This window comes from Sebastes umbrosus, chromosome 9, assembly GCF_015220745.1.
Source record: "Sebastes umbrosus isolate fSebUmb1 chromosome 9, fSebUmb1.pri, whole genome shotgun sequence".
NCBI lineage: Eukaryota > Metazoa > Chordata > Actinopteri > Perciformes > Sebastidae > Sebastes > Sebastes umbrosus.
The window spans coordinates 22112007-22182744 of record NC_051277.1 but is presented as its reverse complement, the minus strand read 5'-3'; the positions used below and the strand labels follow the sequence as shown (position 1 = coordinate 22182744).

The following is a 70738-nucleotide window of genomic DNA, read 5'->3' as shown; positions in this document are numbered from 1 at the left end:
TTGCTGCAAAAATATGACATCAGCTCAGATGTCAGATCAAACTGAGACATCAGCGATTCTCAATCCAATTACATTAATCGACCATAGAAAATCCATACTGAAGCTTGATGAACAATCTTTAGTGCCAAATTACAGGGATGGCACAATTATAATTGAAGTTGGTTGTGGCTGTCACTATCTGTCTAATGAAATAATCTCGTTGAGCTAACCCTCGTGACCGCGATCATGACAGACATAATTATCAATCTCTTTTTTTGTGCTCTAAATCACATGCTTTACTCCCTGCATTCATCCCTCTCTCAGTATGGACATTGTTAAAACATTTCTGCGTATAATAAACAGGGAAGGGTCGAGGGGGGGGGAGTCAAAGAGGATGACGAGAGGAAGATGTGAGTAGTCCGCCATCACTTCTAAGGCAGTTCACTGACTTCACAGGCACTAAAAGACATTGAAGGTCACGCACTTTCAGAAGGATCGCTTATTGAAAACAGCCCTGCGTGATTCGGGCGATGTGCACATGACTTCATAACAGCCCTCACTTTGTGCAGCGCGTTTAATTCAGTCCGCAAGGTCACAGAGGTCAGTGGACAAAGTGTTGCTCATCTTAACTGACTTAACAGCCGCATGCTGCTCGATGTGCCTCCAAACACAGAGCGCTACTGCTCCCTACTGACGGACAGCTGTGTGTGAGACTTGCCGGCTGAAATGGATGCTCTCTTATCAGGGTTTACTTTATCAATGGTAATGACAGTGACAGGAGAGACCTTCCTGTGTCTCACACCAGAGAACGTTTTTGGAGCTTCTTTTTTTTTTTTCTTCCAAGAGAGGAGGGTTAGAGAACGCGATCGCATCTTGTCACGGCCCGTATCATGAGGGATGTAATCCCTCGTGAACTGAGCAAGGCCTTATTATGATAAGATACACATCTTAATCCTCACAGTAAATAGCTTTCTGATTGTTGACCATTGCTGAAGCCTCCAGAGATATCCCCCTTCTCAGACAACTGTCTACCTCCTGCAGGATTTCTGTCTGAGAGACAGCTGGTAAATAACCCTATGAGCTCTGAAATTACAGGATAATTTAACTGGTTGGAGTTTTTATATTTATATAATCATTATGTGTGATTTTCTTCTTCGAATGAAAATGAAATAGCTCGTAATATTTATTTTAACACCATGTATGTTGTGTTATCTCCATCTGGTGGTATCTGGTGGAATTACATGATTTTATTTTATTTAAGCTGCCTTTTTATGTCAACTCACACTCATACGTTCTTCATATTCATATTATATTTACAGATACTATTTAACTGTTCACTTAAAGTTGCTAGTTTTTAGCTGTCAAATAACATGTTGTTCCAATTCCATAAAATACACAAAACAAGCAGCAAAGACATCAGTGAGGTTATTCTCCTTTAACTGCACCATTAAAAGATATGTATTTCAAATGTTACAAAATATATGATGGGAAAAGTGACCAGAAAAATAAAAAAAAAAATCTGTATAATGTATTACAATATTTTTTCTACTTTAGTTGTTTGTGTGTTGACTCAGTTCGGTGGCACATTTTGAAGCTGTAGTTTATGTTGTATGTATTTATAATATGTTGTGTACCTGATTTGCATATATGGAGGATCAAAAATATTAGAAACACCTCAAAATCTCGTCGGATCCAACACAGCCACACCACAAACTACAGCTCTAATCACCAGATGGCATCCTCACCTCTCCGATAGCGTGAACAACAATTAGAAACTAAAAGTTTCACAACTTAATATGGTTGCGACACAATGTTTCTATTGTCTAATCCCACGGTGTATATGATTTTATCTTGAATATACTTTTAAATGTTTGAAGTGAGATCAACAACTTCCATGAGGCCCATTTTCTACGTTTTGGCAACTACCATAGTCTCTTATGATGAAAAATGGATTGTAGATATTTTTAGTTTTCTTACATCCTTGTCTGTGCATCAAAACATCATGTAAAGATGTTATTACCAGCACAATAGCCTCCATTACACATTGTGTTTATCGACCGCTCACAGCTCTCAGAGTCCCTGATGCTCAAGTGTCTAGAAGCCTTTCTTCTTCTTTTGATGGACTGGCTCTTTACAGCCTACTCCATGCCTGCCTATCTGCCATATGGTGCGCTGGTACAAGAAAAGAGCTCATTTGAAACTGTGTTTTAAGCCTGCCATACATGAAGGAAAGCCTCAAAACATCTCTCTTCTCTTTTAAGACTGATTAAGCACTTTACTAGAAAGTTTAGTAGAAAGCATGAGCAGCAAACTCATTTCATCCCGACAAAAAATGTGTTACTAAATATGTTGTTGTTGTATTGTTACAGATACATCAACATGTAAGCAGCATTTTAAGTTGTACTACTTTATATACTGTAGGGCAGTTTCATTTGTACCAAATCATCATATTTTAGAGGCTGATTGTATACTTTGTTTATAAAATAAAAAATAAAATGTATTCTGCAAGTTAACAAGTGACTGCAGCTGTCAGATTAGCCGATTAGACTGTTATTAGGCCATTAAATAGGCGTTATCAGTCGCTATAAGCACCATAGATTAGGGTGAGTAGGGGCCTACTACACCCAATAGTAGGTCGTATCATCTATTCACATGGTTAATCACCAAAAGAAGGTGTAACAGAGTGCTAAAGGAATGAGTCCTAAAACCGGGAAATGAGTTAACATTTTAGGACTTCCGGTTCCCTCGTCTGGAAGTCAATAGGTTTTTTGAATGGGTTTTTAGTTAGATGCCTGAAATAAGGTCTGTGATTAACACAAGCTGAAGAGATTTTAACGTTTTGTTCTACGACATAAAATACATCGATAAATTAATTTTGAAGCCTTTATGTGTCTTAAAAAATCTGGTTGATAACAAGTGGCTAAATAAGACTACTAAGTGTCATATTTATAATATAATTTGCTCATTAGAGTGGAAATCCATTTAGTAAACCAGCTGAATTTGGTTGAACATTTCACTTCCACTAAAAAAGCACCACAAACCTAACTGAGTAAATAGCAGTAAGAAAATTGCAGAATTTTCCATACTGTAAATAAACTTTTAATATTTAAAGTGTTCAAGGTTTGGGTGGAAGCAAATCATGCCTAATGCCACGTAAAACATAAAATATATTTCTATGATCATCCTTTTCCATTCATGAGAGTCTGAGGACAGTATACTTTACTCAATGTAATATTATCTGCTATTCCTATTGTTGTCTTTTCTTTTATATTTATTTTTACAGTCACATTTAACCACTGTATGTTATTTTATGTCAAATGTCCTTTTTTAATCTGTTTTTATTATTCATTTATTTGTATTTATTGGTGGTTAACAGTTATTTAACTGTATCTAATAACTGTTGAACATAACATTGCTGGGAGCCTTCTGTTCTGAAAATAATAAAAATATCTTGGAAAAAAAAAAAGTGTTCAAGGTTTGAACAAATAGATTTCTACCAATGTAAGAGATATAGCAATATAACAATAAATATGTTGGTACACTTCAGAGTTTGCTAAATGTTAGACTACTGACAGACTTTGTGCATCTAAACAAAGTTTAGGAGTAGCATGCTTACTTAACATACCTCAATGGTCGCTTCTGTAAGACACGTGTCAAACAAAAGGCATCTGTTAACACGTGTGATCAATGGTGCAGGTCTGCCTTTGAAGAGCTGCTTTGTTGTTCAGTCCTGCTGAGTAAACCGCTGACCCTGCAGGGCTCCGTCTATCACCTGCAAACGACCCCCTGCAGAGGCTCCACTTCAAGCATCGCGACATTTCCTTCCACCTCAGTGGAGCCTCCCACTTCTGCAGCTACTCTCGCGATGAAAGGCGCGGTTTGTTTACAGCAAGAACTGTTAATTAACATGCAACCAAACTAAAGTCATTTCAGAAGAGAGTCCTGCAGACTCAGCATGCACAGACAGTCCCTTCACTGTAACCATACCCGCTTATTGTCCTTCATCAATTAGCCTCCTATACCACAGATAGCAATGACTTAATGAGCCGTTACTTTAACAAGTATATTACTTCCTTTTTCCCAAATTAATGAGGCCACTAATTGTCCTTAATTTGCGTCTGAAACCCTGGCATTAAGATTTCTCTCTTTGCTCCAGAGAACCACCTCTGTAGCTCCGGGTGTGTGCGTGTGTATGAGTGTGTGTGTGTGTGTGTGTGTGTGTGTGTGTGTGCCTGTGTATGTGTGCGTGTGAGTGTGTGTGTGTGTGTGTGTGTGTGGATAATTACAGAGTAGACTGCTCCCAACATCAAGAGGTTCACTGTTCCTGGAGCACTACTGTGTGACTGTGTGGAGAAAAAAAAATGGAAACGCTCTATTGTTATAGTCTTTAATTAAAACACTAGAGAGACACACAAGGCTAAACGGTGGCTCACTATACCCTTATTACCAAAAGGAAGTTTATTCAAGTGTGCTACTAGTTTACTTCTTTTAAATTTAAAATAAGAGAGTATACTTTCAGTTTACTTTTTATGTACTTATCAGAGATATACTTAACAAAAATATACTTACTTGGCTCATACTGACAAGTATACAGAAAAAGTCAATTTGTCTTGTCTAGGCCTATACCTATACTTACTCTTTTGATCGAGATGTACTTAAGAAAAGTATAATGAAGTATTCTTGCCTTATAGGCCTACAGAAAGGTATACTTATCCTTATAACCTTCATTCGTATAACACTCATTCATTTATTAAATTATTTATGAAACTGTCTGGAGAGTGTAATCAAACATTAGGTCATTTCTGTTTTGTGCTTTTATTATCGATAATTTCCAAATAATTTCCTAGAAATTTCCTGGAAATAACTATGTAATAGGCCTACTGATTATGAGGACAGTGTTTAATTGGTACACTTCCAGTTAATTAATTCAAATGAACTCCTAGAGTAAGCAAAAGAATCAGCAGGTCAGGTGCACTCAAAATATGAAGAATAAATTAATAACAAATGAATAGTTACATGGGTTTGAATGGAGCAATTCTTTTTTTAAAAAAAAAGTCAAATTTACAAAATTACAAAATTACATTTTTTCTTTCCTTGGGAAATTATTACAAAATTACAGACCCATAAATTATAAGTGTTACTGTAATTTCTGAAGCCTATGGTTTATAGTTCTTATAGGGTGTTGTAATGTCTTGAACAGGTGGACAAAGAAACAGAGACTTCAAACGAAAGCCTCCAAAACTAGAGTTGAATTAATTATAGATCGCTTTGGGCCATGGTTCCCCAACGGTGGTTCCCCAGGGATGATTGAGGATCTTTTAAGGCGTCCCCAGCGCAACAAGGACTGCTTTAATTTCACCATTAGGTCTGCTTCATTTACTAGAAATTAGAACAATGAGACAATGTATTATGATAGGAACTCCTTTCCATTATCAGCCCACAGGGAACCAACCACTATAATAGATAGAAAAGTATTTTACGATCGTTCAGCTGCAACCAAACAGTGTGATTGGTTGAGAGGCGTCTGCACTCACCAGTTACAACCACCTCCAGTGTGTGCTGTGATAACTTTAGATGGTTAATAAGAGGTAAATATGGATGGAGCATGTGTTGACACAAGAGGGTGCTGCTGTTGGCTGGTATACGGTTTAGGGTCTGAATAGTTGTGGGTCAGAATAAACTGTCGGGACGGTTGCCAGGTTCCATCACCAACGTCATCTGGCAGCTGCAGTTGTCTGTGGTGCTCTGGTTGCCAAGTTGGTGACATATTGTGAAACCATCACAGGCTATAAACTGAGTTATGAAGTTGCTGAGGCATTTTGTGCCAAGACAGTTTGTTGTTTTGAATTGTGTGATGTTACATCTGACACTACAGCCTATATCTGAACGTCTCTTCAAGGAGCACTTGAAGGAAGAGAACACACACAGGTCCTCGCTGTGAACAAATTGATCCAACTTGTTTACATTCTGCAACAGTCTGAAGTATTTACAGTCTGTTCCTGTTTCATCATGAGTCAGAGAGACAAGGAGCCAGAAATCCGTTTATGTTCCACACCGAGTGGGTTCACTCAGTAGTCTATTATTGTCCACATAACTCAGTAAACTGCCTCTTGGAACAGAGCCGATACTGTACTTCTTACTCCACTAGACTTATTTGAGAGCGAATAGTTCCAAGTTTCTTTGCAGATTCAGATTTAACATAATATTTTAAATACTAATTAGCTCCACCTCCACCAACCACAACGTAAAACTGATGCTTACACATGAATACATCAGTATTACCAATCCAAAAATATAAAATAGTAACACTCAAAGGTGCAATTTTTTGCTTTTATTGTTCATACTTTACATTTTGCTAATGCTATTTTAAAGTAAGATTTTAAATACAGAATTTTACTTGTAATGGAGTATTTGTGCATTGTGGTATATACTTGTAAGGGGAGACACTACAGGTGAATAGGGTAAAACATTTTAACTAATAGAAACAACCATGAAATTTCCCCAGTTGATTACTTACATTAAAACAATTATTTTTTGTATTACAAGTTTCAAATTTAAATATGCAAATGATGCATTATCTTATTAAATATGTGCTAATTTTCACACATTTCCATAACAGAAACATTGTCCAGAACATTGGATAAAGCCAGGTTCAATAGTCTTGTTTCAATTTGTTGATATATTAGAGTCAAAGGTTTTTATGGAGGGGATCTATTTTTATCACTCCATAAATCAGAAAATACTGTCAAAATTAAGAATATAGAGAGGAATGAAACTGGAAAGTTTGGTGTATGTAAGAGCTACTGAACTGGAGATTTATGGCTCAGAATATATGGGGGACAAAACTAATTTTAAAGATAAATATTGTAAAAAAAAAAACAACACTGCAAGTGAATATGGTATACATATCACCATGAAACTTCCCCCATAGATTACTTGCATAAAGGCAATATTTTTTGTTTTACAAATTTTCTGAAATTTTGTGTTTAAATCTACAAATGAGGCATTATCTAATGCTAACTTTAGGGAAATTTAGGAGAAATCGTAAATAGAAAACAATATATATATACTTAAGTATACTTGGCTCATACTGACAAGTATACAGAAAAGTCTATTTGTCTTATAGGCCTATACTTGTACTTCCTCTTTTGATCGACATGTACTTAAATAGAATTACGAGAAATCAGATGAAAAATAGAAAAAGTGCGATAAAATAAACACTTCAATGTGTATTTTGGATGTTTTCTTTCCACTATAGTCTGGAAGCAGACATGTTATGGAAGCCCAAAAATCTCCCAATTGACCATGCAGTGTATGAAAAAACAATTTGTTTTTGCCTGTATAGTGTCTCGCCATCACAGTTGAGGGATTTTGCATTCACTTAAAAAGCAGTATAGGGAAAGTTGCCATAACTCTCCAGTTGACAGTCATGCTGCCCCCTCCCTCTCCTGCCTGGTGGGACCCATCAGTCTCTCCCTCTCAGGAGGTCAATAGAAGCTGACCTTAGAAATGTTCCTGACACCTCCTCGGCCTCCTCCTCCACGCCCAGCACCAGATGGGAAGTGGAGCCGCATTTTTAAATCCTGCCACGCAGGGTTGCAGGCTGTTGCTCTGGCAGTGGGGCTGAAGGAATGAAATATTCATGTTGCCCAAAAAATGAATGGACACCCCGGGACGGAGAGCGTGCCGATTTATTCAACTAAGACCAGGCCTCATTACACTGCTGGCGAGGAGGAGGGTCACGGTGATTTCCTTTACTGGTGCTCGACCCTGACTGTCACACACACACAAACAGAGAAGAAGAAGAGGAAGAAGAAGAGATGGGCACTGAATGCTTAAAAAAAAGTCGCCATCATAATCATAATAATAACTTTACTTGCATAAAGGCAATCTTTTTTGTAGTACAAGTTTTTCCTCAAATTTTGTGTTTAAATCTGCAAATGAGGCATTATCTAATGCACATTTTTGGTGAATTTAGGAGAAATCAATAGAAAAAGTGTAGTAAAATAAACACCTCAATGTGTATTTTGGATGTTTTCTTTCCATTATAGTCTGGAAGAAGACATGTTATGGAAGCCCAAAATCTCCCAATTGACCAGTGTATGAAAATCTATTTTTTTTGCCTGTATAGTGTCTCGCCCTCACAATTTTCCATTCACTTAAAAAGCAGTATAGGGAAAGTTGCCATATAACTCTCCAGTTGAATATAGAGAGGAATGAAACTGGAAAGTTTGGTGTATGTAAGAGCTACTGAAGTGGAGATTTCTGGCTCCGAATATGAGGGGGAAAAAAACTCATATCAAAGATAAATATTGTAAAAAGACACTGCAAGTAAATATGGTATACATATAAAAAAACAAAAACAAAAAAGATTTCACCATGAAACTTCCCCTATAGATTACTTGCATAAAGGCAATATTTTTTGTATTACAAGTTTTCTGAAATGTTGTGTTTAAATCTGCAAATGAGGCATTATATCTAATGCTAACTTTTGGCAAATTTAGTAGAAATCAGACATAAATAGAAAAAGTGTAGCAAAATAAACACACCAATGTGTATTTTTGGATGTTTTCTTTCCACTTTAGTCTGGAAGAAGACATGTTATGGAAGCCCAAAAATCTCACAATTGACCAGTGTATGAAAAAACAATTGTTTTTGCCTGTATAGTGTCTCGCCATCACAGTTGAGGGATTTTGCATTCACTTAAAAAACAATATAGGGAAAGTTGCCATATAACTCTCCAGTTGACAGTCATGCTCTGCTAATCTTGGAGCGGTTCCTCTTCTGTAATTGATGACCTAATGAGTGATTATAGCTCTCGTGTCAGAGTTTGGAGGCAGAGCGTGCCATATGGAAGACGTGGAGTGACTCTGGTTGTGACAGAGGTGTGCGCGTGAGGTGCCAGGGGACACCAGCTGATAGGCACAGGGGCCCACGTGACTAATCACATTCATCTCACTTGATTTGGTCATAAAATCTTATAGCATAATAATAATAGCGTGATTCTATAATTAGGGGTACATGTCATGTCCATGGGCTGTATTTATCAATTTTACTAAATATTCACTTCAAGCAATGGTCAATTTTATATCAGGGCACATTTCTCTTTCATTTAATACAAAAAAGTCAACAGGTCCCATCTTTTATTTTGCAAAAAATGCATATTCTATACTGGAATTTGCTGTTTTTGTGCTGTCCGATTTTGCTCTTCAGATTAACATTAAAATACATGTTTTTGTATATAATTTTCATAAGTATTTGTTCAAAATAATCATTAAAATATGAAAAGGTGTTTTAAAAGCTATTTGGCTCATTCATGTACATTCAATCGTCAAGTTATTATGTTTATTATTTAATAAACATAATAATGGAACTTTGTGCGTAATGACGAATGCATGTTTTGGAGCTCGCGTCTCTGCTAAATGATTCATGAATCACCTGTCTGAGACAACTTATCAGTTAACATGGCTCTGTTATATAGACAGGTGTGTCTCAAGTCCTGGCCTTCCACCTGTTCCTTTTATTATTCTTCTGCAAATAATCCGCGTTTAGATTGTCCACCTTTTTTTTTTTTTATTGTTTGTTTGAGAACAAACCTCAACTCCCTCAAATGATGGAGACAGTTCCTTTGCTCATTATAGAAACAGATTATGTGTCACGAGAAACTGCCCAACAAAAAAACAGATTTACACAATATCTGATGAACTTAAACTTTTTTTTTTAAACTTTTTTTTCACTTTAGTTTTTATTGATGGTTTTCATGGTTATACACATATCAACAACATATTGGCATGTACACATTTAGACCCACAAACAAAGGGAACAATACAAACAGGACTCATGTTTGGGAGGTACACTTCCATTATTCCATACATTCTCATTCACATGTCATTTCCAACTCAATCAGTTGTCTTTTCTGCCGTCTTCGTTGCTGTTTTGGTTTTTGAATAATGTCCATTTCTCCCACTTGAACTTAAACTTTTAAAATAAATATGAACCTTTAAAATAAATCATAAATAACGTGCGTAAAATGTTTAACTTATAGGGGGGAAAGATGAGAAAAATCTGTAAATCCAAGCAGCTCGCACAAGTTGTTTACTATAATAAATGTAAAGGAACAGTTTTGATGTGACGTGCGCACTTGAATAATAAAGCCAACAGACATGCAGCTCAGACTTTATACTGAGTTCATGAGATCATCTCCTCTTAAAGCTTTTGAAACATATATAAGCCACGCTCTTAAATGATTAATACCACTGGGCTCCCTGCTGTGTGAGGATAATAACAACAAGGGTCGTGATTGAGTTACAATACACAATAGGAAGAAAAAAAAAGTCTCGCTTTGTCTAATTGTTGGCAGGGTCAGAGGAGGATTGTCCGATTGGCTGCTGTCTTCCTGAGCTGCAGGGCTGTTAGTGCTGAGACTGGGAGTGACACCAAGGTGACTGACTGAGAGGGAGGCTGCATGGAGGAGCCTATAAATTGGTGGAGCAGTGCAAAACCACCTCCAGAGAGACGACAGCATCAGCCAGAGTCTTCTATCTGTGTGACCTTTCACTGCCACGATGACTGCAAAAGCAGCACAGCTGTCCAACTGGCCGGAGTACCCAGAGGAGGATTTCTCCCTGCAGCTGCAGCAGCGCAGCAGCATCATCAACTCCAAGACTTGGATCTCTTCTAACGCGCTCCATGCGCTCTCTAAGAGGGATGGAGCTGCAGACACACTGGACGAACTTCCTGCAGAGACTGATTCTGACAACAACAGTGCATTATTAGATGGAGGTGGAGGTAAGGTGAGCCATTTCGGCCCAGTGAAGCACAGGCGCGTCGCAGCCAACGCCAGAGAGAGGAGGAGGATGCACGGCCTGAATAAAGCCTTCGACGAACTGAGGAGCGTCATCCCATCTCTGGAGGACGAGAGGAAGCTGTCCAAGTATGACACCCTGCAAATGGCGCAGATTTACATCACGGAGCTGTCGGAGCTGCTGACCGGTGTGGACAAGCCCTCCAGGAGGATCCACTCCCACTCCGAGTCCACCACCAACCTGCTGACTGGAGAGCAGCTGGACCACCACTCAGACTCTGTGGGCCACCTTATCATATTTGGATCTGACTTGGGGTCAAATCAATCAGTGACTTCTTCTAACAGCAGTGATGGAGAATCCTCACACTTCAGTGACATCGAGGAAAGTCTGAGTGGAAAACAGTAACAAGAGACTGATCCTGAACCAGGAGAACCAAATATTGCAGCTTGTATAGAAATGTTGGTCATCATTATGAGATAGTCCTCTATATTCTGCTGTCATTATTTTTTTTTCATTTTGTTTTTTCCTTTATTTGGTTTTACTCAGGCATACTTAATTATATACAAATATGAAGTGAACCAACTTTTCCACTTTTTACAATTTAATTATAGAACACACAGATAGAACATGGGGTGCTTTTCATCTGAAATAAGATCAAATAAATAATAATAATAATAAAAAAAAAAATTACATTTAGAAAAAAAAGAAAAATTAAACAAAAGAAGGGCGTTTTGGGGGAATTTACTTTTTCCACTCCTTCCAAATGTCCTCAAATTTAGTTTCCTGAAGCCTCATTGAGAAAGTAATTCTTTCCATTCAGTGACTTCTTCTAACAGCAGTGATGGAGAATTCTCACACTTCAGTGACATCGAGGAAAGTCTGAGTGGAAGACAGTAACAAGAGACTGATCCTGAACCAGGAGAACCAAATATTACAGCTTGTATGGAAATGTTGATCATCATAATGAGATAGTCCTCTATATTCTCCTGTCATTATTTTTTTTTCATTTTTTTTTTTTGGTTTTACTCAGACATTTACATTTACACAACTTTTTCCACTTTTTTTACAATGCAATTATAGAACACACAAATAGAACATGGGGTGCTTTTCATGTGAAATAAGATCAAATAAATAATAATAATAATTAAAAAAAATTAAACAAAAGAAGGGCGTTTTGGGGAAATATACTTTTTCCCCAAAAGCCTCATTGAGAATTTCCATTACAAATATTTCATAAATTCTCCTGTCCTTTTTAATAGCTTAGATGTTGCACTGCCAATGAAAACCTACTGAGATCTTGAACTTCCTAAGGCCTTTTGGTGGCCTTTTTTTAATGCACTTTATGTCCTGAACCATCACTAAAGACATTCCCAGTGTCATTAGTGACATTTGTCTAAATTAAAAAAAACCCAATTATTTTGATATTTATGTATAGCTATGGGGTATTTTTATGAGGATTGTTTTGCTACAATAAAGATATACTTAAGACATGAGTTGTTTTTGTATTTTTCATTTTTTTGTCCAGCGATACATTTCAGTATACTGAATAAGTTACATCAATATTTCCACCATGAGAAGCGGACCGAAGCGACTATGTCCAAAATGCAGTAGTTGCTGCAAAACGGCTGATTTGTATGTGAAAAACCAACTTATTCTCTTTAAGAAAGGTAGTTTAGGAGAAAAAAAACATAAACTAGAAGAAGCAAATATGTTGTTTGAATGTAACAAGGAAACATTTTTCAAAGCTATTTCCATAATGAAACAGGCAAGTGTTCATTAATGTCACATTAAAAAAACTGCAGCACACATATAGCTTCTCTAACATTCCAGCAGTGAAGAACAACACTACTTGAATCCTCTTTTTGCTTTTAGACATCTGCAAGCCAAAAATCTGGTGCCAAATGTTCCCAGTGGAGGGGATTTCAAAGAAATAAAGAAACTAATTCTGCTTTATGGCAGTCTATCATGGTTCAAATTGCTCCTCCTGGTCTGTCTGCTAACTAATAGCCTACTGAGAAAATGTGGGGCTGCCTGCTCCGGAGGGAAACGGTGGCTGGAACTTTGCCAGGTCCTTAGAAATGATATCTGCCAGCCTCTGTTTAAAACTGCCATGGGCCTCTGAGGGGGTAACATTGGTAGAGGAGTTGATGGCCTCCTCCATCTCCTTCATGTCATCCACCGGCTGTGATTGTGCATTGTACCCTGGCTGGATGTTGTTCGCAGGGGGCTGGCGCTGGTATCGGGGCTTTGGTGGTGTAATGGGGACAAACTGGGGAAGGGTGATGGGAGGAAGCGGAGGTAGGGGATGCAGCTGGGGATGAACTTTCACATCCGAATAGGTGCACTCTGAGTCTATCACAGGTTTGAAGTCATCGCCTCTGATCATAGGTGGTGTGGCTCTCCTTACGTTGTAATAAATGCTGTCCCCCATTATATCCAGGTTCAGAGCATCCAGGGAATGACACCGTTTACCATCATCTTCCTCTCCGAAAGAGAGTTGAGGTTCGCAAAGAGACAGCTGCTTCATATTTAGTACAGAGGTGTCATTAATAGTAGCGTAGTGGTTGTCAGACTCGTCCTCTTTGTCAGCAGAAACATCTGCAACACTGTGGACAGGGAGGATAACAGGAGACACGTCAGAAAATGATCTTCTGTGGCGACTTAGTGGCTGGAAAGAGGACCTTCTCTCCAGAGAGCACTGCTTTGATATAGCCTGGAAGATCTGCGGACCGTGTGTGGACAGGAAGATGAACACTCCTTCTCCTGATTCACAGCGACGGCCGGCTTCAATGCTGAATCCACCCTGCAATCACATGCATTAACACATCTTAAAGGGATGGTTTGACATTTGGGGAAATATGCTCTTTTGCTTTCTTCCTGATAGTTAGGTGAGAAGATCGATACCACACATCACATATGAAGCTGCAGCTAGCAGCCAATTAGCTTAGCTTAGCACAAAGACTGTAGACAGGAGGAATAGCTAGCCCTGCTCCGTCCAAAGGTAAACCTGTAACTTGTCGTTTTTACACTTCAGTTTTGGTACAGAATAAACAAGCAAGATGTAACCTGTTAATTAATGACCTTTAAACCTGCAGTAGGCAGAACGTTTTTGGCATCATTGGGCAAAAAAGCTATAATAACCTTTCAGCATATTGTAATTCAAGTGTTCTGAGAGAAAACTAGACTTCTGCACCTCCTCTTGGCTCTGTTTTCAAATCTAGCCGCCGACGGGAGACTTTGGCCAATCACAGGTCATTTCAGAGAGAGAGCGTTCCTATTGGCTGTGCTCCGGCTGGTGGGCGGTGCTTGGTATTTCCTCAACTGATCTCCACATGGCTGCCGGGTCACAAACTTCCTCATTTTACAGCTAAACAGTACACTACAAGATGTTTCTGAAACATTTTATGCGAGAAATTGTCATTACAGTAACGGAATATTGATTCATATTTGATCAGCGCTGCTTAGTTTGACCGTTTGATCGCAGTTCGCGAGTGATTGACAGCTGCTCAGAGACAACAAGGCTCCAGCTCGGCTCTGATTGGTTGTTCTCCTCCGGTCATCTTGCAGATGCCATTAGGAGCACCGCAGGACACACGGGCACATGATTTTTTTCAGATTAGCTGTCTCATGCTCGACTGTCAGGATGTAGTGACCGTTTTATAAAAATTACATTTTTAATCATAATTGATCCATTTTTACCCACTGCAGCTTTAAAGGTGCTGATAGGCGGATTTTGATGCATTTGGACATAGCAAAACTAGCTTTTTTCCCTCTGTTTCCAGTCTTTGTGCTAAGCTACGCTAACCAGCTGCTGGCTACAGCCTCAAAATTTACCGTACAGACATGAAAAGGGTATCCATCATCTCATCTAACTCTCTGCAAGAGAGCAAATAAGTACATTTTCCAAAATGTTGAACAATTCCTTCAAAGTTATATGACTGCTCTGAGCTGAATGTCAGGTGCATCATGACTATGGTGATGAAGTTTGAAGTATTTTGTGTATCATTTCCAATTTAGGGGAATACTTTACCTCAACCTGTCCGAATTTGCGTAAGAGCCTGTATGGCCAGCGATAGAATACGTGACCAGTATTGACGGCCAGCAGCAAAACGGCATCTTCTTCTGAGGAGATCACATACTCCCCGGCCAACTTGCACCTCCTGGATGCCTCGGTGCTCTGGATAGTCACTTGGTACTGGTTAGGAGGAAGGGTCTGATCTAAAAAATCAAAACATCACAGCACACTGAGGTTAGTGCAGCAGAAAGTACTAGATATTTCATATAAGGTCTGAGCAGCAAAGGGAATAAATACAGCATATATACTCTCATAGAGAAAAAAGCTGATTTTAAATGCATTCTACTAATCTCTCCGTGTGACTGCGCTGCCTGGATTTTTCAGGAGAAGTGTAATAATCCATTAGGAAATAAAAAGAAATAAATGTGTGTAAGCCAGAGCTTGCTGACGCTAATACATTCTGCTGTTCATGTTTGAATAAATTAGTGGCTTTAGCTACTGCTCACACATATTCAAGGTTTCTGCTGATGTCTTGAATTTATGATGCTATGACATCTAAACCTCCATGCTAGCTTTTTCCTTTATTATAACACATTGGCCAATTTACTCTTACGAACTCGTTAAAAAGGATAATTCCAGTTTCTTAGAACGTGGGTCTAACTTTTGATTGCTAATGTGAGAGCGCTGCAGCATCACTATAATATAGTTTGACGGGGTAAGAAACACTTTTGTTCAGACAACAGTTTATGCCGGAATCTGATGAGAACCACTTCTACACGCTAAACCGAATGTTGTTTTTGATTGCTTGCTGACTGATTGCAGTTGTCGTCTACCATTACCAGTTTTCCAAGATGAGTAAAGGTCATTGTCCTCCATGGTCAAGCTATTTCCTCTCTCGAAAGCCCCTTTGTCTGATTCCCCAGGATCCTTCTGTAAACACAGTGGCATGGTAAACATTGCATGGAGTGTACACCACCCTCTTATCACCGTTTTATGACTTCAAAGAGGTAAGATGCAAGAAAGGACATAGCTTGTGCAAGCACAAGAATTAGAGAAGTGAAGAGACAGAAGTTACAGATACTGTATGAACTTCCTCATTGTGCTATCTACAGTATCTGTGATTGTGGATAAGCTTTATCCCCACCGTTCCCAAATTATAACACTACTCCTGACATGAAAAAGAAAAGGGTAAAGAGATGTGTGATACCTGGAAGGCCAGAAGGCAGAGGGCACTCAGCCAGTCCTCGCTCGTCGTGGAGGCCAGGGTGTAGGTGCTCTGAGTGGTGTGTAAGTAGAAGGCGGTGCACCCAGAAGGGCAAGACTCCTTTGGAGCAGAGATGACACTGAGGCAGTCTGTCAGACGCACCACTTTTCTTTCAGATGTTTTCTGCCGATAGACCTTCCTCTGTTCAGTAGCAGCGTTGTTGTCAACTACACTAGAGAACTCCAACCGTCCGACGCCCGTGGGGCTGGGCTTAAAAAGCACCATCCATATTTTACGCCATGATCTCTGTTGCAGATGATAGAGGGGGAAATAGAAAAAGTTACTGTTAATAAAACCGTGAATGGTATGTTATTATGTTATATCATTAGCAAATATTGCATCTATCTCTATTGTTATGCAGATGACACAAAGCTCTACATTTCTGCTTCACATGATGATCCGAGCCCTGCTGACCTGGTTGAATTTTTGAGTTTCTACAGTTGACGGACAAACACAGATATCATGGTTATTAGGAGTAAGGCCGAAAGAAAGAAACTCAATCCCTATCTTACTGCCTCTTACTTTTTACGGTGTATTGCAATAATACTGCCTGTAAATTACAAAATTTATTGAAAGATACTTCTCATTGTTTTCGGGTGACCTCATAAATAACCTCAGTGACGGTGCATTTACCTCGACTCAGAACTGCCTCCCTGTATACTCCTCAAGCGTGTACAGTAAGTAAAGATTTAAATATATTTTTGTCTAAATTGCTTTTACCTATATGATCATTTACTATATGTTTTATCAGCTACATATTTTTATTTATTCATTATTATATCACTAGTTTTTCATTATCTCTTGTTTTCAGTAACAAGTGTTCTTGTTTGAAATGTGCCATATATAAAGTTGTAAATATGTTTCGTTTTTTTGACAACAATTATTGAGTAAATATGGTCCTCTGTATATTACTGTTATACTGCTACTGCAAGCCAACACAAACAACACAAACCCCACTGAAGGCGTGAAGTTTCACACGACTAAAATTAGGCACATATACTTATCTACAGATCTAAGTAGTGACTTAAAAAGACAGCAGAATACATGAATAATACATACGAAAGCAGCCTCGGTTACTATTAATATGGGGGGAACCAATACCATATTTTCACCATTTCATTCTGAATTTACAGCTGCTATAGGGTTATATTGAGTTTACCTGATGAGACACACACATGGTCACATGGTGTTTGACAACTAAATTTAGTTTAAAATGTGTGTAAAAGGTTTGTTTACATGTGTTAACCATTGAAGCAATTTTATATGTTTTTATATTTATATTTTCATGCAATCTATGCATTTAAAGTTATTACGGATGTTTAAATCAAGACAGTGGAGCCACGATCCACCTCCGTTCACCATCTTTTCATTGAGTAGAACCACTGGATCTGACGTGTGAAAGTCATTGTCATTGTTGCATTAGGCAACAATGCATTTCCTGAAATTGAAAGGGATATTTAATGTACTGTAGTTTAATGTGTGGTTTATTCCAGATTTGGTCAAGCGAAACCATCTCCACATCGACCTGAACAATAGTATGACTATTTTACACATGTCATGTAAACATACTGTTACTTGCATGACTTTACAGAATTAACAACTCCACTAGACTAAGGAACATTTAAAAAGATGTTCCTTGAGGGCAAAACAGGTAATGCCGTTTCTTAACAAAACCTTGTTAAATCTATGCCATCTAGAGTGTAGGGAAATATAGACTTTCAGTAAACACTATCATATTTTTTGACTTACAACATTGAAAGAAATATGCAACATTGTTCAAGAAGTATCACTGGACTAAACATTTGCATTAGTTTTATCTAAATGCTCAAAGGTTTTAGTAGTGTACTGTTGAACCCCACTGTATTGTTTATTACAGATTGATATTGAGAGAGTAATTAATCTGTCATTGCATGCGATAAGTTTGGTTATGATATATTCTATGGCAAGACATAAAACCTCTGAAAAACATTTGTATTACCAACCGAGCCTTTGCTAATTTTAACTAAGCAGTTCATGAAAGCAAAATACCGTCACATATATATTTTTGACCGAGCTGTTGACAGAAAAATAAAATGAGTGTGTTGTTCTATAACACTTACTTTTCCAAACTTGACCCCGTGAAGGTACAGCTTCCCTTCCTTGAAGATAACATCCATGCTTGAAAGCTTTGTCTGTAAATCTTTCACCCTAGCTCTTGAAGCTCTGCGGTCAAGATGTGACAAACCAAAAAGTTAAATTTAGGTTTTCAACGGCACTAGCAAAATTGTTTCCTTTACGTCACCAGCAGCTTTCATTCTCTTGTCCGACAGGGCTTCAAGTCAAGCTATATCTGATCTGCAATGTAACCGTTGCACAAGAGAGGGCACACAAGTTGTGCTGTTTTCAAACTTCCCTTTGCATTATTCTGCTCGTTTTAGCAACTTCCTCACCATACAAAACTGGTACCACACCTTTCTATTTTCCAGATAAGAACATCAAAGATCATCGACAGATAAAGTAGATTTATTTACAATTAGAGTATCAAAAATTGTACATTACAAAAGGCTACTCATCCAGAACAAGTAGAGCAGAGTTTAGGACAAAAAAGTGTAAAAAAGAAAATCCATCTGACAGACCTGCAAACTATGTTAGGTGATAATAGAAACACACTTCCTTAGTTCAGTGACACGACACACAGCTGTACCATTTCCTCAGAAATGTGTCTCAGTTCCGTTTAGTATGGGAGTGTCCACTCTTTAATAAAAAACTCTTAGAAGTCCATTGAGCTATGAGCCAGGTAGTCTTTCCGCCCGATGTTGGTGACCTGCTTGGTCTGCATGGCCTCCAACTTAGGACAGTCTGTAATACGATGACCCAGACCGCCGCAGAATGTACAGCCCCTCTCTCCTGTGAAAACACGAGAATCAAGTATGTCAGAAAGAGTTTATAAACACTCCACACATCTAACTGTTAAGCGAGGAATCTCTGTCTGTGGGTATGTGTGTATGTCCTTCGCATATTTCGAGAACAGCTCATCCGATCAATGTCAAACTTGACGGATGTATTGCTGGAGACCCCATGGAGTGCTTTTGTCGAATTTAGACACGCGACACATTCAATATTAATAAACTTTGAATAAACAAGCAACCAGCGCTCTGTGCAGCAGTAGGGGGCGGGGCTTCATGCTCAAACCGAATCCAGCATTTCGTCTGTAGCAGGCAGATCGCGGCTCAGTTCACTGCTGCTACATCCTGGATACAGCCCGCTATCGCTCGATAACATTACAGCAAAATTGTTTTTCACTTCTGCCTCGGGCAGATCGCGGCTCATCGACTGCAGTTATACTAACGTTATAGCCTACGTTACATGGATGCTGGATAAAATGTTACAACCGGACTCTTCTTCACTTCCGTGGAGTCAACATGAGCGCATAGCAAAATGGAAGCAGAATTTAGATTTCACCAGTGTGATCGTGAGTTTTCCCCGTGAGTAAGACTGTAGTAACCCCGGTGTCAGACTTCATACTGACTTATAACACTGATAACGTTACCACCAGCAAAATACCTCCGCTAATTAAATCCATGCTCTACTTTATAACCACAGTGGTTACGTCAAGAGAACTTTCTATTCTAATATGATGCTGGATAGTTTACTGAATAATAATGCATCATATTTGAATTGTTATATTTTGTCAGTCAAATCTGAATCGGCAACGTAACCAGTAACATTTCTCCATCAGGTAAATGTAGTACTACAATGTTTTCCTCTATACAGTTGAGTTGCCTTTTGGGCCTTTTGTAAGTTATTTCAGGTAAAATGAGTTAGAATAGTAACATGATTCAATCAATCATCTAAACATCATAATACATCTGTAGCTGTTTGGGGCCCTGGTAGTTACCCCAGCTTTCCTAACATATAAGTCCCTGGTGTTTTTGCCTGAGAGTGTATTTCACTGTTGTTTCTGACCGCGAGCAACCACGACGTGGGTGTGTGTGATGCAACTAAGTCACGGCAGGTGTATTGCTCAGGACCCAAAGAAGCACAGTGTCGAGTGTGACGTTGTTTGTATGAGCGGTTCTCAAGAAAGCTACAAGCAGTAACACCAAAGGTCAAACATTCAGCCTGTTCTGAACAGGCTTGTTATCACTAGTGAATTTAAGGTTAGAGGAACGTTTAAAAGGAAACACAAAGTTATTATAGAGTAACCCATAGGTGAAGGCCTAAAGAAAGAGGTATGAACTAGATTTAGTGTGAGCGACTCACCTCCGATGTCCAACATGGTCTCGTCTCCTGTCTGGAGCACCTGGAGGACTGGAGGAACCTTCTGCTTGGCTTCAACTAGCAAGGCTTTAAGGTCCATCAACACTGACTCATCTAAAGGGAGACACATACACTTACTGTTAACTTATTGTCATTTAACACTGACTTAAGCTGGCCAAAGTCACTATAATACATTGCAAATATTCTGAATATCAATTCTTTCATACAGTAATTAATTTGATTTTTGTCTTGATTGGTATTTTTCCTTACCACAGCCTTTATTGATGAATGTAGTGGCAATACCGGTCTTGCCTGATCGTCCAGTTCTTCCAATTCTATGGACTGAAATTAGATAATTTCAACAAACCGGCTTGAGCAACTTAAGGAGAACTGATGATTATATAATGTACCAATTTTATATACATATCTCCTCTTACCATAGTTTTCTATCTCCTCAGGCATGTCATAATTCACTACATGCTGTATAGCAGGGAAATCCAGACCCTTGGAGGCAACGTCTGTGGCCACTAAGACGTCTTTTTTTCCTTCTTTAAACGCCTCTATGGCTTTTGTTCTCTCTTCCTGATCTGAAAAACAAAAACAACAAAAAAAATATTACATAAACCCTATTTTGCAAGACAATGACAAACGGAAAGCGCGAGACTAGTGTCTGCAATGCTTTCTATGCCTTGGACACATTAAAGAAACTATGAAGCAGAAATGGAGACATTTGCAAGAAGGATGGCATCTGGTGGTAATGATGAGCAACTACAACACAGTTGAAGAGTAAGGCTGTGTACATATAATAAAGAAAATATGTTTTTTAAAGATCAGAACAGAGCTCTGCGTACCTTTTCCTCCATGGATGGCCACCGCCTCTACTCCTTTTAGCAGCAGATACTCATGGATGGCATCGACATCGGCCTTCTTCTCAGCAAATATCAGCACCTGTTGACACGCACAGACAATATTTTGTAAAACGTGTGACACGTTTAAATTTTGGTATATGTCAATGTCATAACATTGAGGTACTGACAGGGGGTGGTGTTTTCTGGAGACACTCGAGCAGGTACACCATCTTGGCCTCCTCTTTGACATATTCCACTTCCTGCACACACAAAGCATTTATTATTTAGTTGACACTCATATGAGTGGGTTTATAAATTGAATTCCCCCGACTAAGACAGAAAACCTCTTGTACCTGGATGACGTCCAAGCTGGCAGCTCCGGCCCTGCCCACGTTGATGGTGATGGGTTTGACCAGCGCACTCTTGGCAAAGTTCTGGATCTTCTTGGGCATAGTGGCGCTGAAAAGCAGGGTTTGCCTTTGTCCCTAGAGAAAGAAATAACACATTATAGGGCTTTTCACGTCTAGTAGCCTCAGAAAGCCAGGCTATAGCTTCAAGGCTCAGTTTTCATGACAAGATTTTAGTCTGAAAAAAAAAAAATCAAGTTTCAACTGATTGAGCCTAGCAGCTGGAAGACGGACTAATGGGCAAACTATGGGGAATGCTTGGGTGATGATGAAATCTGCTGCCTCTTAAAGCATCAGGACTCTGTGAAAAAACAATTTCAACTAGAGTTACAGATAGAAAATTAACCATTCTTCTGTAACTGTAGTCGCAAGGCCTACTTTTGCTCTAAATGTATTGAGTAGCAGATTTTACAGACAAATTTAGTAGAAATGTTACAGTTTACAGAAATGCCAACACATAGCTTTTCAGTGTGAAAATCAGAGGAAAAGACCAATGACATCCCACTAAGTGGTGAATTTGTCCAGCTAGAGCTTTAACAACCAGGACATAGAATTAACACCTCGCAGTTGTATGCCTCCGCCAACCAGTCAAGTTGCAGTTTATATCCATGTCTGTCCAAAATGTCGACACTTCATCATTTTATCCTATTAGACATATGTGTGAATTCTTGAGATATGGCCAAAAATGTGTTTTGTGAGGTCACAGAGACCTTGACCTTTAACCACTAAAATCTAATCACTTCATCCTTGAGTCCAAGTGGATGTCTGTGCCAAATTGGAAGAAATTTGCTCAAGGCGTTCCAGAGATATCACAAGAATGGGACGGACGTTAATGTCAGTGACCTTTGACCATCAAAATCTAATCAGTTCATCCTTTTCCAAGTGGACATTTGTGTCAAATTTGAAGAAATTCCCTCCAGGCTTTCCTGAGATATCGCGTTCACGAGAAAATGGTACGAACGTATGGACGTACAACCCCATTTGGCGGCCACTGCTGCAGAGGAGGACCTCACCTTGAAATAGGAGAAGATGGTCCTGATGTCTTCCTCAAAGCCCATGTCAATCATCCTATCAGCCTCATCCAGAGCCAAGTAGCGGCAGATGTCCAGACTCACCATCTTCTTCTGCAGCAAGTCCATCAGTCTGCCAGGGGTAGCGACCATCATGTGGACACCACTGTAACCAAGAGGAGGTACAGATTCAGATTCTGCTTGTATATTTAAAGTGCTGTATTATTAATGCCTAGGTCCTGTGGTGGGCATGTTAAATTTGCATACTATGCATGCTTTCTGTAATGCATTATGTCTGGAACTTTTGCCTATTTGTTCCTCTCTGATTGATTTAACGTAGCTGTCTAACGCATTTTTTTGCTTGACACTGGTTCCAACTGAAACTCTGGATAAATGACAGAAACAGATTCCTTTCAGACAAATCTTCACTCTTACTTACTGCTTTACTACTTCCATCTGCTCCTTGACAGACATTCCTCCGATGCAGAGGGCAGTGCGCAGCTGAGGAGCTCCTTCCTCCTCCAGCAGCTTGCAGTAGTACTCGATGATGCCGTGAGTCTGCCTCGCCAACTCTCGCTGGAGTGAAGGGAAAGGTATTCATATCAGATATGCTTAGTTGCAAAAGAAAAGTGAGGTTACTCACAGTGAATGCCATCTGTCTAAAGTGCAAACACTAAGAAATGTTTTATTTTTCTAACCACCAATCAGGCTTTATGCTGCATTTCAAGCTGCATCGTAAATTAAGTAGGTTTAGTGTCGTGTGTCTTACTGAAGGACAGATGATGAGTCCATACGGTCCCTCTCTCTTAAGGAAAGGCAGCCTTTTCTCCTGCTCCAGGGCAAACATGATGATGGGATGAGTGAAGACCAAAGTCTTTCCAGAACCAGTGAAGGCTATACCGATCATGTCTCGACCTGACAGACTACAGACAAACACCGTCAGTTCATGAACAGATTACACGTACTTTACATACAATACATTTGTATAGTATATGTGAATTTACTGTACTTACACTGTAGGGATTCCTTGAATTTGAATTGGTGTGGGATGCACAATTCCCTTCTTTTTCAAACCTTTTAGAATTGCTGCAAAAACAACAAACAGATTTGTTGCCGATTGTTAATCACGTTGGACCACTAAAGGCTTCGCACAGAAAGATATTGGGCCTCATTCACTAATATGTGCATGGAAATACTCTTACTTTGCGCACAAAATAAGTGCACGTGCAAAATTACCATCGGATTCATGACATGCACACCTGCCAATTTTGTTCTTACCACCGTGTAAGTTAGTGAATCACAATCATTCTAAATTGACAGGCGCATGCCCGCTATTTGCAATCAGCATACTGCCATGCCCCCATTTCTCTAAATAAGGAAATACGTTTGCCTAGAGGTTTATCATGGAGAAAGCAGTGAAGTTGTTGTAAAAGAGAGAAAAAAACAACAACAACTGAATAAATTTAGACAATAGTATCAGAGGTGGAAGGCAAAAAAGGCACACATTTCCATAATGTTAAAATTGATGCGAAAAAAAAGAATAACAGACCAGAAGAAAAAGAAGGAAACAGGTGCAGCAGGAGGACCACCTGATCTGTCAGCCCAAGATGAGAGACTCGCTGCAATAATTGGACAAACATCCATAAGTGGGATATGTCCAAGAAATGAGGGTGAAAGTGATGACATCCAGCAAGAACTATCACCGAGAGGTAATTCCTTTTTTTTTAGGGTAATGGCGTCAAAACATATGACGGCAGACATTTGAAGCTTCACTTGAAAACATCAATAGAAGCTTCGAAATATAAAATATATTCTAATTATGACAATAATTGATGAGGATGAAAGGGCATCGATTTCATAGTTACTTAATACATTTGGCCAATGCATTAGTAAATGAATGTTTTTTAATATTGTCTATTAAAGCCTTTTTAATGAATATAGTATTAATATGAGATGCATTTATTTAACAGGTGTGTGTTTACATAAAGACAGCCGGCCGAGCCTTTATCATTTGTGCCTACACATGGTCTGAGGCGGTTTAAATTTGTTCGCAGATTTAGAACAAATTCAGTTAAGAAAACATTGATGAATCCTGTATTTGTGTGTAAAATGTTTGTACGCACGGATTTGTGCCTACGCACTGGTTGTGAATGAGGCCCATTGTGTTTTTCATGCGTGGGAGTGGGAGCGTGTTGTAACCTGGTGGAAGCTTCATCTCCCTGAAGCTTTTGATTGGAGGAGGGATGCCGTCTCCGTCAACAAGGATGTGAAACTTCTTCCTGACGCGCTCATGTCGGGTGTTTGGCATATTCAGGATGTAGCGTGGTGCCTTCCAGCTATAAAGAACATCCAGGTTAAATGAAAAGTAAAAAAAAACAACTTGACAAACAACGTTACTTTATAGAATTCACTGATCAAGAACATACCTTGTTTTTATGGGATCATCATATATGATACCTTTGGCCATTTCCTTCACAGACATCAGAGCTGATAGAGGAGAGATTAAAAACTGTTTTAACATCTGTAAGTATATCAAAGTAAACCTCATTAATAATTCAACATTTGAATTTGACTGCTTTATAATTTTACCTCTGCCCTCCGCAACGCTCTCAAGAATCTTCTCCTCCTCTTTCAGCTGCTTCTCCTTTGCTGATTCCTTACGGGCTGTAGATAAAAAAACATGCAGCAGGTGAGATATTACAGACCCAATATGTCAATGTTTAATTAGCAGTATGATAATAACAACAACAATCATAATCCAGAGTGGGTCGTGTTTGAACTGGATACCTTCTGCTTTTTCCTTGAGGTGCTGATGCTGGTCAAGGAGACTAACATTGGAGCGGGGACCGAGGCCCTCGTCCTCATCCCTCTGCTCCTCCCCGCTGTCCTTTTGATCGTCGTCCACCGCCTTTCCTCGCAGACGCAACATCTTCTGTAGCTGTGAGGTACATGTTAAAAAATATATATATTAAATTTGAATATGTGGCAACGGGATGTGATGTTGATATACATTTGGAAAATCATAATACAATTGTATTTTTTTAAAAAGATACAACTTTTACAGTATGTTAGGTTCCTCAAGAAAAATATGTGTTGAACTGACCGTATAGCCCTAATTAGGGATGCGCCATACACACCTTTTCTCTCCTGATACTTATTCTGATACCTCAACTCGGGGTATCTGCCAATACAGATTCCTCGTGCTATTTTGTTCCAAAATTTAAAATCGATATAGTTCACTACAAGGAACTCAAGGTTACGTCTGGTCAACATCCCTGGTCTGCTTAATGAGGTCTTGGCCCCGATACAGAAGCAGTTGATCAGATTGATGTATCCTTAATGAATGTGTCAAAACAGAACAGTACACGATAACTTACCGTTTGGTGTTTCCTTATTTTGACTGGAACATAGGGAACATAATCGTCATCCTCCGATCCCTCTGAGCCAGACCTCTGTACAAACACATTACCATTATTAGTATCATCTCTTGGTTTCCCCTCTACAGAGAGGTCAGAGCTCAGCATTCAGACAGAACGACCTTCACACATCCAGTGAAAGTCCTTCCAAGGCGTGCGAAGCAGCTGCTACAACAACAGATTCTGATGCAATAATTATTTTCACAACTTTATACGCAGATCATACATGCAATGGTACTAGATTACCACAATGTAATTTCTCTCTCTCTCTTTTTTATTGTATTATCTTTTCATTAGCACCTATGGGATTGTCACAATCTAATTTCGTTGTACTACACAATGACAATAAAGGGCTTGAATCTTGAATTCATTTTAGATGACCTGAAATTCTTACCTGCCACAGCCAACATCTACCTTGTATTTTATATCTGGCAGGTGTCAGGTGCTAATTTCATTCACGTGATTACAGGACTCCTTTAAGTCTCATAACTTTACTTTTATTACCGGAAAAACATCATTACATTGGGTCCACACTGATATCACTGCTCTGTGTTCAACTTCAGAAAGTTATTGATGAAGGGAAAATCCATTAAAGTACTCTTATATGTCTTGGACGTCAAGGGACACTAGTCAAATTGACACTATGTGTTGCTGAGTATTGTTATTGAAAACATTTTTTTTTTGTTCTTCTTCTTCTTTGAGGTATTTATTTATTTTGTCATATCTTTTATTTTCTTTGTTTTCTTTGTTAGATAAGGGAAGTAGCTAGATGAAATGTCATGTCTATCTCTCTTTGAACTCTGACTAAACATTTCATTGAATAATTGAATTATTAATATTAATATTGTTAGTCTGTCTGTATGTGTATATATATATATATATATATATATATATGTGTCAAATTCAATACAAATATTGTTTAAAAAAAGAAAAGAAAACTTATATTTAACCTAAAGTTAGTTATATTATATATATTATATTCAGAGCTGACTTGTAGGTGAATATAAACGTCACCATGACGTATTGACCGTGTTTAACAGCTTTATGGCTGTTCTTTAACATTATAGGTGATTTACAGAATACGGTTTACACAATAATACAACATCTAACATTAACTAAAAACCACTTATTATTAAAACACGTTAGTTAACGTCGTTCTCTGGTCTGTTTCTATAGCAACTGCGTACTGGTTAGCCTGTTAGCCGAGTTAGCTAAGCTAGTGTAACCTCATCTGAACGACACTACACGCTTAACTCACCTTTCTGGGTCGATTTTCGGTCTCCATTTTATGTATGGATACAGTAACGTTCTCTATGTACTTAAATCACAGAGTTGACTGTGTATTTAAAGGGCACACAATTCAATAAATAGAGCTAATCCACATGTTTACACACAACACAGGAAGCTCAGAGTGTACGGATCGCTGGAAGGGTCAAACCTAACGAGACCGAGTCTGGCAGTTGGAGAGGCAGCTCGTGCACAATGGTCTAGTAGTGATGATGGGAATTCAGGCTCTGTTTAGTGATCCAGATCATTTGGCTCAGCTCACCAAGAAGAGCCGGCTCTTTCGGCTCCCAAACGACTCTTCGTTTTACCACTTCTGCCTTTTATAATTCAGCCAAATTTAGCTTTAGCTGTTTTGACCTATGATTAGTATGTGTACACATATATCACTTAAATTATTCAATATAATTATAATAAACCTTTACTCTCAATACCAACCCCTACTGTATCCCTCTCTCTGCCTCTGATACCTGATTGTTTGCACTCTTGGAATATTTGCACTATCTGTTTTTATCATGTTTATTTTTGTTTATAACTTATTTTGTATATTGTATATTAGTAGAATTTCAATTCTTTATTCTTATTTTATTCTAGCGTTTATATATTCTTCTGTTATGATACTGTTTTGACTTGCACCAACATAACCAAAGCAAATTCCTAGTGTATACCTCTTACACCTGGCAATAAATATGATTCTGATTCTGATAAGAATACATACAGAATACCGTAAGTTTACATACTGCTTCGTTTCCGACTGTCACTCATCTTGTCTGCTATTCGCTCACCGCACTCCTCTCTCTCCTCCTCTCCCTCCTACTCTGTACCTGTAGACCGTCAGCGCGCCACGCATCTACATGCAAAATGCTGCTGTTCGCTTTTTAACTAACACTTCCAGACGTGAACACATCACCCCCGTACTTTTCTCGCTCCATTGACTTCCAGTTCGCTTTAGAATCGATTTTAAGCTCTTGATGTTTGTTTTTAAGCCATTAACGGCCTCGCCCCACCTTATTTGTCCAAGATTTTAACTCTCCGCGAGCGTAACAGGGCTTTGCGGTCATCAGGTCAACCTTTTTTAGAAGTCCCAAGGTCGAGTTATAAGCTGTGGGGTGATCGTGCTTTTGCTGTCTCTGCTCCTAAACTATGGAACAAGTTACCCACTGATATAGGCACTGTCACTGACCTAGTACTTTTTAAATCTAAACTCAAGACTTTTTTATTTAGATTGGCTTGTAATACCTAGTAGCGCTGTGACATTTTTCCTGTGCTTTTTATGATTTTATGATATGTTATGTTTTTATTCCTGTTATTTCTTGATGTTAATGTAAAGCATCTTGGGTACCTTTTGGTTATTGTACAGGGCTATACAAATAAATGTTGATCGAAATGTTGATTGATCCCCGCCCCTCCCTGCTTGATGGTATGATCTTTGTCTGTCATCACCTGGTTGGTCGCACGGACGTCATTAACACAACATTCAGTCACAGTCAGTGCATGGAGTGCCTGTGGCGCGGAGAAGATCGTCCTATCATTCTGCCTTGAATTAATTAAAGAAAAAAGAAGAAAAACAACGTCTCTCGGATGGGAGCCGGCTCTTATCGTTCACTTAAAAGAGCCGGCTCAATGAACCGGCTCGTTTGCGCTCGACACATCACTATGGTATATCATATCATGGAAACCAAAATCAAATAGATAAAAACTTAGAAAGCAAACACCACACTTTATTTTCGTCAAAACTGTATTGTTTTTAATCTTTCTGAGCGAAAGATTTTTTCACAGTATCAAAAGTGAATTTTAAAAAAAGAAACAAGCCAACATACACTTGGCTATTATTGATATAGTATAAATCTACATTCGACACATTAAGATAATCTTCTCTAAAATGAATATAACCTGGAAAGCATCAGAGATGTTATATGAAAAAACAAAATCTCAGCACAGATTCAGGAAAGAAATGATCCACCTCAATGAAAGCCATCAGCTAAAAACATGGTTACTGGTGTAAATGTCAAGGCCCTTGTCCCAAAGGTATCAACTCTTCAGTGAGAATTCTCATCAAAAGACTTGGACTTAGACAGGCTAGCTGAGGTACAGGGTGCCACCAAGGTCACAGTACAGGGAAAAGAGTAGTATGGTTGAAAATATATCTCACACACACAACCCCCAGAAACGAATGACAAAGGCTCAAAAGGGCCCAAAATAATCACTCAATATGTACAAGCATTGAAATTAACTGTGCCAAACAATGTGTGATGGTTCCAACGTTGAAATGAACATTGCACACTGGTGTACCTGTCACTGCTGGGATATAGGGGTTAATATAACAGTTAAAGAGTGAGAAAACCGTGGTAGAGGACTTTCTTCTACAGATGGCAGAGTGTATATTGGATAGCGCTATAAAAGATATAATTTAACACCAAGGGAGGATTGACATTGAAGCAACAGACATTTAACTTTGCCCAATGCAGTACTGGGGGACAGTATTTAGACGTTTCTTTTCTACACGTCATGCATGGGGATGTATTTGCATGGGAACTTCATTGGATTTATATTTTTTTAAAGATGCATCCTGCAAGCCGAGTGTTACACACAGTAAATTTATATTTTCCCCACTAGGTTCTATTAGCGTCGTTGGTGCACCGAACTGTCAAACATTCGTGTTTTTTTAACATAATTTCATACAAAACAATAACAATGTAGCAGGTGGGTAATCAAGCGTTTGTCATTTCATTTTCACTAATTACTAAATCATTTGATGATCATAATTAAATATTGAGAAAAGTATTCCAAATGAAAACGTATCAACTGAATGCACTGCAGTCTGTTTTTGAAAAATCAATGCAATTGTTGCCACCATTGCCCCCTGCAGAAGCGGAGTGTTTTCCCCTAAAATTAGGTCACAATGTTGCCTTGTGCTCCTTTTTGACAGTTGTACAGTATAAGACAAATGGTCTCTAGTGTCTACTGGGACTGGTGTAGTGAGCGGGAAACTAGCAAAGCAGAATGTAATGTATGATGAGCACCAAATTGAACTGATTCAGAAGTTTAACAACGTTAAAATGTCTCAGATTTGTGATAAAAACATTTATTTCATGTAAGGTAAATGTTTACATACTACATACGTAAGCAACATGGATGCAGTGGATTCAACAGACTTTTTTCCATTTTTGCATCTCTCATTTAGTGAACATTGCAGTAATAGCAAAGGGTAGAGTCGGCCTTGAGAGTGATCCCTGGCTTGTCAGCCACAAGTTATGTTTCAGTCCTCTGAATGGAGAGTATGATTTTGAACCAGGGTCCCTTGGCTTAGTAAGGAAGAGAAGAAAAAACAGGGAATGAGAGAAGGCCTCAGGCCAAATGGGGCTCTACTGAAAGAGTTTGTGGTGTGAAGTGTTTTTTTTTTTCTGGCACTCATCCAAGTTATTGAGCTGCATTGGAAGGAACCTTTTTGAGGGTGAAGTTGGACCAATTCACTTCCACCTTCTGGCGTGTTTGTTTCGCAGAATCAAGGCAAAACCTAGAGGGAGCAAAGATAGAGAAACAAGAGTAGGAATGACCAGTTTTAGTGATGCGGTTAACGTTAATCAATACAACAGTTTAGCTCCAAGCTTTTTATAAAAGTATCTTGATAAACTGCTATGTTAAGCCTACCTTTTGAAGTATTCCACTTCCCGATCAATCTCATCCATTTCTCCTGGATCCACATCTTTAGGGAGAAATACATCATCTAGGGAATAACAATAAAGATTAAATGTTAGCTTAACACATTACAAACTGAGAAAACATTTTTGCACGTGGTGTTAAAGACAGTTTATTGTACCGATAGTACTGCCGGGTTTTTCACCCTTGTTCTTGTTCTTCTTATTTCTCCCCTTGGCTTGCTGCTGTTGCTGCCCGTTTGCTGGAATGGTGGGGTGAGCTTTGCTTTCTGAATCCTGCTCAAACCGACCTCCTCGCGTCTCCGTGTCACCTTTCCCTCTCTGGGCATTCGAAAGGCCACCATTTGCTCCATGTTTGGACGACCTGCCCTCCTCAGCTTTCTTGGGCCCATTTCTCTGGTTGTCCGCAGAGTGCTGGGGATGTTTGCTTCCAGCTTTTGAAGTGTTAGAAGTTATCTCTTTACACTCATTGCTTTTCTGCGCGTCATTCCCGGAGGCAGCTTTGGTTGGTTTGTTGAAATTCTGCTCTGACACACATTGCTCCTGTCTTTGCTGCTGCTTTTTATTCTTCTTTGACTTTGCCCCACCGTTTCCAACTGTTGCGTTCTTGAGATCGGGGGCGTCCTCATTCGATTTCGCTGTAGCTTGGGCTGGCACCTGTGGCAAACTGTCAGATCCAGTGGAAGTGCATCTTTCTGGGGACCGAACCCTTATGAGCTTTGAGAGGCTTGGGGTAGTGTGCAACCGCTGGATGTCGTTGGACCCAGCAGTGACCGCTGATGCCGTGGTGGTGGTGGTGGTGGTATTAGGGGATGGGACCGTGGTTGTGTCCTCCCATCCATTAACCAGGTCCAGGTGGCTCTTAAAGGTTCCCAGTGAAAGAGGGGCCAAGTCCAGGTCTATCTGCTGGAGGTCAGAGGAGCCATTGAGATGGGACAGTAAATGGTTGCCCTCCAACGTGGCTGCCTTCTTTGGGAAGTCATTAACATCCAGATTGAGGTCGTACATGCTAAATGAGGCCCGGATTGAGTCTTTGATGGTGTTCTTAATCTCTTCCAGCCGACTGGTGAGGAAACTGTTGACGCGCTCCAGCTCCAGCTGAGGCCAGTCGAGCAACCGACTGGCTTCTGAACCGTCAGGGATGGGCTCGTCGTCGTCAACAGTATCAGATGGATTGGATTGGGGGTCACTGCCTGCAGCACCCATACCCTGCTGAGCTTTTTCCTGAAACAGAAATGGTACAGGCTTTAGAGTGTGAACAGGTACACGAACAAGAATATACACTAATAAGTGTCAAACCTCGATACTTTTTTTTGGTATTGATCAAAAGTGTATCTGTATCATTGAGTATCAAAACGAAATTTGGCATCAAATGTCTGGTCAGATTTGTAATCTTGTTTACTTATTCTTTGATTAGTTAGTTCCTGATTTTAAGTTATAATCCGTAAGATTTACATGAAATCAAACCCCTTTTTGATAATTATGGTTTGCATTTTTTAGCAATGGCCATTTATTGAATTTACATTATATAATTTAGAGCTGCAACGATTAATCGATTAATCAATTAATTGTCAACTATTAAATTAATGCCAACTATTTTGATAATCGATTAATCGGTTTGGGTAATACAAAAAAAGAAAAAGTAAATTCTCTGATTCCAGCTTCTTAAATGTGAATATTTTCTGGTTTCTTTACTCTTCTATGACAGTAAACTGAATATTTTTGAGTTGTGGACAAAACAAGACATTTGAGGATGTCATCTTGGGCTTTAGGAAACACTGATCGACATTTTTCACCATTTTCTGACATTTTATAGACCAAACAACTAATCGATTAAATCGAAGAAAATAATCGACAGATAAATCGACAATAAAAATAATTGTTAGTCGCAGCCCTAATGTAATTACCTCTCTACATGGTAGTTTTCATTAGTGGAGGAGTCTGCCATTTCCACACAGGATTCAAATTGCCTACCTACCCATGAGGGAGTAACAGGAAATGATGCATTCAAGTAATCCTGAGTTACTGTTTTCAATTTTGTCTCGCTGATATCAGCCTCATTGTTTACTGTTCACTCTCCTAACGCCATATCAGAGCTGTATTAAGTTAATGCAAACTGAATGTGTCCTACAGCTGCTTGGACTGAAATCAAACTTTAAATAACATTTTTTAAAATTTTACAAAGTTTGTTACAAGTTCTTGTAGAGGTGCTTGTGTTAGGACAACATTTACTATTACTATGGCTTCTTTTGTAAAATGAAAAACAGTTTTGAAGAATAAATGTTAATATTACTAAATAGCGTATCGAATAAAGTTTTGGTTGTTCTAAACTATTGTATGGGGACTAGTATCAAAAAGTACCCAGCCCTGTACATTAGATGTTAAATATTCAAATTAAAATGCCTCATCCCCCAAAACAAACAAACAAACAAACAAACAAACAAACAACAACATTCAAATACACTGTTTCTAAAGTTACCACACCTTCTTCTTTTGTTTGTGTCGGGCCCTTTTGGCAGCCTTGGCACTGTTGACCGGTTTGGGCTCAGAACTGTTTATGAAGTCCAGCAGCTCATCTACGTCCCGGTTGTCGATGGCACCAGCCACTGTCAGATCTGAATCTTGACGCTGAGGCAGCTCCTCTTTACGCCGGGTCAGACGTGAGCGGAGCTTCTCTCGGATCTCAGCGTAGTTACGGCTGGTCGGTGCAGCTGGAGGCTGTGACCAAATAATATATAACAAAATATTTAGCTTTTTAAAAACCTTTAACAAGTATCTAACAGCAAATGGAACTCTTAATTACTACTTAAAAAGAGGTGAGCAACAGAGAGTTTCAAAGTACCGCATTGTGCCCGAAGAACTCGCAGTAGCAGCAGTCGCAGTACTTCCCGTCCTTCTGGTTGGTGGAAGAAGAGGCACAGGAGCTCCTCTCAGAGCTGCTGTCTTCATCCTCTCCCTCCTCCAGCTCTGACGAAGGATGGCACAACGTCCCATTTGTCATTTTGTGCCCCTTACATGCCTGGTCCCTACAAAAAAAGAAAGAATTGACATTGACCCTCAGGAGACATTTGTATTTCAAATCAACACAGCTACAGAAAAGCAACGTTGAGATAGTGGAACTAACCTGCAGGCCCCGGCTGTCTGATGGCCCACATTTGCAGGGGCCACCAGTCCCACTGTGTGCCCATTACAAGGGTGGTTACAGCCCATGATAGACGTGCCCAGTTTGCTGTGTTGCGTGTTTACGGCAGGAATGTGGGAGTTTTTGCACGGGCTGGGCTTATGGACAGGTGTCGGGCTGTCTGGACTGGGAGAGTTGAGTTTGGCTGTGGGGCCGTGGAGGTTTGGTACCAGCGGGGAGAAGGGAGCGTGGGCTGCCACACCAGTGCCAGACGAGGAGGTTACGTGGCCGTGCTGCCCAGAGTTCGGCTTTGGGGGCAGGAGGGAGGAATGCTGGGAAGACAGGCCGGTGGGACTGTTGGGAGGTACCGACAAGTCTGTGTGTTGATGGTGGTCACTGGGGTGGAAGGCTTCACCTGGACAATGGAAAACAGGAAAGACTTGTAGATCACAAATGATGAATCATCTTATTAAATAGTGCATCAGTGTTTGTTCTGGTCCGCACAGTTTATTTCATGGGATTTCTTATTACCTGAATAAGTCTATATACACACTACCTCAAATGAGTAGGCCAGTTACCATTAATTCAATTACCACTAATGTCTTAAATTAGAGATGCTAATTTTGAAAATTTAACCGATAACCGGCCCTTGTTAACCGATTATCAACCGTTAACTGACAAGATGAATGCGTCGCATGCAGCGATGCGCCAGCTGCAGTTTATGAGTCCCCAGTTCACCCGTCCGGGAGCGTTACCTAAAACACTTTAGGTTTTACATCCTTACATATTCCTATACCTAAACACTGCAGATTCAATAAGAGATTTTAAACATTCAGTTTCATAAGAGGATTCTACACGGAGATATGATTTTATAAAATGCCACTGAACCCTAAGTGGGAAACCCTACTGGAAGCGAGAGGTGAGCAGCGCGTGAGCGTTCTGTCAACCAATCCACACGTACTCCGTCTTCCGTAAATGTCTATACCCGTCTGTCAGTGGACAGCGGCTCGCTAACGGGCTGACTGACAGCAGACATTTACTGAACCAAAATAATTTTCATGTCGGCTCCATGGGAAGAAATCAACAGTGTTTGTAGGCCTATGTATTGATTAATTGATTGTCTTTCCCAGCCCTCCATAGCGAGTGAGGGGCAATGAAACAGACAAGCTCACAGACAGATTGGGAGCCTCCATCAATCATAGTAGATACGGCGAATAAGTTCAAAACACATATGCAGCGAGATATTTGTGTGATTTTAAACACCTTTCTATGCAGATTAGATTACGCTTCACTAAATGTGACAAAAATAGACTTGAAGTGTAAAAAAACACCGGGGGTCTCCATCAGACGCTCGTCTCACAGAGTCAGTGTGGATTGATACATTTAATAAAATAAAATGGAAGTGTATCTGTTCCGTGGGACGCGCCAGTGACGGACATCAAAAAACGCTTCTAAAAATGCTTTCAGTGGTGATTGATCACAAGAGTCACAGGAGATATTACCTGGCGGCGTTGGCCGACGGCACATAGTCTTGAAGTGCTTGGGAGTGGTCTTACAAAGGTCTGCTGAGGTAGACAGGGGGTTCCCAGCAGAGGATCCACTGGAATTCTGGGATGACGGGTGACTGTAGGGACAGACTTTAGTCCCCGACGTTTTAGCAGATTTACCAGGTGCTTCATGAAGTCCTCTTTTCTCATGACAGGCTGATCCTGGTGTTATACCTGGAGAGGAAAAATGTTCAGTGAATTTCAAAGGGAATTTATGATGGATTAAAGACAATATGACGAGGGTTCAAATAAAAACGGTTTGATTAAAGCTGTTCTTTCCACAAACTTTGCCAACACTGAAGCTTTGTTGAAGTACATAACTACACAAAGTAATTAATAGGGCTGTCAAAGTTGACGCGATAAAGCGTTAACACTAATTCGTTTTAAAGCCACTAATTTCTTTAACGCATTAACGCAACTTGCGATTTTTAGGTTGTAGCAGGCTCAATTTTAAAGTTAGAGTGAAGATACTGACATCTATAAACCCTAAGGAATCTATTGGTACCAACCATGTCATACTAGCTTGTCGCGAAGGAGGTTAAATAACACTCCAAACGTATGCTAAATTTTGGCAAGAAAAACTGTCTTGCCCATTTTCAAAGGGGTCCCTTGACCTCTGACCTCAAGATATGTGAATGAAAATGGGTTCTGTAGGTACCCACGAGTCTCCCCTTTACAGACATGCTCACTTTATGATAATCACATGCAGTTTTGGGCAAGTCATAGTCAAGTCAGCACACTGACACACTGACAGCTGTTGTTGCCTGTTGGGCTGCAGTTTGCCATGTTATGATTTGAGCATATTTTGTTATGCGAAATGCAGTACCTGTGAGGGTTTCTGGACAATATTTGTCATTGTTTTGTGTTGTTAATTGATCTCCAATAATAAAAATATACATACATTTGCATAATGCAAGCAAATTTGTCCACTCCCATGCTGATTAGAGTATTAAATACTTGACAAATCTCCCTTTAAGGTACATTTTAGGTTAAAAATGTGTGAATACTTGTGATTAACTATGGACAATCATGCGAATAAATATTGACAGTATTTAGTAATTACCTAGTAATTACCATTTCATTTGTTGGCATATTGCGTTAAAATGTCTTACAAAACGTGTTAAGATTTAGGGGAACAGTTAGACATGTTTTTACTGTCCATATCACAAAATCACCATAATGTCTCAGAGAGTTTGAGAACTTTGATCAATGCCCTTGACTCAACAATTTCCAGGAACTTTTTGGATGGTGGATTATGTTTTCTAAAAATAATTTCCTGCTCTTTGGAGGCATGTTTAGACAGGTTTATCTGTCACACAGTGATAATGTCTCACTCCTATGAGAAAGAAACCAGCATTGAAAGACATTTTAGCCCTGAAGGATAAAACACCTGTTATGCTACACCAAAATAAAAAATAGGAAATAACACTACAACATTTGAATTATTTAAAAAATGTTCAGTTGAACAAAAGTGACTATCTCTTATTGGTAATGACCCACGCTTGCCAGTAGAAGTTGATACAAGTCACCGTAACTTAATACCTGTTGAAGCATTTGCAATGGAAGTACATTTACCTAGCTCAGTTCCTATCCAAATTAAAACAAATATTTGTTTCGATATTACTTTTAGTTGAAAAACATAATTGGTCACCAGCAAACATCAACAAACTTTCTAAATTAATTAAAGTAAAATATATAATTTCGGATGCAACTTTGCCCATGTAGGAGGGGCACAGCTACACACACTGAACACATACCGTCATCATGCATGACTACTTTCACTTACTCTAGTTTAAATGCAATTTCGCAACATGAACCATTCAAGGATTTGCTAAACTAGAAATACATTCACAGCATTTTTATACAACTGCTGTCTTTCTCAGGCCCAGTACAAACATGTCTCACTTTCACATTCAGTTCTCCTCTTCTCTCAGGCATCTCAGTTATGGTGAGAAAATGGTAGAGCTAGGTAATGCACCCGAGTTACTTTGTAATACAGTCCTGTTAAACCATTGAACAGTGAAATGACAAAGCAGTAAATCTGTTAACTGTAACGTCTTACTATGCGTGGAAAAACTGCATAACACCATGGTTCAATTTTAATTTAAAACTTCTAAATGCATCTAAAATTTTAATTTTCACAATTTTTCTTTCTTTATGACAACAATCCTTACTAGAAAATCAACAATATCCATCATGAAAAAGTCAGGAATTGTAAAACACAATTTCACAAATCCATTTAAGGAGGTTTGTGCATTAAGAAAAAAGAAAATAACAATGCGTGTTAGAGATTATCACTTTTCACCACCTCTATGAAAGAAGGTTTTTGAGGGTCAATTTTTGAGTCTTCATTATATTGGAAAGCTGTAAGTCCAGACATGCAATAAACACTTAGTTCTGTAATTTAAGTAGTTCTGAAGATTTTGGCAGAATTGATTAGTATGATGGATTAACTGAATCTAGTGAATGTACATTTTGCCAGAATAATTCTAGACAATTGCTTCTGCTTTGCTGTAACCTTTCCATTGACACAGATATTTGACTCAGATTACAACACAGTTTGCAAACACTTCAATTTCTACACAAAACAGCAAATGTTCTCCGATAAGGATTAAATTAATGAAAAAGAAAAAAATGTACAATGTTTTGGTAAAAAAGAGCAGTGTTTTCTTCTTCCTATTTTAGTCATAAGTCATATTCTCTGATTTAGTTAAATCATCTTCATTGGAAAGCCTGCTATTTTTAAATTGATCCCCATCATCCGAGTGCATTTGGTAGTTCTGACAACAAGCTTATCTTCAGTCATTATCCCACCTTCCATAGTGAGTTCTAAGGACCTCAGCAAGTAGAGCGTTGTAAGCTTCTACTAGATGCCTCTTTGTTGTTCTAAGATGTAATAGACTAACACCTGTGTCACACAAAAATGTGTCGTACATTTATTGCTCGGTAAGTAAGCTAACAGGGCGTCCGTAGAGCTCCGATTCTAACCAAATTCGTATCCATTTCACAAAACTGAAACTCGCAACACAGCTGGGAATTTAGGTCTGTGATGTTTTCAGCAATTACCGTCACTGTCATGAAATGTTTTCTGGAGCGGTGATGACTGACCTTGTTGTGAGTGTGAAGAAGTGTTGTGGTTGCAATGCTCCCCTCCGTTGGTGTGGGCAGAGTTCCAGAGACCTGACAGTTTGTGGGCTGACAGGAAGGAACTCGGGTCCCAATCCACAGTACTTTGCTCCGGGTAACCGTTCCCACAGCTCTGGGATTTACAGGAGGAAGAGTGTGACAATGGTACCTGGATAAAAAAAACACAAAACACAACTGGTTAATCACAGGGCTGTCTACATACGCTTACATTTTGGCACCAGTGGCACCAAGTAACTACTAATATTTGCTTGTATTACATTGAGGAGTGACAAGCAAAAAACGTCTTAAGAATGCATTAATTGAGAAAACAAAAAAACAACATTAAAAGAAAAGAAAAATCACTGCAGGGGACTGTGCAACAATCCATCTTGCTGTTCCTTTTTGCCATTTTGAACATTTGCTAGTTTGAGCCAAATATCAACAAAACCTATTGAACATCTGCAATCTATCTTAAGTGTGATGATAGAAAAGTTTTTAAAATTTGCATTTCATGTAAAGTATTGATGTAAAAACAAGTAAGACAACAAGGTAATAGCTGCTGCTGCCTTACGTACAGTATGCCACAGAGACACAAATACAAAATAGGTTACGTCTGAAGAGACAAAAAGTAGACCACATGTTCAAACTTATTAAATCCAACATAACCTTTAGACAGATTTATTTAGTGAGTAAGCACGTGCAAATGCAATGCCTTGTGTGATGAATAAAGATGAGATTACCTCAGTCGACAGAGACCAACACAGTTTAGCTAAAAAGTAGCAAAAAGAAGCAGTGAAAAGGATCCAGACATATGACCCAAATCAGTCCCTTTTTATTTACCGGCGTCGGTTGCTCCTGGGTGCTCCGCCTCTCCTCCTCTTCCACACTCTTGCAGCAGCTCTGACATATCCACAGCGGCACCTCACCCAGCAGGGACTGAGACAGCGAGGGCACCGCATCAGCAAGCTTACGCCCCGGCGCCTCCCGCAATAAGGCCTGGGAGAGCGCAGGCACGGCGTCAGCCAGCTTGGTCCCATGGCCTCCGGGGAGTCCGTTCACGGAGCTCGCTCCCCAGTCCTTAAACTCTCGGTGGCACAGGAGGCAGCAGGTGTGCATAGGCTAGGTGAGGAAAGAGAGGATAAAGAGGTCAGTTAATAGCCTGTGATTACCAGCTAAACACTGGGGGAAAAAATAGGGTCTACTAGGTCTGATGTGTCAGAATAATGTATACAATATTTGACAATGCCAACTAAACATAGGCAATCAAACAGACTATTTGTGATACAAAAAGTCCTCGAGTTAAAAGGTTCACTTCCCTAAAAGTTATGTGTTATAGATATAGTTTAGATAGAGTATTTTATGGATATCGCATAACTGTATGATACAGTGATAGATGTTACCTTTTAGAGATTTTATTCAAAATTACAAAAGCAAAAAACACCTAAAAATGAAATATTTTATTTTTAAATCATGGGACTTGTGTAGACGGGCATCTTATACATGTAGTATAAAATGTTAATTATATCCATCTAAGCAGCAGTCAGTTAGGTAGTGAGGCTCAGAGGTCAGATGTAAGGTTAGCAGGGTGCTGAGGTGACAGTGGTCCAGCCTGCAGAGTACCACATCTTCTCTTTTTTTAAGGTGAGTGTTTACCTGCAACTTTAGATAGCTAGCTAACCTTACTGACTCTGATTTATCTTTGGCTGATAACTGCATGCATTGAAACTTTTTGACATAAAACTCCAGATATTGGTACACTAAAAAAAAAAGATAAACAGTATGATAGAGTGGAATAAAAACAACTCAAACCATAGTCTGAGAGTTAAAAGGTTCACTTCTCTAAAAGTTATGTGTTATAGATATAGATAGAGTATTTTCTGGATATCGCATAACTGTATGATACAGTGATAGATGTTACCTTTTAGAGAGAGATTATTCAAAATTACAAAAGCAAAAAACACAATTCTGCATAAAAAATGAAATATTTTAATTTTAATTATGGGACTTGTCTAGACGGGCATCTTATACATGTAGTATAAAATGTTAATTAATCCATCTAAGCAGCAGTCAGGTAAGGTGGTAAGGTAGTGAGGCTCAGAGGTTAGATGTAAGGTTAGCAGGGTGCTGAGGCGACAGTGGTCCAGCCTGCAGAGGACCATCTTCTCTTTTTAAGGCAAGTGTTTACTCTCAACTTACATAGCTAGCTATCATTACTGACTCTGATTTAGCTTTGGCATCACTGGCTGATAACTGCATGCATTGAAACTTTTGACATTGGGACACAAAAAAAAAGATAAACAGTATGATAGAGTGGAATAAAAACAACTCAAACCATAGTCTGAGAGTTAAAAGGTTCACATCTCTAAAAGTTATGTGTTATAGATATAGATAGAGTATTTTCTGGATATTGCATAACTGTGATAGATGTTACCTTTTAGAGAGATTATTCAAAATTACAAAAGCAAAACACAATTCTGCCTTAAAAAATGTTTTATATTTAATTTTTAATTATGGGACTTGTCTAGACAGGCATCTTGCAGGGTTAATTAATCCATCTAAGCAGCAGTCAGGTAGGTAGTGAGGCTCAGAGGTCAGATGTAAGGTTAGCAGGGTGCTGAGGTGACAGTGGTCCAGCCTGCAGAGGACCACATCTCTTATTTAAGGTGAGTGTTTACCCTCAACTTTAGATAGCTAGCTAACCTCACTGACTCTGATTTAGCTGATTTAACTGATAACTACATGCATTACAACTTTTGACTCGTGTCACACCCTGATATTGGTACACTAAAAAAAAGATAAAGAGTCGAATAAACAAGTCAAACAGCCTGAGAGTTAATCTAGCCTCATTATGAACCCGTTATCTCTGCTCTGCTCAGCTAACAAGCTAATTAGCTCAGCTAGCCTAGCAGCTGTTTGTGGATGGGTTCAAAGTGAAGCACGTTTGAGCTAGCTGGAGATGATAGCCCCGGTTAGGTTAGCCTTCTGTCTGGGCTGGGTTAGCTGTAAACGGGACGACCTGTCCGGGACACAATGTCACCTGTCCGGTGGCAGTAGAGGAAGATGCTAGCAGCCACACTGCCTCCACCTCACCGCCCGTCTGCTGGGTGGACGAGTCTGGCTCTGCTAAGTTGAGCCTATTATTCATCTAAATACGACATAAAAACTCCTTCTATATAAAACATTAAAATACATTTCAACCAGGCAGTGGATGCATATATAACTTCACCTCCTGCAGGATTAGCTACATGAAGAATAAAAGCACAATGGAGGATGCTGCTGTGGATTAGCTAGCTAGCCTGTTTTTAAAGCTAGCTCGGAGCTAACCTACCTGGTTCGCCCTGCTAGTGTTCAGCCGATCCAGCCCAGCATCTCCTCCTCCGCCGCCGCCACCGCCACCGTCAGCTGCATCGCCGCCGGGAGAGCCTGGGCTCTTCGGTGGAGCGGTCTGCTGTCCTCCACCAGCACCACCTCCACCACCAGGCGCAGCAGCCAGCTCCTTCTGGGCGACCCCTTGCTGCTTGCTTTTCTTCCTCGCCATTGTTTGTCTAATAAGACGCTTTTGGCACAAGTTTTGCACCAGTTTTCGATGATTTTTGTGAAGAGCACACTTTCGTTTTCTTCTTCTTTTCCTCCGGACCTCAAAATGTTCCTCTATCTTCCTTCCAGTCAAGACAACAGTCAATATGGCGGAGGACTGGCACACTCAGGAGTTCAGAGGTTAAAGATACTGCTGGCAAAGAGGCTTCACTTCACATACGGGGATTCAACTGAAAGCTGACGTAGGCGGTGACGCCAGACCACCGCCATATTTAGTGAGGGCAAATCCTACTCCTCCCACTTTCTGCTGTGTTAGTGATGGGAATTCAGGCTCTTTTTAGTGAGCCAGATCATTTGGCTCAGCTCACCAAAGAAGAGCCGGCTCTTTCGGCTCCCAAACGGCTCTTCGTTTTATCACTTCTGCCTTTTATAATTCAGCCAAATTTAGCTTTAGCTTTTTTGACCTATGATTAGTATGTGTGCACATATATCACTTAAATTATTTAATATAATTATACTAAACCTTATAATTTCCAGAATATCATAATTTTACATGCTGCTTCATTTCCGACTGTTGCTCATCTTGTCTGTTATTCGTGCACCGCACCACAACGCACCTCATCACAACGCACTTCAGCGCACCGCATCGCACCTCAGCGCAACGCACCACAGTGCACCGCATCACACTGCAACGCAATGCTCCGCAACGCAATGCAACGCACCGCAACGCACCGCACCGCAACGCACCACACAGAAACGCACCGCACCACAATGCAACGCAACGCTAAACAACGCAACGCAACGCAACGCAACGCAACGCAACGCTAAGCAACGCAACGCTAAGCAACGCAACGCTACACAACGCAACGCAACCCAACACACAGCACCGCAACGCACCCCTCGCTCTTTCTCTCCTCCCGTTCCTCCTGCTCTGAACCTGTAGACTCTCAGCGCGCCGCCCCTCCCTGCTTGATGACATGATCCTTGTCTGTCATCACCTGATTGGTCGCACGGACGTCATTAACACAACATTCAGTCACAGTCAGTGCATGGAGTGCCCGTGGCATGGAGATGATCATCCTATCATTCTGCCTTGAATTAAGTAAAGAAGAAAAAAAAAAAAAAAAACGGTTCTCGGACAGGAGCCGGCTCTTATCGATCACTTAAAAGAGCCGGCTCAAAGAACCGGCTCGTTCGTGACCTACACATCACTATTCTGTGTATGAAAAAGACAATTAAACACTTGCTCCCGCTTACTCCAGCTTATTCAAACGATTAGTTAGTGGTTTTAACATATTTATAGAGCGTATTATTTTAATTATCTAGTTAAATACGTACCTGCAATATGGTCACATCATGCTTAATGCATACACAGTCAATTCAACTCAATTTGCTTTATTGGCATGACTGTCAGGTGAACAATATTGCCAAAGCCTCAATTCAATAATAAATAAAAATTAAAAAAAATTAATAATAATAACAAAAACATATATATATACATATATACAATTCATGAAGCAAATTACAATATATAGATATTCAAAAAGAACATGCATGTAAATGGAAGAAAACAATAAAGAAGTAATTCATGTTTGTCGTGTCAATAAAACAAACAAACAAATAAAAAAACAACTATTAACAATATATTGCAATATCAATGTCTATAATGTAAAAAAAAGATATTGTTATCGATGTAGGCTGGAGTTGAAGTAAATATGTATGTTTTTTTCCAGAGTAGGATAAAACATAAGTGTAACAATAGCACATAACAATGTAACAACTTTGTACAACTAGGTTAGCTCACATAGGGCCAGTTTATACACTGTAGTTTTAGGTTTGCATATAATAGGGGCAAATATGCATAAGTGCATGTCAATATTGTTGTTAACCAATACAATGCATGTTTGAGAAATAAAGGTGCTGTGAGAGGAGAGGGGCTTGACCATGGACTTGGCGATGCCTTCAAATGCTTTCAGAAATATTGGAATCGAAGGCTAAATGTACATAATGTTTAGGTGTGGTGAAAATTTGCTATTTCTTAATTGTCTTACTTGTAATTATTTTTCTTAAATGTCAGCCAAATGAGTGCTCTTTTTTTTTTTTTACGAAAAAATAAATAAATCTAACAGACTTGGTCATAATTATGAGTGGAGATCTCAAATGTCCGAGTTTACGTCGACCACGTGAACGCAGCGTCGGTGTTGGTGGCTCTGTGGACTGAGGACGTAGCACACAGACAGCTTCATCTACTTTCAGGCTACCGACGCTTTTTACACACACACAGTAGGTTGTTTACCCGCGGTTGTTTTATTCTAACAAACAATAATAATGGACGGAAACGTGTGCAACATCCAGGTGCTTCTTCGGGCTGCAGAGTTTCTGGAGAGAAGAGAAAGAGGTGAGTGTTTTTATTATGACAACTGTCAGTCTTGCAGAGGGGGAGGAAGTTAGTTAAAACAACAAAATGCACAATGAAGCCACTGCAACTATGCATGCAAAACATAATGCAGATGCATAATCCAATGCATTTGTTGGAGAAATCATCCAGATTCTTGCAGGAAGGTTATTTTAAGGCGAGCTTTCCTTCATTTGACTCAGTGACCTACATATATCCGTCTCATCATTGTTACTCAAAGGCGCCAATCTGCTCCAGTTTGAAAATGAGCGGTGAGCGCTCATCACTGTGAATGAGAAAGTGTGACAGGAGAAAGCCCTACTATAAGTTGCATTTATTATTTATCCATTATAGATATTGTATTGTGTATTTCTGCTTGTGAGGCTGCAGAGAGTAGTTGTATAATAGTGCTGCTGTGTGATGGCGCCAAAAAACAAAACGTCCAGCTGATGATGATGATGATGACAGCAGTCTTTGTCCTCCTCATATTACAACTTATAGGAAAACTTATTAGATAATAAAAGTTAATTTGTAGCACTACAATTTATACACTTTATACAGATGGAAAACTTTATATTTACTTTATATTCCTTTTGAATTTCAGACTGTTTTCTTAAATAAATTATGTATTTTTTCCTGCACAGAGGCAGAACATGGATATGCTTCCCTGCTGCCTCTCAGTCCAGATCTCTCTGACAAGAAACAGAAGAGCAAGAAGATATCTGCTGGAGGAAATAGGTGAATTGCATTGCATAACAGACAACTGACAATAGGGTGTGGTTTTTTCGACTTTCAGTTTTGACAAAGCAGCCTTTTTAAACTTGAATACTTCACAATTCAATTCAATTCAATTTACATTATTGGTATGACTGTCAGGTGAACAATATTGTCAAAGTGTCAATTCAATAATAAGTAAAAATAAAAAAAAGAACAAAATAAAAACAAAAACATATATTTACATATATTCATTAAGCAAATTACAATATATAGATATTTAAAAAGAACATGCATGTAAATGGAAGAAAACAATAAAGAAGTAATTGTTTGTTGTGTGAATAAAACAAACAAACAAATAAAAAACAATTAATAACAATATATTGCAATATCAAAGGATAAATGTAAAAAACAAACCCATGAAGTAGAGGAGTAAATAAAAGGCAGAGTGTGAGTTACATCTATTATGTGTTGTTGTGGTTGTCTCTCAGGCTGTGACATGCACTGACATATCCTGCAGCTTCTATGGCGATGACACTATTTTCTTCAAGTAGATGTTGTATTTTATTTTGGTCAGAGAGGGAATCAAAATGTTGGAGTTTACATTTAATTTTTGTAAAGATTTTTTTCCTTACTTCTTCATATGTGCTACATTGTAGCAGGAAATGTTGCTCTGTCTCCAACTGTCTCTGTGGACAGAGCTGACACAGCCTGTCATTGTTATTATCATGAATGTAATGTTCATAGCTAAACAAACTGTCTCTTTCTGTAACTGCAGGTCAGTTCACAACGAGCTGGAGAAAAACAGGTAATGGATATTTTTCATAATAAATAATATCACATTTTCAAATTCTATCATAGCAAAAGACACTTTTTTATGGTGGGCAAAGTTAGAGGAAGAGAAATCTTAAACAACCTGTTTTCACTTTGCATGGATTAACAGCTTGTTGTGCTTTGCAGACGAGCTCAGCTGAGGCACTGTCTGGAGCAGCTCAAGAGGCAAGTCCCTCTGTCATCTGACTCGATGAGGAACACCACGCTCAACCTGCTGAGACGAGCCCAACTTCACATTAAGGTGAGACTCAACGCCATGGTATTGATCATACAGAGAGAAGTCCCAGTTGAGAGCATAATGTTGTCCCAAATGCTACTTTTTTAGTCCACCGCTCACTCGTCTGTCTCTCTTGTGTTCTCGTTTCAGAAGCTGCAGGAGCAGGATGAGCGTGCGGAGCAGATGAAGGGCCGCCTGCGCTGGGAGCAGAGAGAGCTGCGGGTTCGACTGGAGCAGCTGCAGAGAGGCACGGAGAGGATGAGGAACGACAGCCAGGGGTCGACCATGTCGTCCGAGAGGTCGGACTCCGACAGAGGTACGTGTCTCAAACCCAAGGAGGGTCTCACCTATAGGCACAGTCACAGTAATGCCTATAGCCCTGGCTTTTATAGCTTAAAGTGTGATTGGAGGTTTTGATTCAATAAGTACAAAATCGGATTATTTTTAATAATTTCCGTCACATTCAAACCTAATAGGAATTGGAAGTTCCAGCAAAGGCTATATAAAAAAAGAAACCTTTACCTAATTATTTGTGGTTAACACATTTTGTTACTTGTAGTCTACTTATTATTACATTTTACTAATGTCTGTTGATATCAGGGCTGCATCTAACGATTATTATCATTGTTGATTATTTTCTCGATTAATCGATTAGTAGTTATAAAATGTCAGAAAATGGTGGAAAAAAAATGTTGATCAGTGTTTCCCAAAGCCCAAGATGACGTCCTGAAATGTCTTGTTTTGTCCACAACTCAAAGATCTTCAGTTTACTGTCATAGAGGAGTAAAGAAACCTGAAAATATTCACGTTTAAGAAGCTGGAATTAGAGAATTTGGCCTTTTTTAAAAAAAGAAAAACCCACTCAAACCGATTAATCGATTTTCAAAATAGCTGGCGATTAATGTAATAGCTGACAACGAATCGATTAATCGTTGCAGCTCTAGCTGATATTTTCTGAGCAGCCTGATTTGAACTACAGCGTGGCAATAATTCAGAAACAGTTTATCAACCCTAAGGAGAATTACATTGTGAAATTACTATTTATTATTCATATTTTGTTATCATCTTCCAAAATTCTGTTGTCTGAATGATTTAAAGCTAGATAATGTCAACAGTTGAGTTTTATTTTACACTCATGAGGAGTTTTGTCTGTCTGTTGTAATGCATTGAACATTCATTTGATTTTTTCCCCCATACATTTCCCATATTGTGAGAAATATCATTATGAGAAAAAAAAACATCTTTTATAATATCATGATATTAATTGCAATCATTCTGACCCAGCCCTAGATTGTAAGTTCAATGTGACATATTTCTTTCCACTAATGGATCGGCTCTTTGGTTGATCACCTTACAGAGGACGTGGAGGTCGACGTGGAGAGCATCGTGTTCGACTGTCTGGACTCTGACGGACTGAGCATCACGCACGCTGATGCAGACCACTGTTACTCCAGCATGGACAAAGCCTGGCTATGACAGCAGTACACCTACTATAGGTAACGCATTTAATGTCACCAGGTAGACAGGAAGAGGAAGAGGAGAAAAACATTCCAAAAACAATCCAACGGAGGAAAAGGGAGAATGACGAAAGATGTTACTGTACAACTGACCGAAGGAGTAACTTTTGACATTCTCTTTTCAACACACGTCAGACTACAAGCTAAGTGATTATGTTATGAATGAGTTGTGTCCATTTTGCACTGAATAGCAGTTAAAATCACTGGGCTGGGATGGATGTAACATTACGCTAAATATATTTTCTGGCATCAACCATTAATGGCATTTCTTTCCTAAGCCATAAGGTGTCTGTACCGTACAAGGATTCAAACAGTTCTACATCTTTAAGGGCTTCTTCATTTGTCTTTTAAGGGCTTTTTAAATTCCAAATGAGGGCGCTTTTTTTTTTTCAAACCTCTTAACTTATTCTTTACTACAGTATGTTTATACTGAATTCTGCCTTAAATCAGATTTGGTCTACCGTACAGCTTTTCTTTAGCACTAAGTTCATATTTCAGTAATGTCTTGTGTAGCATGCACTTAAAAACACCAATCTGTGCTATGTTTTGTATTATTGTCCTATTGTTATATAAGTTCAGTCTTTTTCTTCTGTTGCACAAAACGTCCACACATTGCACTTGTTTTGTCTCAAAAAGATTGTGGGTATATCAAAATGAAAGCAGTGAACTGAAATGAACTGGTCATATTTGCACATTCATATCTGGCAATTAAGTAACAAATATTCATTCAGAGTATTTGTACACAATTAAGCCTGTGATCAAGTGCAAGACTTTTGATTCCTGTATTAAAGATAAGTTGTGAGAGCATATGGAGAAGAGGTATAAATGACAGTTTTCCTCACTGCTTCTTAGAAGTGTTCATTATCACAACTGTACACTTTATTGCTTGTGCATTTCTCAATGTAAATGTGAATTATGCATGCACCACACAGTCAGGCAGGTAACTTGTAGTAATTATGCAATTTATGCTGTATTACAAGTATGTATCATATTCATTGCTATATATTTAATAACTGAAGGCGCTCTTTCCCTTCACTTTTGTATATGCAAGATGCCTTATTACCTTTTTTAATAGTATGTATGCATTCATCTGTCTCTCCGCCCAGTAATATAATGTAGCATTTTTGTACTGGTGTAAGCTTTTTTTATTGAATAAATATTTTCTATATTTATGTGCCGTTTGTGATTATTTTACTGGACCTATTGTTTTACAGTGATGAAACTCAACAATTCCCAACTTTGTTTTGCCTGTAAATAAAGGAACAAAGAAGGATTTTCCCTGTTTCATTTGAATAAACATTACAGGAAGTATTAAGGATAATGTTATGTCATGCTATTAATCGTGTAGCGACCCCAAGTTAGGAACCACTGATGTAACTATACAGAGATACCACCTATTGTTCAAAGACATCACAGCATGATGGTTACAAAGGAACTGTTTATTTATTGACAAGCTGATATTAAATCAATACAGTAAGAACACATTGCGTGTGTTGTGTCATCACACCTAAGCTGAATGTACTTTTTTTAATTTTTATCTAGGTGACACTGATGTCCAGTGCAAGCAGATCTTAATATCGAGAGTGCAACGAGTACTTCTCATCAAGCTATGCCATCAATACGAACCCTTCTTCAGTCAATACACTTCAACTTGAAGCAATCAGTCTTGGTAGGATAATTAAGGTGTGGTTGGGTGAACTAAACTAAAAAGATTAACATGATTGCAGTAAAACATACAAGTGCAGAAAAATCATAAAAATGAATTTGCATTAATCAGATATTTTGTGTTATGCTAAACTTAGCTGCTGAACAAAAAGCTGTTAATAATACAAAGCTGTTACAAAACAACACGACATACTGAAATGAACAGAGTAAAAAGTAAACGTTGTTGATGGGCACAAAGGTTGAGTAAAGGTCTGAGGAAGAGCATCAAGGTTGGCTAAGTGCTATTATTATTATTATTATTTTATTATGGCACCCAGAGCCATGTTCAACCATCCCTCTGAGATGATCTGGTATCAAAAGGTACTATATATTCCAGGAGGCTGGAACAGGCTCTTGAACCCAGCTCAGGCCTTTTATGGTCCACCCACCATTTCAGTTCCTCATAGAGGTGTCTACCCAGGACTGGGATCAGTTTGTCTTACCAAACCACGAGGGGTGGGGGGGTTAAGATAAATCTGTCCCAGTATCAGTGCTAAAAGAACCTGTGCAGTTCATCACACATATTGTTTCTTCTGGGCCTGTGAGGCGAGGTCTTTGGCTTTCTCTTTAGCTGCCAGTGCCGTCTCTCTTGCTCGATCCGTAGCAGTTTCTGCTAAACTTCTTGATGGAGTTTCACCTACAGAAGTCAAAACATATTGGTTATAATATTGGTAGAAATATATGTATATTTATGTAGTTCTAGGAAAATTATGCTATCACTTCATAGTTCTGAACTGTGTAATAAACAACAGACACTTTCATAATAACATTTAGTTATTCATATAATTCGCACTTTCAGTTTCTCTGTGCGTCAGTGAGAGACTTCACCAACAACAGGAAACAGGTGGAGGTCGATACACTTAACACTTAAAATACCAAACTAATATATTTTGCTTATGTATTCAATACCTTAATTTTGTTTGGACTCAACGGTCACAATAGTGACTGAAAAACATATTTTGCAATTTTAGATTTTACAGATTTTAACACTAAACTGCCTTCTTATAAATTTAAATTATACAGTTAAGCCAATAAGTGAACAGCTTTACTTTCTTAACAGTTTCTAAATGAACAACTAATTTGGCCTCATTATAGCCAAACTAAATATCTTGGAGTTACTACGAGGAACTTTCATTTTATGTTGATTTTGGCGGCCCCCGCGGACAAAAGCGGTAGAGTTTCTGAGCACCGGGGTCCCTTTTTAGAAACCATCTAATTTTACTGCAGCAGCGTCTGACAGTCTACCCTGCGCATTCCTGGTTCTGGTTCTCCTGTGCCTCTTTCCTCCAGCTGGCCCAGCAATACGGCATAGAACTCCAGCTGCGTGGTGTCAGTGCTGGCATCCAGCGGGGACCGGCGTAGCAGCGAGGTAGAGCTCTGCTTATGGCCGGAGGAGGAGCTGCTGCTACCGGGCGTGGAGCTCTCCACCTCCAGCCGGAGCTCCAAGTGCAGGTCGAAGGCGGCAGCGAAGCCGGATCTGGGTCTGTCCGCGGCGGGCTGATTTCACGTGGAATCCGACCCGGTGGCAACGATGACGAGCATTAAGAATAACTATATAGAAATAATAATAATAATCTTCTCGCTGATGGTCTCGTTTCCTTATGAAGGTCATATAGAGGCATCAGTATTACATTGACACTCATAACCAGTTAAAGGATCCTCACAGTAAATTTAACTTTCTAATAAACGGTTGTATGATTTGGACTTGCAACTCTACATGGCAATGTAAACATACAACTCAAATTCAAAGTAATTTACAAAAAAATGAATCTTGCATATTTTGTAACTTTAGAGGTTCCCAACCTTTTCCTGTAATCCCCCCTTTGAAAGCTGTTAAGCTTCACCCAAATCGCCAGTTATTGAATTTGACTGAGGCTTGCGCATTGAACATCAACCAGTTTTTCCTTTCTTCCCCGTCAACCATTTGTTCATCTTTCAATTACATCTGCTGACCTGAATCTTAACAGCTTAACGAGCACTTGTGCTTCTTAATCGTCCCTTTTTCAATGCAAATAATTACCTCCACCAAGGCCGAAGGCCTAGGAAGGGGGTAATGTTTTCACCGGCGTTGGTTTGTTGGTTTGTTGGTTTGTCCGTTTGGATTGTTACTCCAAAAGTCCGAGATGGTTTTGAATGAAATGTTTTGGAGGGGTGGGGTGTGGCACAATGAACAATCTATTAGATTTTGGTGACGATCGGATCATGATCCGGCTTTGGGAATTTCTTTTAATTAACTCTGCTCAGCCTGTGCATTAATACCACAGGCTTTAGGACATGCACAGTGTAACTGATGACGCGTTCATGACGCACCACACTGCCTCTTTCATTCTGCCTGCAGAGAGAGAGACAGACAGAGAGCGGGGGGTTGGACGGAGGGGGGGACACCTGTAAATTTGGCGTTTTTTCACATTAAACTCTGTGAAATTACAGTAGAGTTCGACCAAAGCACACTTGGTGATTGTTTGAATGAGTAACGACAACGGTTTAGTTTACTTTGTTTCTGTCCAGCTTGAATTAAGTGTTTTACGCTGCTCCACTACGTACAGCTGATCTCAACATAAACAAAAATACACGAGGATAATGGCGCAAGCTGCACGGAGAGGGGGGGGGGCAATCGTACTCGGGCAGCTTGGCGGAGGTCTGCGCTCTCCGAGTGCCATTCTAGTTTGACTTGTCATTGCAGGAAAAGCACAGGTGTTGCAAATAAAATTAACGATACCTTCGTTCCAGCAATTAATGCAGTACACTAATCTTACTTCACACTGATGTTATTATTGTTGACCATTTACCTTGCATTTTGGCCAGCACATATTCAAAGCCTTTCATGGTCTTTGTAACACTGGTCTTGAACCTCGCAAGACCAAATTCCTGGAAAGACAAGACGTAAAGTCAACCGAGGCATAACAAAACACTCAGACAGAGAACAACCTATAATTGTATCATCAAACATGTACTAACATGCTTTCCAGGAGCCTGAGAACAATAAAATACCACTCTGATTCTGTCATAAATCATTCAGCAACCTTGGTCTTGGCAGACAGCTTCAACTGCTCAGCTGTTACATCTTAACACTGTGTATTATGTTACCTATTAGAGAATGAAAGATAGGTGGGTAAATCTCCCTTTCAGTCGCCCCACACCACTTTCCCTGAGCTGTTACGTAGTGTGGCGCCCCACTTTACTCTACTGACCTGAATAGCTCTCGAGAGCCCGTAGACATTGGTAGAGATCCAAGCTTCTCTTTTTATCTCGGTCCAGCTGCCGTTGTCAGGGTTAATTTGGTACACGCACCGCTCTTCCACGGACTGGGACACAGAAGAAAAAAACAAACAGAAGCAACATGAAGCCACGCTATTACTTTGTGCAATGCCGCTGAGTGGCTATGGAAGCAAACATTGTGGTACCATGAGGCGAGCGTGGCTGATGTTCCATGTGAGCGTGGTCATGGTCCTTTTCTGAGGGTCCACAATAGAGTCCTCAATGATGTACGCCGAGCTGGCCATGTGCTTTGGAAGGTAGCGTTCCATCCAGCGAGGCCCTCGGCTCGTTTTGGTCAACAGACGTCTGGATTTGAGGCAGTTGTTCGGAGTAACCTCTCGGAAAATTATGTCCTCAGTCAAAACATGGTTACTGTGGGAGAGAAGGGAAAGCTATGGATCAAGACAATACAAAAACCTCGGTGTAGGGCTTAGAAATACTTCTGTCAATTACAGTCTTCAATTAAATAATATTATTTAGTTTATACAATGTCACAACATGGGAAGAAATTCCCATTACTCAAAGTGACATCTTTGAATGTATTGTTTTGTCCAGCCAACAGTCCAAAACCCAAAATATATCAAATTTACTGTGGCATAAATAAGCAACAAATACGCAACTATGAGAAACTGAACAAGCAACTGTTAGACTTTAAAATAATTAATCCATTATCTTATTATTCTTGGAGATTTATTTTCTGCTGATCAATTTATCACTTAATTTGATCATTTAGCTAGTACTGAAACTAACAATTGTTTTCACAATTGATCAGACGAATCATTTTGTTGATTAATCATCATCAATCATATGGTCTACAAACTGTCAAAAATAGAAAAACTTACCCATACACAATGACTTAGTCAGATATATGAATGATAATAAATTGCAAATTTCTTGTTTTTAGACTTTTGGTCTGACAAAATAATCTATTTGAATATCATATCATTAAGAAAACTAGCAAACATTCACAGCTGCGCAGCTGGGACAAGTGTATTTTCTGTATTTTAACTTACAAAAAGATGAACAATTTGTTTTTATACAGTTGTTTGCCTGTCGATTTATTAATGGACTCATTTTTTCAGCTATGATATGTACCACATCGCTGAATTTATTTGAGCAAAAGTAGCAACATCATCCTATAAAAGTGCTCCACTACAGGTTAAAGTCCTGAGTTCATTATTTTACTTCAATAGAAGTACAAAAGTATTAGCATCAAAATGTACTTAAAGTATTCAAAGTAAAATTAAGTAAAAAAAAAACTCATCAGGTGACAGAATGATGTTATATCACATTACTGGACTACTATTGCTGTCACAGTGTCACATTTGGTCAGCTAACCATATGTTTAATAAGCAACATTTTAAGGAACTAGCTTCTGAAATGTAGTGGAGTTGAAGTACAAAGTACCATAAAATAAAAATACTGATATAAAGTAAAAGTACCTCATTTACAACCTAAACACACTGCGTAACTAAAAACACTTAGGTTACTTTCCACCACTGTTTACCCTCATCAGTATACTGAGCTGCCATCACTTGACCACCTTCACAACACTCGCTGTATGGGAAGGGCCAAAAACATCATCAAGGACATCACTCTGTTTAAGCTCTTCCCATCAGGCAGGCGCTTCAGATCAATCCGCACACGCACAAGCAGACTTAAAAACAGCTTTTTCCCAACTGCCATAAACCTCCTGAACTCTGACATCTCCTCTGTCTGAGTTGAACACGTGCAATGTAAATATGCAATAACACGTTGGTCACTTTTGGGTCACTTTTGCAATGTAAATACTGTAAATCTACCGTTACGGATATGTGCAATAACATATGCTGATCACTCTGTGCAATAATTATATAATTATCTGACGGACACTTTGTGCAATATCTGGCAGAACTGTCATCTCATCAATATACATGTTGTATTTTTATATTGTATTATCTTTTCCTCTCCGGGAACCATCACCTTAACGTGGTGGAGAGGTTTGTGTGTCCCTATGACCCTGAGGGCTGTGTTGTCTGGAGCCTCGTGCTCCTGGTAGGGTCTCCCATGGCAAATTGGTCTTAGGTGAGGGGCCGGACTAAGAATGGTTCACAAAAAACCCAATGACGACACGAGGCAGAGGAGGAGTTACCCGGCCCGGAGGAAGCCCGGGGCCCACGTCTGGAGCCAGGCCCAGACGGAGGGCCCGTCAACGAGCGTCTGGTGGCCGGGCTTGCCACGGAGCCCGGCCGGGGATACCCCGAAAAAGGAACGTGGCACCCCCCTCCTCTCCATCCTGTGGGCTCACCACCTGCGGGAAGAACCGCTTGGGTCGGGTGCGCTGCCATACGGGTGGCAGTGAAGGCCAGGGACCTCGACGGACTGGACCCGGGCGGCAGAGGCTGGCTCTGGGGACGTGGAACGTCACCTCTCTGTGGGGGAAGGAGCCGGAGCTTGTGCGGGAGGTGGAGCGCTATCAGTTGGATCTGGTAGGGCTTACCTCTACGCACAGCCTCGGTTCTGGAACCGTACTCTTGGATAGGGGTTGGACTCTATTCTTCTCTGGAGTTGCCCATGGTGTGAGGCGCCGGGCGGGTGTGGGGATACTCACAAATCCCCGGCTGAGTGCCGCTACGTTGGAGTTTACCCCGGTGGACGAGAGGGTCGCCTCCCTACGCCTTCGGGTTATGGGGGGGAAAACTCTGACTGTTGTTTGTGCGTATGCACCAAACAGCAGTTCGGAGTATTCGGCCTTCTTGGAGACCCTGAATGGAGTCCTGTATGGGGCTCCAGTAGGGGACTCCATAGTTCTCCTGGGAGACTTCAACGCGCACGTGGGCAACGATGGAGACACCTGGAGTGGCGTGATTGGGAGGAACGGCCTCCCTGATCTAAACCCGAGTGGTCGTTTGTTGTTGGACTTCTGTGCTAGTCATGGATTGTCCATAACGAACACCATGTTCGAACATAAGGATGCTCATAAGTGTACGTGGTACCAGAGCACCCTAGGCCGAAGGTCGATGATCGATTTTGTAATCGTATCATCTGATCTGAGGCCGCATGTTTTGGACACTCGGGTGAAGAGAGGGGCGGAGCTGTCAACTGATCACCATCTGGTGGTGAGTTGGGTCAGAGGGTGGGGGAAGACTCTGGACAGACCTGGTAAGCCCAAACGCGTAGTGAGGGTGAACTGGGAACGTCTGGAGGAGGCCCCTGTCCGAGAGATCTTCAACTCACACCTCCGGCGGAGCTTTTCTGGCATCCCTGTGGAGGTTGGGGGCATTGAACCCGAGTGGACGATGTTCAAAGCTTCCATTGCTGAAGCTGCGGCGGTGAGCTGTGGTTTTAAGGTCTTAGGTGCCTCAAGGGGCGGCAACCCTCGAACACCGTGGTGGACACCGGTGGTCAGGGAAGCCGTCCGACTGAAGAAGGAGGCCTTCCGGGATATGTTATCTCGGAGGTCTCCGGAGGCAGTTGCAGGGTACCGACGGGCCCGAAGAGCAGCAGCCACTGCCGTGACGGAGGCAAAGCAGCGGGTGTGGGAGGAGTTCGGAGCAGCCATGGAGAAGGACTTTCGGTCGGCACCAAAGTGCTTCTGGAAAACCATCCGGCACCTTAGGAGGGGGAAACGGGGAACCATCCAAGCTGTGTACAGTAAGGATGGGACACTGTTGACCTCAACTGAGGAGGTAATCGGGCGGTGGAAGGAGCACTTTGAGGAACTTCTGAATCCGACCAATACGCCCTCTATGGTAGAGGCAGAGCTGGAAGCTGATGGGGGACCATCATCAATTACCCTGGTGGAAGTCACTGAGGTAGTCAAACAACTCCACAGTGGCAAAGCCCCGGGGATTGATGAGATCCGCCCAGAAATGCTGAAGGCTCTGGGTGGGGAGGGGCTGTCTTGGATGACACGTCTCTTCAACACCGCGTGGAAGTCGGTGACAGTGCCTAAGGAGTGGCAGACCGGGGTGGTGGTTCCCCTTTTCAAAAAGGGGGACCAGAGAGTGTGTGCCAATTACAGGGGTATCACACTGCTCAGCCTCCCTGGTAAAGTCTACTCCAAGGTGCTGGAAAGGAGGGTTCGGCCGATAGTCGAACCTCAGATCGAAGAGGAACAATGCGGATTCCGTCCTGGCCGTGGAACAACGGACCAGCTCTTCACTCTCGCAAGGATCCTGGAGGGGGCCTGGGAGTATGCCCATCCAGTCTACATGTGTTTTGTGGACTTGGAGAAGGCATATGACCGGGTCCCCCGGGAGATACTGTGGGGGGTGCTGCGGGAGTATGGGGTGAGGGGGGCACTTCTCAGGGCCATCCAATCCCTGTACGCCCAAAGCGAGAGCTGTGTTCGGATCCTCGGCAGTAAGTCGGACTCGTTTCCGGTGGGGGTTGGCCTCCGCCAGGGCTGCGCTTTGTCACCAATCCTGTTCGTGATATTCATGGACAGGATATCGAGGCGTAGTCGGGTGGAGGAGGGTTTGCAGATCGGTGTGCTGAGGATCTCATCGCTGCTTTTTGCAGATGATGTGGTCCTGTTGGCATCATCGGTCTGCGACCTCCAGCACTCACTGGATCGGTTCGCAGCCGAGTGTGACGCAGTCGGGATGAGAATCAGCACCTCTAAATCTGAGGCCATGGTTCTCAGCAGGAAACCGGTGGATTGCCTACTCCGGGTAGGGAATGAGTCCTTACCCCAAGTGAAGGAGTTTAAGTATCTCGGGGTCTTGTTCGCGAGTGAGGGGACGATGGAACGTGAGATTGGTCGGAGAATCGGAGCAGCAGGGGCGGTATTGCATTCGCTTTACCGCACCGTTGTGACGAAAAGAGAGCTGAGCCAGAAGGCAAAGCTCTCGATCTACCGTTCAATCTTCGTTCCTACTCTCACCTATGGTCATGAGGGTTGGGTCATGACCGAAAGAACGAGGTCGCGGGTGCAAGCGGCCGAAATGGGTTTCCTCAGGAGGGTGGCTGGCGTCTCCCTTAGAGATAGGGTAAGAAGCTCAGTCATCCGTGAGGGACTCGGAGTAGAGTCCTTGCTCCTTTGCGTCGAAAGGAGCCAGTTGAGGTGGTTCGGGCATCTAGCACGGATGCCTCCTGGGCGCCTTCCTTGGGAGGTGTTCCAGGCACGACCAGCTGGGAGGAGACCACGGGGAAGACCCAGGACTAGGTGGAGAGATTATATCTCTACTCTGGCCTGGGAACGCCTCGGGATCCCCCAGTCAGAGCTGGTTAATGTGGCCCGGGAAAGGGAAGTTTGGGGTCCCCTGCTGGAGCTGTTGCCCCCGCGACCCGATCCCGGATAAGCGGTTGAAGATGGATGGATGGATTATCTTTTATATTTCTATTGCACTATCTCTCTTTTTATTGTATTATCTTTTTTTAGCACCTATGGGATTGTCACAATCTAATTTCGTTTTACAAATGTTGAGAAATAATCCCAACTATTATAACTAGGTTTATGCAAAGACCAGAGGTACATTAGTATCCAGACTACTTCACCTGTAAGGGTTGGGGTATCGTTCCCAGAAAGCAACACAAACTTGGTCCCAGGTGCTTTTGAGCAACCCTGCGCAGCAGAAATACTTCACCATTGTTCCCTGCGTTTACTGTGGCAATAACCCTGTGGAGAGACACAGAACAAATACATGGTATTAACTTGCTTTGCTAAAGTAAACACACCACTCAACAGCAGTTTAGACTATTGAGGAAGTTCATGTTTTGTACTCAAAAGTGCCAACAAACAAGACAAGTTATTTACCCAAATAAAACACAGAAGATGTACATGATTTAGGTTTGTTAAACTGTGTTACACAACTAAAAGAAATCAGCAGAGACACATATTTTCCAGATCTTTCCAGCTACATGACAGCTGTCAGTCAGCTACACATACACCATCAGCTATCTAACCTTTACCTCACATATAGCAGTCTTCTGGTAGGACTGAGAACAGACAATAAGGCTAACATTATGAACACAGGCTGATGAATATGTCACCAGAGAGAGGCTAACATCAGATATAACGTTACTGCTGTCACATGAAGTTGATCACGTCCACACTCTCCTTTAGCTTCCTCTTGTTAGCATCCTGAGCTAGCCTAGCATGAAGCATAAACCTTATAAATGAATGAATTAATGACATCCACTCATTTATTTCACCCACATTCAATGCTGCAGGTTCATATGTTCATTTGAGAGGCGGTTACCTGTATGGCGACACCATTCAACATGTAAGTATTTTCATGTTAGAGCTGCTACTCCTGTTGGGATGAAGTTCAGCAGAGCAGCCACCGAGGAATCATGTCAACCAGAGAGAAGGTCAACCGTGACGTCACATCCGGTAGGTGGTGCAGATGCAATGCCTCTGGTGAACACTAGAGAGCAGCAGGAGACTGTGCATCTGATGAGTGGATTTTGATCAAACATTTGGGGTTAAATGTCATTTAATGTTGTCAAAACAAGTGAAAGGGGCATCTGTTAGACCAGGGGTCAGCAACCTTTACTATCAAAAGAGACATTTTAGGAAAAAAAAGAAAAAAAAATCTGTCTGGAGCCTCAAAACATTTGAGCATTGTGATGAAGGGAACATAGTTTATAGTCTAAGTATATAGTATATATGTCTAATGCAGTGAGGGCCCAAGAGCAAATGTACTACGGAGTATTAGGGCCACATTGAGGGAAAAAAATCTGAGATTTCCAGAATAAAGTTATAACTTTACGAGAATAAAGTCATAACTTTACGAGAAAAAAAGTTGTAATACTACGAGAATAAAGTCATAACTTTACCAGAAAAAAGTCTTAATATTACGAAAATAAAGTTGTAACTTTACGAGAAAAAAAGTCTCAATATTATGAGAATAAAGTCATAACTTTAAGAGAAAAAAAATCGTTATATTACGAGGATAAAGTTGTAATACTACGAGAATAAAGTCATAACTTTACGAGAAAAAAGTCGTAATATTACAAGAATAAAGTCATAACTTTTTGAGAAAAAAGTCTTAATATTATGAGAATAAAGTCATAACTTTAAGAGAAAAAAAATCGTTATATTACGAGGATAAAGTTGTAATACTACGAGAATAAAGTCATAACTTTACGAGAAAAAAAGTCTTAATTTTATGAGAATAAAGTCATAACTTTACGAGAAAAAAAGTCGTAATATAATGATAATAAAGTCGTAATACTACGAGAATAAAGTCATAACTTTACGAGAAAAAAGTTGTAATATTACGAGAATAAAAGTCTTAATATTATGAGAATAAAGTCATAACTTTATGAGAAAAATAGTTATAATATCACAAGAATAAAGTCATAACTTTAAAAAATAAAAAAATAAAATAACACATAAAATTATTACTTTATAATATTATGACTTTATTGTCATAATACTACGACTTTTTTTCTCTTAAACCTATGACTTTATTCTCCAAATCTCAGATTTTTTTTTTTTTTTCCTCAATGTGAAATAAAACTAAATAAACCGTCTTCAACTAAAAGGTAAAAAACACATTATTATGCTTATTCTGACCATGTCTTGCTATTTTTGGAGATATCTCCCCTTCAGTACGCCATACTTTTGGGCAGATGGATAATCTCTAACGCATAAAATCATCCCTGAATTCATCTCCAGTCTGAAGGAAAAATCTTCACACATTAGCTCTAATGCCAAAAATAGAAAAACATAGCCATACACAATGACTTAGTCAGATAGATGAATGATAGTAAATTGCAAATCTCTTGGTTTTAGACTTTTGGTCTGACAAAATAAGCTATTTGAATATCATATCACTAAGAAAACCAGCAAACATTCACAGCTGCGCAGCTGGGACAAGTGTATTTTCTGTATTTTTACTTACAAAAAGATGAACAATTTGTTTTTATTCAATTGTTTGCCTATTGATTTATTAATAGACTAATTTTTTCAGCTATGATATGTACCACATCACTGAATTTATTTGAGCAAAAGTAGCAACATCATCCTATAAAAGTGCTCCACTACAGGCTAATGTCCTGAATTCATTATTTTACTTCAGTAGAAGTACAAAAGTATTAACATCAAAATGTACTTAAAGTATTAAAAGTAAAATGAAGTAAAAAACTGTCATGTAATGTTGTCAAAACAGCTGAAAGTGGCATCTGTTAGACTCATACAATCTGTCTTCAACTAAAAGGTAAAATAACAACAACACATTATTATGCTTATTCTGACCATGTCTTGCTATTTTTGGAGATATATCCCCTTCAGCACGCCATACTTTGGGGCAGATGGATAATCTCTAACGCATAAAAATCATCCCTGAATTCATCTCCAGTCTGAAGGAAAAATCTTCACACATTAGCTCTAATGCCCAAAGGGTTTAATGTCATGGGACTATAAGCTCAATGTTTGTCTGCCGGTAGTCCAGATAAAGGCTTAGAGTTTCTATAATGATCTATAAAAGGAATATAGGCTAAGCCAGGAAATCAGTAATGTGGGTGTCAAGATCCAGCAATACAAAACCTCTTTTATACAGTCTATGTATAAAACCAATGAGTATTATCTTAGCTATAAAATGAATCACACTGCATTGGCCACGTTTGTCTGGTTGTTCATTAAATACTTTATTGGATGGTATTTGAACCCACCGGTTCTTTTTTTGGTTAAAAAATAAAGCCTGAATGTTTATGTAAGAACTTTGATTCACCTCAATTTAGTGAGAAATGCATTGCTTCTATTTTTCCTCTATGTAGACCAACTTCTCAACTACAGATGGATTTTCCAGCTGTCAGGTTCAGGGAGTTAAAGTTTATCTTCCTGTATTACCCTATGGGTATGGAGGGTGCATGCACCCGGCACAGACTACTACACCCAAATGTTTTGAGTAGTCTACGTATGCTGTCCGTGTTCAGTACATTCAGTAAGATGCCAATATTTTCAGTTTAACTTTGCACCCAGACACGATCCGAAAGACATTTAAACCTGCAGTAGGCAGAATGTTTTTGACATCATTGGGCAAAACATCCTTAATAACCTTTTAGCATATTGTAATCCAAGTGTTATGAGAGAAAACTAGACTTCTTCTCCTCATGGCTCTGTTTTCAGGCTATAAAAAAATCTAGCCCTTGATGGGAGACTTTGGCCAATCACAGGTCATTTCAGAGAGAGAGCGTTCCTATTGGCTGTTCATTCAACAGAGGCAGCTCACTCACAGACTGATTGAAATTAGGCAGCGCTGATCAAATATGAATTCATATTGAACAGCGCTGCCTAGTTTGACCCTTTGATCGGAGTTCAGGAGTGATTGATAGCTGCTCGGAGACGGCAAGGCTCCAGCTCGGCTCTGACTGGTTGTTTTCCTCCGGTCTGTGAAATCTTACAGATGCCATTAGGAGCACCGGAAGACACAGAGGCACCTGATTTTTTTCAGACTCGTGCACTACTGTCAGGATATAGTGACCTTTTTATATAAATAATTAAAAATATTAATATTTTTTTAATCATAATTGCTCCAATTCTACCCACTGCTGCTTTAACTTACTCCTTCTTTACTTCAACCCACTCATCCAAGCTTTAGCCAAGCCAAGGTCTGTTTATTTGACACACAAAACATAATTTCTCCCGACAGTCAAATCAACTCTGGGAGTTATGTATGCAACGGGGGCTCAGTATGTGTGCCCAGAGGCCGTGCGGTTGATTAATGTTCCTGTGTTCATTAAAAGACCACCAACAAAGGACACTTTAGCAGCTCGGTGTAGAATAGCATGTTTTGTTTTCTTCCGAATCCCTTTTTTTTTTACATATCGTCAAAGCAGCTGCCCACATTATGATGATGATGATGATGATGATGATGATGATGATGATGATGAACATATCATCAACTCTCACTTCACACAGTTTAGTAGTTTTCCTTTGGACACAGAGAGGCCTGCTGGCCCATCTAATTGGGAACAGCTGGTTACCAGGTGAACACAATTACCTTCCTGGTTGGACAGATAATAGCCTCCTCTGGATTCCTTGGATGAGGATTGAATGTTACTCTGCGAGAACACTGGAATTAATCCAAAACGCAGCATTTGGATTAATTAAGAGAAAATCATCCAAATGTGTTGAACAGCCAACAAATAGAAAAGCAAGTGTGGAAAATTAAACTTGTTCATACAGTCACAATAATTACCTTCAGCAAGTATGAACACGTTAATAGCCTCAGGCGATTTATGCAATGGAGTGCATCATTAATTGGACATACTTACCAACAAGAGTTCTGCATTTACAGGAAACACATTATACATAGTTAATTAACAGCCTAGCAAACATCTTAAACACATATTTGAACAGGTTCGACAAATGTATTTTCACTAGTACCATTCACAAAGGAAAGAAGAGTCTTACATAAAGCAATTTGCATGCAAAGCTTTGAGCCCTCTCCAGTCCCATAATAGATACTCAAGATCAGGCCATTCAAGTCAAAAGGCTACTTTTGAACCACAAGCACCACAAACCGAAGGTGCGTTCCTTGTGTTCAGTCACATCCTACAGGCTTTTTTAATTGTGTTAATAATAATAATCATCATACAGCAGTCGGAGGGTGTCCGCCATTACGACCGTTCAGGGTCAGCCTTCTTGAGGAGCGTGTCCTGAACGAGCCCTCGGTGTGGAAGGATTCTGGCTTGTCCTCACAACGGAAGACCATGAGGAAGCCATTCCTGTAGTTTTTATTCATCCACCCATATAGCACAGGGTTGGCAAAAGTTGAACCCATAGCTATGATGTGGAACACCGTGTATATCAGTTTGTACTCCTTAAACCTGAGCACCAGGTCCAGATCACTGGCCAGCTGAAACACGTGGAACGGCAGCCAGCAGATAGCAAACACCACCACCACCAGGGCCAACATCTTGGTGGTTTTCTTGCGGCGGTTGATGCTGTCGTTGCGGCTGGACGGACTGATGTGGTTCTTCAGTTTGACCCAGATGCAGATGTAAGCATAACTGATGATGGCTAAGGGAAGAATGTACTGCAGGAGCAGCATTGAGAGGCTGTAGATGACTCCGTCCCTGCTGGTGCCGTGGGGCCACTTCTCAGAGCAGACAGCGATACGCAAGTTGATGGAAGGGATCTCTTCGTGGCGGTACTCTCTGAAGATGGCAAGGGGTGCTGCCAGGACAGCAGACAAAGTCCAGGTGAATGCCATGATGAGGAAGCTGGTGTGCCACGTGAGGCGCCGGCCAAGGTGAAAGACGATGCAGCGGTAACGCTCCAGAGCGATGACAGTCAGCGTCAGGATGGATACGTGCACACTCAGGGCCTGGGCAAACGGTACCATGTGGCACAATACGGCTCCAAACTTCCACTCATCTAGCAGAGTGTAAACCAGAGTGAAGGGCAGGCAGAGTGTGTCCACCAGGAGGTCTGCCAGGGCCAGGTTAGCTATGAAGAAGTTAGTCACAGTTCTCATGGTTCTGTAGCGAATGATCATGTAGATGACGAGAGCGTTCCCCATTAGCCCCAGCAGAATGATCAGGGAATATGCTGCGATCAGGGTGATCTGGACTCCGAGGTGCTTGGTGATGTCAGTGTGGAAACCAGGCGGGTATAAACCCATGCTGTCGTTAAGTAGAAACCAGGGATTGGTTTCACCAGCCTCCACTTCGCTCGTGGCGTTGGATGTGTCTGGCGGGCTCATTTTATCGGTAGATGCCAAACTTAGACTGTGCTGAAACCTGAGGAGAGGAAACACATGAAATTAAATCACTTTCTGACACAAGCCAGGCAGAATAGTGTTCCCAACAAGCTATGAAAATAACATAACATAGTTAGTCATTGTGAAAACTACTTGAGCTTGAGGTGTTTATTTATTTATTCCCCATCTTTCTCTCCAAGTCAGAATTCCCAACACGCCTGATCTGCATTTGTTGTCACTGCCACTGTCAGATTCACATGGCGTCACCACCCACTTGTCGTCACCAGGAGGGTGTATCACATGTCTCGTTATGCGTCTCCCGCTGTGCAGGTGTCCCAAACAACCAGTATGAGTTTCTGAAGCAGTGACGCGATCCCTCACCGGCTTCCCATCGCCATAAACTAACTTTTCACCTGATTACCTGACGAAGCCGTGCTGGAAATTGCACCCTGGATCTCTTTGGTGGTGGGCTGTTATTTTTACCTCCTGAATAACTCCTGGTCCATTCACTCCCTCAGTTTATGCTATAAAACATATACCTCTGTTATTCAAAGAACATTTATTCTAAGGGTCTCCCTCTCAGAATAGAAAGAACTGCAAAAGCTTTGACGAAATCCATAAAACTTCGAAACACAACTATTTAATTATTCTTTTCATATCACCTGGAAAGGGTAGGACTAGGTTGCATTGCAAATGTCACGCTGTTATTAAATCCATTTTGCATTAAACTTGAGGGTAATGAAACAGTGCAATTTAGAAGATAAGAGAACTAATTATTACATTTGCCCAACATTGCACTGAGGGAGTGGATGCTCTGAGAAGCAAAGAAAAAGAAATACACATCTCAGTAACAGATGATAAGCAATAGAAAATCAGCTCTCTTTGTACGAACTTGTTCTAAACCCCCGCCCCCCCAAAAAACAGACCATATTGCCACCTAGAGCAATTCATATTGAAAATGTTTTCCCCGTGGCCTGGGTACACACATTTGTTTGGTTAAAGCATGCAGTTTTTTTCTAAGGGACACAAACACCTGTGCCATTATAAAGGCTAAAGGAAAGTGATGAAGGAAGCAATGTGATCAGGAGGAGTAAGGCAGTTCAAAGCTACATCATTGGAGCCGCCGACTGCTCTCATACACAATCTGCATCTCATAAAGGGAATATTGTGTGCTGTGCCTAATTTCTGACAGAAAGATCAGTGCCATCTTACACAACCGCATGATAGTACCTCTCTTTTCAGCTTCTATAGTTCATTATCTTGTCATTTCTGTCAGTTTACCTGTGAGAGGCTGAGAGAACATTTTGTCATGACATGTATAAAAACTACTGTCAATGTTTGACTGCTAAATCTCTGCATCCTCATTATGCAGATGAATGCTAATTATATGAAGTGGCATTAGACTAAGCCAGAGGCTTTAAACAAATCCACAATACTCCTTTTTAAATATTAAAAACATTTTTTTTTTTTTACTGCTTACAGGCCCGAATTGACTTTGCACATTTTGTGGCTAACGCTCAATGTTTGATGTTTTCATGATGGAATTACTGAGACAAACAGGACCCCGTTTAGTGAGAGGTCGTCTCTTTGGTGACAGACACTCTTTGGTTACTCTGGGGATCCTGCAGCCTATTTTTTGACAGACTATCAGACGCACTATAGTTTACTGTCATCTTTTCCTTTTCATTATTTTATCTACAGTTAAAGCTGCAGTGGGTAAAATAGGGGCAAATATGATTAAAAAAAGTTATTTTTATAAAACGGTCACTATATCCTGACAGTAGTGCATGAAACAGGTAATCTGAAAATAATCATGTGCCTCTGTGTCCTCCGGTGCTCCTAAAAGCATCTGCAGAATTTTACAGACCGGAGAATAACAACCAATCAGAGCCTGCCGTCTCTGAGCAGCTGTCAATCACTCGCAAACTCCAATCAAACGGTCAAACTAGGCAGCGCTGATCAAATATGAATCATTATTCTGTTACTGTAATGCCTATTTCTCATCTCAAATGTTTTCAGAATCATCTTGTAGTGTACTGTTTAGCTGTGAAATGAGAAAGTTTGTGACCCAGCAGCCATGTGGAGATCAGTTGAGGAAATACCAAGCACCGCCCACCAGCCGGAGCACAGCCAATAGGAACGCCCAATAGGAATGGGCTAGATTTTTTAAAGCCTGAAAACAGAGCCCTGAGGAGGTGCAGAAGTATAGTTTTCTCTCCGAACACTTGAATTACAGTATGCTGAAAGGTTATTGTAAAATGTTTGCCCAATGATGCCAAAAATATTCTACTTACTGCGGGTTTAAATATTTTATATGTGTTGCTTTATTGTCATATTTATCTACATGCTACATGAATCATATTGTCATCTCTGCAATTGACTTCAAGCATCAAAACGTCTCTATAGGCAACATGTGTGTATATACAGTAAGTGTGTGAAGCTGATGTGCATTAAATCAATCATTCATACAGCCTCTGGTTCCTGAAGGTTTTAAATACACATTATAAAATGTCATGTGTCAGGTCGAAAGGAGAGGAAAGTACCACAGCTACACACTCATTGTGAGTCGTGGAATGACTTGCAGGGTCAACTCTGAATCCATAGGGACCAAACAGTGTTGCAGTGCCAATAAACCAAAAGGCACAGCCTATCTGCACCCTCTGTCGCCAGAAACAGACAGACACACGCAGTAGGGATTTATCAGGCGGACTGCAGGCAACATGTGCACTTTACATCAGTAATTTGTCAAAGCACCATCCATGACTTGAGGCACTGAGGAATCTGTTACCCATAGTAGCTTATACACCTGCTGGAGCAAAAAAAAAAACAACAAAAAAAAAAAAACACAATTCAACCAGATTCTAGTGAACTCTACGCACTGACATCACATTATGATGAAAAATCTAATTCCCAATCAAACATGCATCGATGCTTATGTCGTGCGTAATTTGTCGCCAACTTACTGAATAGTGCGCATTCAAATTATCTCCAAGTGAGCTCTCAAAGCTTTTGCAACCGACTAGACGAGAGAAAATCATTCGCCTCCAACACAAATAGTCACCTGTGGTAAAGTAATTTGGACACTTGTTCCATTTTAAAATGTTCCATATCCAAATTACGCACATATGATGAGTTTTCAACAACTACAGGTTAGGCTGCACAAAAGAACAGATGATTTAATATCCTTCCACTCAGGGATACAATATTCATTTAAAGTCTAAAATGAACGCTATTCACACATTAATGGACTCACCTTTTCCCCCTCTATATCTCCTTTTGCAAACGAGTCCTCGCTGGAGAGTGGCGTGAAACAAGGGGGAAAATCCCGAAGCTCCTCCCAAAGCTGGAGCGCCAAGTGCGCATCTTGTGGCTCGACTGTAGCAGGTCTTCAGGAGGATCCAGTGTGAGCGTCCACATCATTGACTGTCACTGCGCCTGGCACATCACATCCATGGCATTTCCATTGCGCTACACATAAAAGAAAATGCAATTAAATATCACAGAATGTCATTTTAAAGTGCCAGTGCAAGTTACGTCACTGGCTTTATTGCATGTTGCATGATTGTTTTTTTTATCTCCATTTATTATTAACTTTAAAGGGACTGTTTGTATCTTTCAGAAATGCTTGTTAACAGCGACACCTGTTAAGTCAACGAAAGTCAGAGTCGGGTTCGCGCTTTGCTCACTCTACATAGACATGAACAGCATCGCTCAAAACAATGAGGCGACACACGTCAGCTAAAACCACAATATAACTCTAGATTTCACCTGCTTGGCAGTAATGTTAGCTGACCAGACGAAGGTCTCTCCGTGAATCACTGCTGATCCTAGTGTTGGCTTTTCCTGTTCAGCCTCTGGGGCTGAAGCAGGAAAAGAAACGTTATTGTCTCCAACTGCGCCCGCAGGGAGACACCGGAGTTTTGGTCGGAGACGATAACGTTTCTCGCTGCGGAGCCCCGTCACTTCACAAGACACGGGAAACCTCTGTTGGTATGGAGGAGCTGCAGCAATTATTTCTGCACAACCGTCCACTGTATATTCACTAGATATTCTCAGAGCTAAACTAACTCTTCTGCAGTGTGTAGTGTTGCACGCATGCACGTCTAGAGTTGGAGCGAGAACGAGCGTGCAGTGTGAGTGAAGGCAAGCAGGCAGGCAGAGGAGCAGAGACTCCGGTCCTGGAGACCAAAGCTACGGTCTCCCCCGCGTACTCCGACCGCGGCCAACAGTGTTTTGCAAGACGGGCTTCACTAGATATAACTTTGAGGTTTTGGTGCTTCCGTGTAGTTTGTGTTGGAGTCTGATGGTACGTGTCCACAGGGAGTCTGAATAGTGTAGCCACACGCGAGCGCGCATGGGAAACCGACCCGGTAGATTTATACATGTAAAAAGTTACAAACAGTTCCTTTAATTCCACTTTAAAGCCTGCTGTTTCTCCATCTTATTCACGTGTACAATTTTGAATGAACTTTGGAACAATTCAGGATCGTAAAGCAAATCCTAATATATTGCTTTATTGGCACATCACTGTCACAGCTGATCTCATTTCCAGCATATCATATGAGCATCATTAAAACTAAACTGTAGTGTTGTTGTGCAACAAGCCATTTCTGGTTAATTGCATTGATAGCACTGTTAGATTTAGTCGGTTCCCTGCATGGAAGACACATATCTCTCAAAAGCACATTTCTGTGAGCTCCCCTGACGTCCTGAAACAGATGATCAAGGTAGATTTAAAATAGGGTTTGGTTGGGAATTTCAATCAATATTTCATATTCTGTGTGTGAATGATTTAAATTCCTATAGGGTCTGAATGAATGAATGAATGAGGTTATATTGTGTGCCCGGAGCCCTGTTCTATCATATTATATGTAGCAAAGCTTGGAGAGGTTTGTGAAAAGATAGATGTCAGGGCATTTCTCAAGGCTGAGTTTGATATTGTGCACAGTACAGGAAATCTCCAAGGATAGTACAATAGAAGTCCAAACTTACCACAAAGCAGTTACCTTGAAATAAATGGGATTTAGTGTCTTGAAACTATGAGACATAAACAAATTATTTGCAGCTCCCATGACTCTGTTTGAAATGAGTTCACCTTATCAGACCTGTGGATTGTTAACTAAAGAGATAGTGGGAATGTCACCAGACAATTAAGGAGCTGAAACCTGCTGTCACTTTAAATTAGACATGAACAAAGGAGCTGGAAAACACATTGTCGCCCACTAAGAAAATGTTTTGTGATTTTGATAAGAGAACAGGATGTCTCCCTTGAGCCTTGTCCCTGTATTTCCCTGGAAGTGTTGAGCGTTGCCTTTCACCGTCCCAGCTCAGAGTTATATTTTATTTGATGATGAAATAATTGGTGCACTGATTGACTCAGCGACAAAGATTACCCTTATTGATTGGGGCAGGCTGCCTCTCCGCCTCAATTTATTCTTTCAATTATGAGAGCCGTCCCTCAGCCTCCATGCGCACTGGGTCACTCTGCAGTCGAAATTGACAGTTCCCTCAGCCTGATTTGAATGCATTATACTGATAAATGCCTTTCCGTCCTTCCTCACAAGCTCGCTAATCTCCAACGAGTTCTGAAAAGTGGCGAGGAGGTTTTACACTGGGGCAGTGTGTTGCATTGTGTGCAGTTTAAGTGAAACCATTAGTTTTAGGTCTTTGCGGTTTCATTCATCAACCTGTGCTTGTATAAATCTACATGTATAGGCTACTTAATGAGTCTGTAGCCTCCATATGGCCTGGGATTCTGTATTTATGCTCTCTATCTGATCACTGTTTCTGTCCAGTTCTTCTGAGAACACTGGTGCCACTGATCTGATGATATGATCACAGACCGTGGCGTCCTCACGTCGTACAGCCACAATACTCATAGTGCACCCACTGCTAGGGTTGTCCTTCCTGTGTGTGTCTGTCTTTGTGTGTGTAGGCTGTGTGAATTAATGAATGTGGGAGCGGAGGACAGATAAACTGAGAAATCCCATTTGAGCCTCCTCCTTTTTCCTTTTGCTCTTGGTGTGTCTCACATGGTTAAACTTGACAGGTGCAGACTGTAGCCTTACGCAGATAAAAGCGTTTAGTTCTTCAGTGATGCAAACATATTGATTTAAAAGGACGGACTGTCTGCGAAGTTTGCAAATTGGATTCCTGGGGTAAACATTTATGTGGTATGCTCCAGTTATACCTCCTGGTGTACT

At 40.4% G+C, this 70738-nt stretch overlaps 6 protein-coding genes across 7 annotated transcripts; 1 reads left to right on the top strand and 5 right to left on the bottom strand.

The window, feature by feature from the left end:
• Positions 1-12004: 12004 nt before the first annotated feature.
• Positions 12005-18416, bottom strand: LOC119494680 (docking protein 3-like). Its single transcript, XM_037780739.1, has 5 exons — positions 18163-18416; positions 16007-16309; positions 15639-15729; positions 14815-15002; positions 12005-13587 (listed from the first exon to the last, which is right to left on the bottom strand). The coding sequence occupies exons 1-5, from the start codon at positions 18217-18219 to the stop codon at positions 12793-12795; spliced, it is 1434 nt and encodes a 477-aa protein (XP_037636667.1). The 5' UTR covers positions 18220-18416; the 3' UTR covers positions 12005-12792.
• A 133-nt stretch (positions 18417-18549) lies between these two features.
• On the bottom strand, positions 18550-27460 carry ddx41 (DEAD (Asp-Glu-Ala-Asp) box polypeptide 41). The gene is made up of 17 exons (XM_037780738.1): positions 27242-27460; positions 25945-26019; positions 25355-25505; positions 25157-25231; positions 24994-25054; positions 24767-24903; positions 23581-23653; positions 23337-23490; positions 23007-23143; positions 22571-22733; positions 21504-21635; positions 21339-21410; positions 21154-21250; positions 20740-20889; positions 20573-20644; positions 20306-20416; positions 18550-18949 (listed from the first exon to the last, which is right to left on the bottom strand). Exons 1-17 carry the CDS (start codon positions 27266-27268, stop codon positions 18813-18815), a joined length of 1824 nt encoding a protein of 607 aa, XP_037636666.1. The 5' UTR covers positions 27269-27460; the 3' UTR covers positions 18550-18812.
• Positions 27461-30336: 2876 nt separating this feature from the next.
• Positions 30337-42499, bottom strand: fam193b (family with sequence similarity 193 member B). Of its 2 annotated transcripts, none has more exons than XM_037780501.1 (10): positions 42049-42499; positions 39561-39839; positions 38703-38889; positions 35550-35768; positions 34051-34462; positions 33769-33952; positions 33411-33644; positions 31112-32150; positions 30919-30994; positions 30337-30784 (listed from the first exon to the last, which is right to left on the bottom strand). In XM_037780501.1, the coding sequence occupies exons 1-10, from the start codon at positions 42256-42258 to the stop codon at positions 30688-30690; spliced, it is 2937 nt and encodes a 978-aa protein (XP_037636429.1). In that variant the 5' UTR covers positions 42259-42499; the 3' UTR covers positions 30337-30687. The 2 variants fall into 2 exon arrangements, with proteins under 2 accessions (XP_037636429.1, XP_037636428.1); XM_037780500.1 differs by having other exon boundaries at positions 31088-32150; positions 42049-42497.
• Positions 42500-44374: 1875 nt separating this feature from the next.
• mxd3 (MAX dimerization protein 3) lies at positions 44375-48452 on the top strand. Its single transcript, XM_037780745.1, has 6 exons — positions 44375-44655; positions 45297-45390; positions 46145-46174; positions 46327-46441; positions 46568-46733; positions 47775-48452. Exons 1-6 carry the CDS (start codon positions 44586-44588, stop codon positions 47891-47893), a joined length of 594 nt encoding a protein of 197 aa, XP_037636673.1. The 5' UTR covers positions 44375-44585; the 3' UTR covers positions 47894-48452.
• Positions 48453-49354: 902 nt separating this feature from the next.
• On the bottom strand, positions 49355-59245 carry prelid1a (PRELI domain containing 1a). Its single transcript, XM_037780744.1, has 6 exons — positions 59082-59245; positions 58378-58498; positions 53043-53268; positions 52830-52943; positions 52428-52506; positions 49355-50275 (listed from the first exon to the last, which is right to left on the bottom strand). The coding sequence occupies exons 2-6, from the start codon at positions 58467-58469 to the stop codon at positions 50154-50156; spliced, it is 633 nt and encodes a 210-aa protein (XP_037636672.1). The 5' UTR covers positions 58470-58498; positions 59082-59245; the 3' UTR covers positions 49355-50153.
• A 3039-nt stretch (positions 59246-62284) lies between these two features.
• Positions 62285-68108, bottom strand: npy7r (neuropeptide Y receptor Y7). Its single transcript, XM_037779477.1, has 2 exons — positions 67789-68108; positions 62285-64575 (listed from the first exon to the last, which is right to left on the bottom strand). Exon 2 carries the CDS (start codon positions 64536-64538, stop codon positions 63423-63425), a length of 1116 nt encoding a protein of 371 aa, XP_037635405.1. The 5' UTR covers positions 64539-64575; positions 67789-68108; the 3' UTR covers positions 62285-63422.
• Between the last annotated feature and the right edge of the window lie 2630 nt (positions 68109-70738).

Bases quoted from the DNA above. Each gene is read 5' to 3' on its own strand.
- LOC119494680 (XM_037780739.1), bottom strand. From the start codon at position 18,219: ATGGATGTTATCTTCAAGGAAGGGAAGCTGTACCTTCACGGGGTCAAG. The intron at 16,310-18,162 runs GTAAGTGTTATA...CATCTGCAACAG, and splicing joins ACGGGGTCAAGTTTGGAAAA to AGATCATGGCGTAAAATATG. The intron at 15,730-16,006 runs GTATCACACATC...CTGTGTTTACAG, and splicing joins TCTGCCTTCTGGCCTTCCAG to AAGGATCCTGGGGAATCAGA.
- ddx41 (XM_037780738.1), bottom strand. From the start codon at position 27,268: ATGGAGACCGAAAATCGACCCAGAAAG. The intron at 25,232-25,354 runs GTATCCAGTTCA...TTTTATCTACAG, and splicing joins CCTCAAGGAAAAAGCAGAAG to CCCGTAAGGAATCAGCAAAG. The intron at 21,251-21,338 runs GTCAGTACCTCA...GCGTGTCAACAG, and splicing joins TCCAGAAAACACCACCCCCT to GTGCTGATATTTGCTGAGAA.
- fam193b (XM_037780500.1), bottom strand. From the start codon at position 42,258: ATGGCGAGGAAGAAAAGCAAGCAGCAAGGGGTCGCCCAGAAGGAGCTG. The intron at 39,840-42,048 runs GTAGGTTAGCTC...TTCCTCACCTAG, and splicing joins ACACTAGCAGGGCGAACCAG to CCTATGCACACCTGCTGCCT. The intron at 30,995-31,087 runs GTACAATAAACT...GTTATTCCCTAG, and splicing joins AAAACCCGGCAGTACTATCG to ATGATGTATTTCTCCCTAAA.
- mxd3 (XM_037780745.1), top strand. From the start codon at position 44,586: ATGGACGGAAACGTGTGCAACATCCAGGTGCTTCTTCGGGCTGCAGAG. The intron at 44,656-45,296 runs GTGAGTGTTTTT...TTTCCTGCACAG, and splicing joins TCTGGAGAGAAGAGAAAGAG to AGGCAGAACATGGATATGCT. The intron at 46,175-46,326 runs GTAATGGATATT...TGTGCTTTGCAG, and splicing joins AACGAGCTGGAGAAAAACAG to ACGAGCTCAGCTGAGGCACT.
- prelid1a (XM_037780744.1), bottom strand. From the start codon at position 58,469: ATGGTGAAGTATTTCTGCTGCGCAGGGTTGCTCAAAAGCACCTGGGAC. The intron at 52,944-53,042 runs GTACCACAATGT...TCTGTGTCCCAG, and splicing joins TCAGCCACGCTCGCCTCATG to TCCGTGGAAGAGCGGTGCGT. The intron at 52,507-52,829 runs GTCAGTAGAGTA...TTGTCTTTCCAG, and splicing joins GGCTCTCGAGAGCTATTCAG to GAATTTGGTCTTGCGAGGTT.
- npy7r (XM_037779477.1), bottom strand. From the start codon at position 64,538: ATGAGCCCGCCAGACACATCCAACGCCACGAGCGAAGTGGAGGCTGGT.